Source organism: Canis lupus, chromosome 32 (assembly GCF_048164855.1).
Source record: "Canis lupus baileyi chromosome 32, mCanLup2.hap1, whole genome shotgun sequence".
NCBI lineage: Eukaryota > Metazoa > Chordata > Mammalia > Carnivora > Canidae > Canis > Canis lupus.
Genome location: NC_132869.1, coordinates 8,087,653 through 8,159,741, shown reverse-complemented (window position 1 = coordinate 8,159,741; position 72,089 = coordinate 8,087,653). Strand labels below are relative to the sequence as shown.

General features: G+C 36.8%; 1 long non-coding RNA gene across 1 annotated transcript; it reads right to left on the bottom strand.

Moving 5' to 3' along the window:
* Positions 1-27,628: 27,628 nt before the first annotated feature.
* On the bottom strand, positions 27,629-38,705 carry LOC140622690 (uncharacterized). The gene is made up of 4 exons (XR_012022384.1): positions 38,548-38,705; positions 30,930-30,996; positions 29,048-29,192; positions 27,629-27,783 (listed from the first exon to the last, which is right to left on the bottom strand). It is a non-coding gene; the product is annotated as an uncharacterized lncRNA (long non-coding RNA).
* Between the last annotated feature and the right edge of the window lie 33,384 nt (positions 38,706-72,089).

Genomic DNA, 72,089 nt, shown 5'->3' with positions numbered 1-72,089 from the left:
TAGAACCACAGGGTACTCTTCCTTGTTTTTTGTTTTTGTTTTTTGTATGTTTGTTTTTGTTTTTCCCTTCTTTTCTTTTTCTCTATTTTTTTCCTTCCTTTTTCCTCAATACAACTTGTTTTTAGCCACTCTGCACTGAGCAAAATGACTAGAAAGAAGACCTCACCACAAAAGAAAGACTCAGAAACAGTCCTCTCCCACAGAGTTACAGAATTTGGATTACAATTCGATGTCAGAAAGCCCATTCAGAAGCACAATTATAAAGCTACTGGTGGCTCTGGAAAAAAGCATAAAGGATTCAAGAGACTTCATGACTGCAGAATTTAGATCTAATCAGGCCAAAATTAAAAATCAATTAAATGAGATGCAATCCAAACTGGAGGTCCTAACGACGAGGGTTAATGAGGTAGAAGAAAGACTGAGTGAAATAGAAGACAAGTTGATGACAAGGAAGGAAGCTGAGGAAAAAAGAGAAAAACAATTAAAAGATCATGAGGAAAGGTTAAGGGAAATAAATGACAGCCTCAGAAGGAAAAATCTACGTTCAATTGGGGTTCCAGAAGGTGCCAAAAGACACAGAGGATGAGAAAGTGTATTTGAACAAATCATAGCCGAGAACTTCCCTAACTTGGGGAGGGAAACAGGCATTCAGATCTAAGAGATAGAGAGGTTCCCGCCTAAAATCAGTAAAAACCATTCAACACCTTGACATTTAATATTGAAACTTGAAAATTCCAAAGATAATGAGAAAACCCTTAAAGCAGCAAGAGACAAGACATCCCTAATTTATATGGGGAGAAATATCAGATTGACAGCAGACCTCACCACAGAGACCTGGCAGGCCAAAAAGGGCTAGCAGTATATATTCAGGGTCCTAAATGAGAAGAACATGCAGCCAAGAATACTTTATCCAGCAAGGCTCTCATTCATATTAGAAGGAGAGATAAAGAGCTTCCAAGATAGGCAGAAACTGAAAGAATATGTAAGAAATATTAAGGGGGGCCCTGTAAAAGAAAGAGAGAGCCCAAAGAAACCATCCACAAAACAGGGACTGAATAGGTATTAGGATGACACTAAATTCATATCTTTCAATAGTTACTCTGAATGTTAAGTGAGCTAAATGATCCCATCAAATGATGCAGGGTTTCAGACTGGTTCAAAAAGCAAGACCCATTGATTTACCATCTACAAGAGACTCATTTTAGACCTAAGGACACCTCCAGCCATAAAATAAAAGGTTGGAGAACAATTTACCATTCAAATGGTCGTCAAAAGAAAGCTGGGGTAGCAATCCTCATATCAGATAAATTAAAGTTTATCCCAAAGACTGTAGTAAGAGATGAAGAGGGACACAATATCATACTTAGAGGATCTATCCAACAAGAGGACCTAACAACCATGAATATTTATGCCCCTAATGTGGGAGCTGCCAAGTATATCAAACAATTTAATAACCAAAGTAAAGACATACTTCAATAATAATACAATTATACTGGGAGACTTCAACACAGCACCTTCTGTAAGGGACAGATATTCTAAACACAACATCTCCAAAGAAACAAGAGCTTTAAATGATACACTGGACCAGATGGATTTCACAGATATTTACAGAACTTTTCATCCAAACGCAACTGAATACACATTCTTCTCAGGTGCACATGGAACTTTCTCCAGAATAGACCACATACTGGGTCACAAATCAGGTCTTAACTGCTACCAAAAGATTCGGATTGTCCCCTGCATATTTTCAGATCATAATGCTTAGAAACTAGAACTAAATCACAAGAATAAATTTGGAAGAAATTCAAACACGTGGAGGTTAAAGAGCATCCTGCTAAAAGATGAAATGGTCAGCCAGGAAATTAGAGAAGAATTAAAAGGATTAATGGAAACTAATGAAAATGAAGATACAACCGTTCAAAATCTTTGGGATACAGCAAAAGCTGTCCTGAGAGGGAAATACATTGCAACTCAAGCCTCCCTCAAAAAACTGGAAAAAACACAAATACACAAGCTAACCTTGCACCTAAAGGAACTGGAGAAAGAACAGCAAATAAAACCTACACCCAGCAGAAGAAGAGAGTTAATAAAGATTTGAGCAGAACTCAATGAAATAGAGACAAGAAGAACTGTGGAACAGATCAACAAAACCAGGAGTTGGTTCTTTGAAAGAATTAATAAGATAGATAAACCATTAGCCAGCCTTATTAAAAACAAAAGAGAAAGACTCAAATTAATAAAATCATGAATGAAAAAGGAGAGACCACCAATACCAAGGAAATACAAACTATTTTAAAAACATATTATGAACAGCTGTACACCAATAAATTAGGCAATCTAGAAGAAAGGGACACATTTCTGGAAAACCACAAACTACCAAAACTGGAACAAGAAAATAGAAAACCTGAACAGGCCAATAACCAGGGAGGAAATTGAAGCAGTCATCAAAAACCTCCCAAGACACAAAAGTACAGGGCAAGATGGCTTCCCAGGGGAATTCTATCAAACGTTTAAAGAACCAACAATACTTATTCTACTAAAGCTGTTCCAAAAGATAGAGATGGAATACTCCCAAACTTGTTTTATGAAGCCAGCATCACCTTAATTCCAAAACGGCATTCGAATTGGCAAAGAAGAAGTCAAACTCTCCTTCTTTGCAGATGACATGATACTGTACAAAGAAAACCCAAAAGACTACACCCCAAGATTGCTAGAACTCATACAGCTTCGGCAGTATGGCAGGATACAAAATCAAGGCCCAGAAGTCAGTGGCATTTCTATACACTAACAATGAGACTGAAGAAAGAAATTAAGGAGTCAATCCCATTTACAATTGCACCCAAAAGCATAAGATACCTAGGAATAAGCCTATCCAAAGAGGTAAAGGATCTATACCCTAAAAACTATAGAACACTTCTGAAAGAAATTGAGGAAGACACAAAGAGATGGAAAAATATTCCATGCTCGTGGATCGGAAGAATTAATATTGTGAAAATGTCAATGTTACCCAGGGCAATTTACACGTTTAATGCAATCCCTATCAAAATACCATGGACTTTCTTCAGAGAGTTGGAACAAATTATTTTAAGATTTGTGTGGAATCAGAAAAGAGCCCAAATAGCCAGGGGAATTTTAAAAAAAGAAAACCAGAGCCAAGGGCATCACAATGCCGGATTTCAGGTTGTACTACAAAGCTGTGATCATCAAGACAGTGTGGTACTGGCACAAAAACAGACACATAGATCAATGGAACAGAATAGAGAATCCAGCAGTGGGCACTCAACTCTATGGTCAACTAATATTCGACAAAGGAGGAAAGACTATCCACTGGAAAAAGGACAGTCTCTTCAATAAATGGTGCTGGGAAAATTGGACATCCACATGCAGAAGAATGAAACTAGACCACTCTCTTGCACCATACACAAAGATAAACTCAAAATGGATGAAAGATCTAAATGTGAGACAAGATTCCATCAAAATCCTAGAGGAGAACACAGGCAACACCCTTTTTGAACTCAGCCACAGTAACTTCTTGCAAGATACATCCATGAAGGCAAGAGAAACAAAAGCACAAATGAATTATTGGGACTTTGTCAAGATAAGAAGCTTCTGCACAGCAAAAGAAACAGTCAGCAAAACTAAAAGACAACTTACAGAATGGGAGAAGATATTTGCAAATGACCTATCAAATAAGGGCTAGTTTCCAAGATCTATAAAGAACTTATTAAACTCAACAGCTAAGGGCAGTCCAAGTGGCTCAGCGGTTTCACGCCACCTTTGGCCCAGGGCCTGGTCCTGGAGACCCGGGATCGAGTCCCACGTCCGGCTCCCTACATGAAGCCTGCTTCTCCCTCTGCCTGTGTCTCTGCTTCTCTCTCTCTTTCTTTCTCTCTCGCTCTCTCTCTCATTAATAAATAAAATCTTAAAAAAATGCTCAACAGCTAAGAAACAAACAATCCAATCATAAAATGGGCAAAAGACATGAACAGAAATCTTAAAGAGAAAGACATAGACATGGCCAACAAGCACATGAGAAAATGCTCTGCATCACTTGCCAACAAGGAAATACAAATCAAAACCACAATGAAATACCACCTCACACCAGTGAGAATGGGGAAAATTAACAAGACAGGAAACAACAAATGTTGGAGGTGATGTGGAGAAAGGGGAAGCCTCTTGCACTGTTGGTGGGAATGTGAACTGATACAGCCACTCTGGAAAACTCTGTGGAGGTTCCTCAAAGAATTAAAAATAGAACTGCCCTAGGACCCAGCAACTGCACTGCTGGGGATTTACCCCAAAGATACAGATGCAGTGAAACAGGTGTCCCGGGAGGCCCCGGGACACCTGCACCCCAATGTTTATAGCAACAATGTCCACAATAGCCAAACTGTGGAAGGAGCCTTGGTGTCCATGGACAGATGAATGGGTAAAGAGGATGTGGTCTATATACACAATGGCACATTACTCAGCCAATAGAAATGACAAATACCCACCATTTGCGTCGATGTGGATAGAACTAGAGGGTATCATGCTGAGTGAAGTAAGTCAGTCGGAGAAGGACAAACATTTGATGGTCTCCTTTATTTGGGGAATATAAAAAATAGTGAAAGGGAATAAAGGGGAAAGGAGAAAAAAATGAGTGGGAAATATCAGAGAGGGTGACAGAACATGAGAGACTCCTAACTTAGGAAACGAACAAGGGGTAGTGGAACAAGGGGAGGAGAGGAGGGGGTTGGGGTGACTGGGTGATGGGCACTGAGGGGGGCACTTGATGGGATGAGCACTGGGTGTTATACTATATGTTGGCAAATTGAACCTTAATTAATTAATTGGTAAGCAGCTGTTCTGGTTCATAAAACTATTCTTTAATGAATCAATTATCATTTGTTTAATATGAGTAGAGTCAACATAAAATGTTACCTCAGTTTCAGGTGTACAACATAGTGATTTAACAAGTTTATACATCATGCTATGTTCACCACAAGTGTAGCTATCATCTGTCACCATACATCATTGTTACAATATTTTTTACTCTACACCTTATGCTGTGCCCTTTATGCCCATGATTTACACATTTCATAACTGGAAGGCTGCATACCCCCACTCTTTTTCATCCATCTCCCCCACACACACACATACTCCCTTCTGGCGACTATCTGCTTGTTCTCTGTACTTGTGGGTCTGATTCTACTTTTCGTTTGTCATGAAACCATTTCTATCACATAAGTCTCCTAAATAGGTTTGCATTTATCTTCACATATTTCCACTTGACATTTAAAAAAATTCCTAATAGAAATTCTCTATCTAGAGATTATGTAAATATCTTCACTTGATCAATCATAAGGTAACATAATTTCTTAAAGATAATGTTTTAAATCTACAGGAATTCTTTAAATATTTTTCATATCATTTTTTAAAATATAATGAGTGCAAAATGAAACCATTGTGTCAGAAGACAATCATTTTTATTATAAGTATCCAAACCAAAAATGAAGTAAATTATTAGAGCATGTGTTAGAATTCTCCAGAGACACAAAGCCAATGGGTGTGTACATACATAGAAAGAATTTTATTATAAAGAATTGATTCATGTGTTATAGAGTCCAAAATCTGCAATCTGGGCTGGCAGGCTACAAAACCCAGGAAAGCTGATGCTATGGCCCTGTCTGCCGGCCAGCAGGCTAGAGACTAACTTACTTTCCTCCATTTTGTAAGATCTCTTTTGATTGTATTAGATTCATCAGATAATTCAAGACCATCTTCCCAAGTGTCATGATCACATATGAAAATCTCTTTTGCTGTGGGAGGTAACCCATTCACCTCTCAATGGTGTAGATAAAGTCTGAAGGCAGTCTGCTGGACCACTGCCTCCTGCTCAGGAAGGTCAGTCTTTTTGTTATATTCAGAACTTCAACTGATTGGATGAGCCTCACCCACATTATGGAGAAAACCAATTTACATGTTAATCTCATCCAAAAATACCCTCCCAGTTGACACATAGAATTAACCATCACAAGCCCACCCTTTACTGATTTGACACTCATACAGATCTTCTTAAACCATACTTAATCTCTTGATAAAGAGAATAACAAGGTCATAATTCTGTCTAAAATGGCACAACTATTCTGTATACAACTAAAAACACACTAACCTTTTCCCCAAAAGGGGATGCAAAGTTTTGAGTTGATGTTTACTCTTCTCTGTGGTATCTTATAAGTTAAATACCATGATGTAAAGTTAACAATCCTTAAATTCTTTGATATGAAGAAAAATACATCTTATGTTACATTATAAAGGGATAAGAAGGAGAATAAAACAAAGAAATTATGCACAAACATTCATAACAAATAAGGAGAAAATACTCATGACAATTACAGTCTTCATTTCTATAATTAGTCATATGGTTATAACTAGTGTTCGTAACTATCTTCCACTACCCATTCCATATTACCTTTGCCTTCAACAAGAACCTCAAATGGTCATGGTTTCTTTCCCAGTTTGGGGTGAGCCAAATCTTTATTCCTTAAGGGTCTTTTTAGTTCCCCTGCCTGAACTGGATTGTTATAGTTTTCTATTGACTTTCCATCATAGGGCATGGTAATACCAAGAAATGCCCTAAGGGATTGCCTATATGCTAGAAATATTATTCTTCACCTCTGTCATGGAGTTCCAGTCCAATTTCCCATTTTTAGTCAGGATCAATCACCCCAGTCAACACCGTATCTCCCTGCTTTGCCTGTTGATCCAGAGGCATAAGGGGTCTGTAATAGTCAGATGACAGTCTTAACTTCCAGTTCAATGTGATCATTGTTGTATCCTCTAGTGGAAACATTCCTTCCTTTGGGATTAAGACCTTTAAATTACCAAAGTATAAAGATGCAGATATAAAAAGCAAAAATTCTACCAGTGGGTGGCCAGGGGTAATAGTGAGAGTTGCCACTCTCATTCCCACCTCTTGAATCCTAGACCCATAAATCCGAGGTGTTGGAGAAATAACACCATATATTTGATGCCAATTCAGAGCATATACAGCCTTCTGGAGGACCTTGTCTCTGCCCTGCAAGCTGCTGCCAGGAACTGCAGCTGGCAGTCTTCAAAAAGGCAATTCCACCACTCTATCAAACCAGCTGCTTTAGTGTTGTGAGGAAACCTGGAAAGACAAGTGAACTGCACAAGCATAGACCCATTCTTGTACTTCTTTTGCTATGAAGTGAATTTCTTGATCAGAAGCAATTCTGTGTGGAATACTGTAATGGTGCTTAAGGCATTTAGTAAATCCACAGATGGTAGAAGTGTTGCATGCTGGGAAGATAAAACTATATCCAGAATGTCCATTCCAGTAAGAACAAAATTCTACCTCTTCCATGATGGAAGCAATCCAATGTAATCAATCTGTCACAGGTAGCTGGCTGATTTCCTTGGGGAATGGTGACATATTGGGGGCTCCATGTTGGTCTTGTGCTGCTGGCAGATTGGGCACTCAGCAGTAGCTATAGCCAGGTCAGCCTCAGTGAATGCTAGTTGCTGAGTTCATGTCTAACTTCCATCTGTGCCACTATAGCCACTTTGTTTATGTGTCTACTGGGTGATGATAGAGGTAAGTGGAGAAAGAGCTTGGCTTCTGTTCACATCTATCATTCCATCCAGTTCATTATTCAGAGGCTCACCCTTTGTTTTGCATTCACATGGGACACATATATCTTCAGGTTTTCTCTAATTCAGAGAAATTTATCCACATACTTCTTACCCAGATATCCATGTCACCAGTTTTACAATCATATTTAAGTCCCTGATCATCCACCCAAACCATTGGTCATAGCCCATGAATTAGTATATAATTGCATATCTGGTCATTTCTCCCTCCAAACAAAATGAATAACCAGGGGCACTGTTTGAAGTTCTTCCCCCTGGGAGGATTTCCCTTCACCACTATCCTTCAGGGATGTCCCAGAAAATGGCTATAGTGCTGCAGCTATTATTGACTTTCAAGTGCTGCCTGAACATCATGCAGAACCATCCAGAAACCAAGCCTGAGTCTTCTCTTCCTCTGTCTACTGTCATAGGGAACTCTCCATGAGCCCATAGGTGCATCCTGGGAGAAAGAAGGTCATGTGGCAGAAGTAGGGACATTTAGGCCACATCATGTACATTACTTGTATGTTTAGGACCTGCTCAGGTCCAGGGTTTTATTTACCACTTCCATTTGATGATGGAGTGCTGCCCAACTTTACAATGTGGTGCATCAGACGTCGTAATGGGCAGCTTAAGTTGCTTGGTAACTTGGTGGCTGATGGTTAAGTATTTTGTTTCTCATAAGGAGAATAATTATGTACAGAGGATCTCAGAGCTTTGCTTCAAAATCCTAAGAGCCTTCACTTAGAGAGACTCACTTATCACTATCTGCCACTGACACCTCAAGCACCATTGGATCTGCTGGACCATTAGACTTTAGTGGAAGAAGAGTTTGCACAACAGCCTATGCCTGTTGTGGAGCCTTCTCTTGCTCTTGGCTCTACTCAAAACAAGCACTTTTTCACATGACTCAGTAAATGGTCCAAAGTAACGCACCCTAACAAGGAATATGTTGCCTCCAAACACCCAACAAGCCTCCTAGGTATTCTGTCTCTTCTTTGGTCATGGTAAGAGCCAGAGGCAATAATTTATCCTTCATCCTTGGAAGGGATATCTCAGCATACACCACACCACTGGACCTCAAGAGTGAATTTCACTCTAGAAGTTCAGGTAGAGGTCCCCTGAGGTTTGTTGTTGTTGTTGTTGTTTTCAGCTTTATTGAGGTATAATTGTCAAATAAAAATTGTAAGATATTTAAAGTACACATCGTGGTAGACTGTGAAACCCAGAAGGTCCCTGAATTTGTGTTGTTTTTTTTTTCTCATCCTCTGACACACACATGTCTTATGTAGAGTCTACTTCTTGCTCACTGGGTCTAATAAGCATAAAGCCATTGATAGAATGGACCACTGTAATGTCTTACAGAAGGGAGAGGTGATCAACATGCCTATGGACTAAATTGTGACATAGGGCTGGAGAGTTTATATGCTTGAAGTAGGACAGTGAAGATGTATTGCTGGCCTTGCCAGCTGAAAGCAAATAGCTTCTGGTGGTCTTTACTAACAGGTGTCAGGGCTAAAATAATTGCCAGCTCAACAGCTGTCTACCAGGTGCCACAGGATATACGAACCTGCTCAAGCAGTGACATCACATTTTGAGCAGCAGTTAGTCACTCTCCTTGCACTGAGGCTTCCCAGCTTAGTGGCCACAGTTCTCACCGTATAGTATGGCCTCTGGACAAGGATGACCACAGAGCTCTTTAAGGATGATGGTACTCCCCTCACAAATGTATTTCCCCCCCATTGTGGTAAAAGATGTGTCTTCTGTTCTTCTCGGGGTGGAGTAAGTTGGTCTTAAGTGACAAGTCGTCTCTCAGCTTCCAATCTCCCTAAGTTTTCTGAATTCTTTCCTCTATACTAAACCCAGGCAGATGGGCATTTTGAGCTCACTTACTCTGAGCCACCTCTGTTTCATCCAACCAACCAACCAACCAAACTGTTAGAGTCCCTAACTGCAGTAATAAATACAGAATATCTGCCTTGTGGCTCCATATCAATAATTTCAATGAGGAGCAGTATGCACTATGTTTAGGATTGTCTAATATTTTGATGCAATCATAGTAATAATTGTTGTAAATAGGGAAGCAAAAGATGGAGATCCAAGGTAGACTGAATTCAGATATAAACAGCAACTACTCTTGGTACAAGACTTGTGGTGCATGTAAGATAACTGCTAAAAATATCACCCACCGGTTCTCAAAAAACCTTTAAGGTGACTGACCAAGTTTTCAGCCTTTAATCAAGACTTGTGAAATTGAATTAATACATCATTTCACTTAAACAGTTTTCCATTAAGTCTTCCCTCACACCAGCTTGGTTTCTCCTCCAATCGCCTTTATCTTTCCTTCTTTCTTTTTTCTTACCTTCTCTCTCTCCTCTTTTGAAATAGATATTTCTTAAAACATTAAACATCTCTGTCTTTCTGATACCTCACAGTTTTAGATAATACTTGTGAAATGCATTTTCATGAGGAGGTTTTTGGGGGGAGATAGTAGTTAAAAATCATTTGATTCAAAGCTCTTTCTCGTTGTGTGCACTTCAATTCTCAGAATATAAATCCATTTTGTAATTACTCTAATATTCTCATCTTGGAAACTTTGCCTGACACACCATTCCATATGTTTATGATTCTCTGAATGAAAAAGTGTTCCCTGACAACCATTCAGATTTTTCCCTTTAATTTCCATTTATGCCTTATTGTCTTATAATGTTCAACTGAAAATATATGTTGCAATATTGTGTGACATTATCAGTATTACTTAAGATTTTATATACCCATATATCAGCCAAACATCAGATAAATCTCGCTATTCTCCTTTCCATACATCTTCCTTCCTGGAAGAGTACAGGTAATAGATTCAATTTCTCCTTCATGACAAGTTGACTTTAAGCATTTCTTACAAACTGAAGACCAGAATCAATTTGCATTTTGGTTTGAATTATTTTTAAAATGTGAACTGGAAATGGAATTTAGTTTAACGTTTGTGCAATTAAAGTGATGGTGCCAACTGCAATGCTTTTTAGACAAAACTGATATCAAGGTTGATTTTAAGAATAGTGTAAAGCCAAGACACAAGACTAATTTGAAGGTCTTGCTAATAAATAACGTTGTTGGGGAAAAAAGGGGTATTCTGATGATTTGTAATCCTGCAATAATGGCTTCTAAATAGTTAAGATTAGTTTGAGAGATGAGTGCCTTTCCACCCTCTATGCCATATGCCAGCAGGGGACAAAAATCAATCTTGCAAGGGCTCTGATTACTTCTGCTCCAAGTTTCTTGTCAGCAGATTCAAAATGTGCAGAGCAATGAATCTTCCACAAGGTAGAGGTGCTGCCCATCAGCTGGAAATCTTTTTTCCCAACTTCTGGTAGAATATCTGCTTGTGATAAATTAGGAGGAGAGGGAAAAATAAAAGACTATTTGGTGCAACAATTTTAATCCTGTGTTATCAGTACAGAAAGAAAGTGACACCAGTTTCTGTGGCTTTGAAATGAAAAATGTACCCTTGTAGGAAAGAAGCTTGAAAGTTAAGGAACAAAATAAAATAATGGTCTTTGCCAATCTTAAAATAGCATGCTGCTTAGCAAATGATCAAGGGAGAACCACATTAAGTGTTGATACCTAAATGAATACATACTAATATCCAAAGCAAGATGTCTATTTTTGGATCCACACTAGAAAATATAAGGAAAAAGAAATTGAAGTGTAATTGTAATAAAAGACACAGGGACATGAGCAATAAGAGGAACAAGGACAGTGTGGTTAACAAGACTAATGGTTCCCAAAAATGTCTACATCTTAATCCCCCCAAGTGGGAATTTGTTACATTACATGGCATAAGGAACTTCATAGATGTGATTAAGTTCTATGGGTTGAGCTGGGAAGAGTCTCCTGGATCACCCAGGTGGTCCCAATGTAATCCCAAGAGCCCGTAGAGTAAAAAAGGAGACAGAAGAAATCAGAACGATGCAACATAAGAAGAAGAAACTGACTTGCCTTTGCAAGCTTTAAGGATGGAGGGAAGGGGCCATGAGCAAAGGAATGTAGGTGACCTCCAGAAGCTAAAAAGAGCAAGGAAATGGCTCCTACCAGGAGTCTCCAGAAAATGATATAGCCTGTAGACACCTTGATTTTTAGCCCAGTGGGACCTACAGGAGACTTCTGTAAAACCATACACCATACATACAAAGCTGTAAGGTAATAAATGTGAGTTGTCTAAAGCCCTTAAACTGATAGCAACTGGTTAGACTCATGATAGAAAACTAATAAAGACAAGCTATGAAAAGATAAAATAAGAAATTAAATTTAAAATGATGTATTACAAAATTTTCCATGTGCTCTTATCATTGCCCACAGAAATATATTTTGGTACAAACTTACTTTTTGTTTCTGGTTGTCCTTAAGTCGTTCTCAAACAAGTTAAAATTATAAATGGCCTTTGACCTAGAAATCGCACTTCTGGGCATTTAATAAAATAATTAAAGGGATATGAAAGGATTATTTACAAGCGTGTTTACAGGAGCCTAAAATTGAGACTAGACTAAATGTTCAACATTGGTGGTTACTTGAATAGATTTTGGCATATCCTCAAGAAGCATACTATGCAGTCATTAAAAATTAGTTAAATAAGAACTTGTCAAAATTAGAAAAGCATGCTTAATATGTTGAGTTGAAACCAAGTACAAAATATTAGTAAATGGTGTTATAATATTGGTATATAATATGGATGAGCCTTTTTTTTAATTTTTATTTATTTATGATAGTCACAGAGAGAGAAAGAGAGGCAGAGACATAGGCAGAGGGAGAAGCAGGCTCCATGCACCGGGAGCCCGACGTGGGATTCGATCCCGGGTCTCCAGGATCGCGCCCTGGGCCAAAGGCAGGCGCCAAACCGCTGCGCCACCCAGGGATCCCATGGATGAGCCTTATACCAATTTTTCTTATATAGCAGCAAAATCATACATACGTAGTGAATATAGAAGTATTGGTGTTTTTATCCTATTCAAATTAAGAAAAACATACAAAAATTATCCTTAGATATAAAATTTTTCTTCTTATAAATGGGCATGCATGTGACATTTTACATTTTTATCACTTCTAACTGGTTGAAATACAAAATGCACAATTGTTCATGTATTTAAATTCTCCTCTACACAATGTTGTAAAGCCCAATTCATTCTGAAAAGAAAAAGAGCTTTGTCTATCCTAAAAATCATAACAACTCAAGAATACAGTGAATTGTGTGATTTGGTGGTGTTGGGGGGCAGGTTCTTAGGGCTCTTGAACCCAACATCAGCACCCTATAAAATCTGCAGATGGATCTAAGTGTAAAATGTTACAATCTTTCCAGAAAACAATTTGACAAAATGTATCAAAAGCCTTGAAAAATTATACCCTATGAAATGTCAGTAATGTAATTTCTAGGAATCTAAAGAAATAATAGGCAAAGGATATTACAAATAAGAATATTCATTGAAGTCTTATTTATGTAGAGGGAAACTGGGAAACAGTCTTAATGCCCAATAAGAGGGGACTGGGCAGTAATTTCAAATGATATTTTCAAAGAATATTTAATTATGTGGGAAAATGTGTTTAGTATGTTCCTAAATGAATACAAGCAGGCTGCAGAATTGAATATACAATATGATTCCAATTTAGAAAATACGAGGAAAAATATACCAAGTGTTAAGAGCAGTTATCCCTGGGTAGTAGAACTGAGTTTTTAATTTTTTTTAACTATGCGTATATGTGTGTATCTATGTTGGGGTTTATATTTGCTCTACCATGTGTATATATTACTTTTCAAGCTAGAAGACAAGGTTTGCCACTCCGAGTACCCAGGCCAGGTGGAAGCAGCTCAGTGCCAATAGGAATACCCACCAGAACTCAGTTGAAATTAGGGTGTTCCGTCTCCTGCTGTCCCACCTGCCTTGCTAGCTCCTGAAATTTGGTTCTCTTTAACATCTATGACTTGAGAAGCTCTCCCAGAATCTGAGGAAATAGTCTTTTCAGGGACACTGATGAAGAACCATAGTCTTGTCCTCTGAAGTGCACCCTTTCCTTCCAGTTGACACCTGCCACATCTGGCTGTGGCAAGGACATCTAGCATGGTCCTAAGAGTATAACTGTTAGAGGTCTGGTGAATATACTTTGCAGCAGTGCACAGAGGATGGTCTGCCCTGTGCCTCGTGCTTGCTCCTAGGAACAGGTCTGCTGCACAAGGGAACCCTTTTTGAAGATCCCACCAAGTAAAACAGATACCTTTTATATTGTTTCTGGTCCTCATCAGTCCCTGACTGGAGAAGCCACGATTTAAAATACATTTGTCCTAGGCTCCAGCACTCTCCTGGGGTCCACATGTGCCACCATCTACATGACCAGCTGTAGGTATTAGGATGCAAACTGGTACAGGAAATGCCAGCCCTTTAGACAGGAATGGGAGATTAAGATTACATTTTCTCCTCTTTTTGAGCACCCACATGGGGTCCTCCTGGCATGTAGCATAAACCCTTGCACATAGTCGGGACTCAGTAAGTACTTTTAATTAATTGAATGATAAACGATACGGTGAAAGAATTCTTTTCAAGATCATAATGGCCACTTTTGGTGTGTGTGTAGAGCTGCAACATCCCTCTTATTTAACGGTCGGGCAAAATGGGGAAAAGTAATAATGTCTTCCTTTGTTGAAGGTTTACTGGGCCACAGATAAAAGGGAAGAAATAATTCCACCTCATTCTAAGGAAACTACAGAGTCTTTCAGTTCAAGAGATCAAAGCCGCATTAACTCTTCCAGTTGCTGCCATTTGCCATTTACTATCATTTAGTGCTCTGGAAAAGGTAATCTACTAAATAGTACCCAAGTGGCCTGGCAATTTATTAAGTGAGCAATTTATTCTTTTCTTGCCACTAGGATGGAACCATTCACCGTTCAGATTCTTCACATTCCTCAGGGATAACAAGGTAGAAAAATATCTTTGTCTTACAGATGGGGAAACTAAGTTTTAGTCTTGAATCAAATCAGCAGAAGGGAGGTGCAGATTTTCCACTGTTTACCCTAATTCACTGGCACCCATTGTCCCTTTCTCAATTGAGATCTGAGTCATTTGAGTTTTTCAGGCTCCAAGAAAAGGCTGTAGCTTCTCTTTGACCAAATCTATATAAAAGAAACGCAGCTTTTTGGGCTTCAGTGATAGTGTCAGTCTGCAGCCTCTGAAGAGAGGGCAGTGATAGAGATGGACAAGGAAATGGACTAATTCAGTCGATAGAGTGATAGACAAAAAAGAGGACATTATGGTCTCATGAGGCAAAGGTTGGAAGATATTTATTCTCTGCCAGCAGATATCAAAAGTAAAATCCAAGTTGAAATCATGCTAATGCTGAAACGAATCATTTTAAGTTTATCCATGCCTTGCATTGTTCTCATTAGGAAAGAGTGATTCTGGGAGGCCTGGGTGGCTCAGCGGTTGAGCGTCTGCTTTCAGCTCAGGGCGTGATCCCAGAGTCTCTGGATTGAGTCCCACGTCGGGCTCCCTGCCTGGAGCCTGCTTCTCCCTCTGCCTCTGTCTCTGCCTCTGTGTGTGTGGGTGTGTCCCTCGTGAGTAAATAAATAAAATCTTTTTAAGAAAAAAAAAAGGAAAGAAAAGAGTGATTCCTACCCCGTCTGTCTCCCACCTCTTGGCAGACTGAGGCTAGGTGGCCTCCAACCAACGCACCTCACACCACAAACCAAAGATGTTGCTGGTGTCCTTGGAGCCATGACAGTAACAAAGCTCCTGGACTGCTTTATCATCCTGTCAGGGGCTTCCCTGCTCTGTGAAAACAGGAGCAGCACGAACCACAATATAAGTGCAAGTTTCATAATATGCAATGTCTTATTTAATTATGGTGGAAAACCTCACAAGACATTGTCATCACAATCGTTTTCCATGAAAGAAATAAGGCACAGAGAACTAAATAATGTGTCTGAGTCCACACAGTAAATGGTAGTGTTTGATTTTAAACCCAGGTCTATACAATCCCAAACATATCATTTTCTACATGAGATGGTGCCTCCGCATCTTGCTATACATACCATGTAGACTCTCCTGGTGAAAAGTTGAAATAATATCCCAGGATGTAAATTCCATTTTCGCATACTCTTCAAAAAAAAGTAAGAAAGCTTATTGTTGCAATTCCATGGGCTGTTGTTAACCAGATGCAGACCAGAGTCCTCCAAAACACACCAAATGTATATATTCATTAATGTATTTCCAAAATGTGATTTAGACCATAACATGATGCAACATAATGGATATTCGCTGAGTGACAAAACTATAAAATACATTACTATTTTTTACCTTTGTTAAGATTAGAAAACTATGTTCCCAGTCCCAGAATTCCTACTACACAATCTATACTCAATGAATACCATGTTGAATATATTATTTTTAAAGAAAATACACAAAAAGCATTATGAAGATGTTTACTAAGATTATGCTCTGTGGATAACTTGGTTGCTGGTATTTATCAAAAAACTATAGGGGAGCCTCAGTGGCTCACTCAGTTAAGCATCTGCCTTTGGCTCAGGTCGTGATCCCAGGGTCCTGGGATCGAGCCCCACATTGGGCTCCCTGATCAGTGGGGAGTCTGCTTCTCCCTCTCCCTCTGCCCCTCTCCACCCCCTGCTTATGCTTTCCCTCACACTCTCTCTCTCTCAAATGAATAAATGAAATCTCCAAAAAAAAAAAAAAAAGAAAACACCAAAACTTTAACTTGACCCTAAAATTATCACTAATATGTTAAAATTGTAGCTAGAATTGAGCCTGCCTGAGTGACTGGTAAGCTCTCTGATTCACTACCCATCACCAGTAGAATAAAGCATATTAATTATAGACCCAGGGTAATTATATCTATTAGCTGATCCATGCCCAGGCTTCCATAAAATGTGCAGATACATGTATGGGGGCACTTGGGTGGCTCAGCCAAACACCTCAAACAACAAAAGCCAAGCACAATTATTGGGTTTTCCAAAAATGTGGTTCTTACTCTCCTGGGTCTTTCCTATATTGCACTCAGCCATCTACTCAGTTGCACAGGGTCAAACCTGGAAGTCGATCTTGAATTCTTTCTTACCCTCAGCACACTTATATTCAATCCATCAGTGAGTTCTTTGTCCTACCTTCTAAAGTTCACCTAAATTTTAACCAATGCTCAACCTATCAATCATTACAACTGGCCCAAGCTACTTTGCCTGGGTGTTGCAATGGCCTATGATTTTATCCCTCTGCCACCACTCTTAACTCTATGATCCAACCTCCACAGAGCAGTGAGTAAGCTATTCAAGACATAATTCATTTCATGTCACTCGACTCCTGCCCCTACACACATATACATACTCCGTAGCCATCTGCTTGCCTCTGCTTCCCAATCCTTCCCATGACTTTACATTATACTTAAGTAAAAATCAAAACTTATAACTCTATAAGACTATGTGATCCATATGACCAGGCCCCTGTCTGCCTCTCTGATATGCTCCTAATCTTTCCCTAGGTTAAGGCAGGAGAACCACACTGGTATTCTTTATATACCCTAAAATCAGGTTCATGCCTATCTTTCCTTTTTCTGGAAGGTGTTTTGCTAAATCCTTAAGAGGCTGAGTCCTTATCATCATTAGGTATTAACCTGGATGTTACCTCCTCAGAGAAGGAGCTAAAGCTGCTCAAGTGCACATATGCACACGTACACACACACACACCCTCTCCCACATTAACCTATCTTATCTCACTTGTAGAATTTTCCAGGATTTTCTTTATTTGTCTATGTTTATTGTCATTCTCTTCCACTAGAACCTAAGTTTCCAGAAGCTAGGAATGTTTCTCTTAGGCACTGCTACGTTCCCAGGCCCTAGGATAGTGTCCAGCATCTAGATGTCACAAAATAACAATTTCTGACTGGGCACAGTGAAAAATACTGTGTCTACTTCAAAAGAAAATAAGTGGCCTATTTTAATAAGATTGTAAAACTAAAAACTATGAGGATAGCATGTGGTTAACCAAGGGAAATCTGGGACAGAGATGGCTAGAGAAGAAAAAGAGTGGTTTTGGTCATCACAGATAATTAGTCTTGTTTGAATATGGTTGTAAACAAAAAAATATACTTATGTCTTTAGAGATGTACTAAGCCTAATAGAACAATGTGCCATGATATTAAACTTTGACTTTCTTAGGAGATTGGTGAGTAAAGTCCTTGAGGTCCTTGCTTGAACACAGAGATTTTGAAGCATCCTGTTGGTAAAAAGGGACCGTCAGGAAAATATTATAATGACACAAATATCAGAGTCACCTTTGGAACATAGTGATCTAAAAAAAAGACTTAAAATTTTAAGACATATTAATAGGAATCTTGCTTAGCCTAAAGTCAGTCTCGCATTTACTGTTCATATCACTTGAGAAATCTCCACCTCTCCCCCTTCCTCAAATAGAAGTAATGTGGAAGTCCCATGGGAGGCCCCAAAAAGGAGAAAGTTAACTTTAGTATTTGAGCTGCAAAGTAGTGATCAATTAGTTTATTAATAATCAGATAATTGAGCAGGGTTTCCTGAATAAAATGAAAAGTAGAAATAACCAGCAGGACAATTTTAAGAACCATCTCTCAGCTTTATAAACTAATCCTCTTCTAATGGCCCTTTTTAATGTAATTTATAGTTTCATCATTACCCTTTTTGTATTAGTAATTATTTCTAAAATACCAAAGAACCATCTTTTTTTCAAGGTCCTTCCCTCAGTCTGATTTACAGCCCAGCTCAAGTTGGACTCTGTCTTTCTGAGGTTTGACATTTCAAAATATTTATTGCTCTTTTACATTAATGCCTTTCTCATGAATCTGAAGGTGACCGTTATTTCTTTCATTGTGTTGTAATTAAATGGATCAACTATTGCTTTATTATTTCCACTATTTGTCTGCACAGCACATTAAAACTTTCAGGTTAGAAAGTGATATTGAGTACTGTGTGAACTATAACAAACAAATATTTCCGAAAATATAGGGTCCTCTTGATGCATTGCTAAAGGAGCTGTTCCAAGCGAAAGCACAAAATCTTTAATATTTTATTGATCAGATCTAAACCTTCTGCCCAAAGTGGCAATTAAATTTCAATTAAACTGACTGAAAGCATCATATTAAATTTCAGCACTTTACGAGCTATCAGATAATGCTGCAGGACAAATCTTTAGTATGATCACACTCTTTTCAAATTATATTATCCTGTTCATTCACAATAAAAGTGACAGTTTTAGGTATACTTTCAATATTTCTTGAATATAAACCCTCTAATGAACACATTTTATTGCCTTTAAATCAATTATTATTGGATATTTTAATAAAGTGAATTGAGCACTTTGTTTTACACACTGCTTAGAAGTTATTATATTTTGCAGTCTGCACAGCAAAGAACTGAATCAGAAAGAGAGAGAGAGAGAGAAATGGCCAAATATCTGACAGTACAGGAAAAATGGAATGAGCCATTTGTTAAGAAGTGGGCTTCCTGTCTCACTCTATAACATTTAATGATACATGCTAATTACCATCTGATTAATGGATTTTTTTTCTTTGTGAAATTTCGGTGCAAGTTCTAATAGTACCTCTTCTCCCAAGAGGAAGATGTTAGAAATCACAAGACCATACGTGAATATAATCATGTATAGCTTGTTGTGGGAATTAGGAACTTGAGGTTTTTGTTTCTTCGTTTCTCTCTTCCTTGCCCATTGAATTTGTTATTTTAACACCCTATTGGGAGTTTTTTGGAACAAAGTCCATGTGCAATGTTGACCAAGATTGTGCCCATCTAAATGATATAAATGGAATCCTGAGGCATTTTGTTCTTCACTTTGGCCATCCTATGAGTAAGGAACACAGACTCCGGACTTGGGCATACAGGATTGATCACCAGGATGGCCAGAATGGATGCATTGGCTCTGTGCTGCCCAGATCCCTTATCACATACTTAAGACATAACCTCATATTCACTTCACATGAAGTTCAATGTCCTGGTGCCATTTCATGCATATATGTACACGATTAACATACAAACTGGACAAACAGAGCATCGAAGGGCACAGGGAGAGAGAAGACGAGGCAAGAGAGTGCCTTCGACTTTGAAAGGACCTCACCACATATAAGGATTTTGCCCTGCTTTGTGAACACAGAGATGCCTTTATTGGTGAGGTTGAAAGGATACTATAATAACCTCAGTATAATTCATTGGAGTAGATGAAATTAAAATTTAGATGAAAATCATGATTTCTTATTGAAATGATTCAATTAGATTTTCTTCCCTGAATTTGAGTAATTGAGTCTCAAGGCGACAAGGGAACTTAACAAGTCATTAAAACTATCCCTCTGTGTGGAGCTGGATTAAGGAACTAACAGCAAGTCTGTTCATGGACCTGGCATCAATCTATAAGGATGCAAGAATATTATTTCAAGAAATGTGTGGTCAGTCAACTCTGGCTTCCATATGCAACCCATGTAAGAGGTAAACTACACATTGCCCAACTCCTGCTGAATTTTTAAAATATTAAAAAATTTTATATTAAGTCACAATTTTAAAAATATTACTTCTTGACATTGTTCTTTCTGTTGAGCAAGGTCCACATCAGCTGAAATTAAGCAGATACACTCAGCTGTTTGCTGTTTACCTGGAACAAGTGGTATAGAAATAGGAAGAAGTTGTGGTTTAAAAATAAATAGATAATACAAGCAATTTAAAAAGTAGGACGTGCTTTGCCCATCTACTTTAGAATATCAACTGTACTTCAAGCAGTTGAAGTGAATTAAGACACTGGTCTCTATACAATTGTTTTTTTAAGATTTTACTTATTTATTCATGAGAGACACAGGGAGAGAGGCAGAGACATAGGCAGAGGGAGAAGCAGGCTCCCTGTGGGAACTCAGAGGTGGGACTTGATCCCAGGATCCCGGGATCATGACCAGAGCCAAAGCCAGATACTCAACCACTGAGCCATCCAGGTGCCCCATATATGCAATGTTTATTAAGACAAAATCAATATCTCTTTCATTCAAATTTTGAAAGGACCCAAAGAAATGCAGGAAATATGTGATTCTCCCCCATATCATTCTCACAGACACCAAATATAGGAATGAGAATTATTAAAAACACATTCTGATTTTAAATAATCCTCACTCTCAGCAAATCCCTATATACATGACTGGGGCCTTACCTATAACTTCAGGCTATTTATTTGGACTTTGTATTCAGTAGAGACAGTTAACAACAAACAATTCTGGAAAGGGTAACTATCATATCTATCATATCATATCTTGGCGTTTCACACACTGACAAGAGTGATATATGTGGGGGGAGACATGATCTCTATTTGGGCAATTAAAAAAATAGAATTTACATTCCCTCCAAATTGTTGAATCTTTCCAAGCTGAAAACTGGGAGCCTGCCCACATGGACTTCCTCAGGTGAAGCTGCAGGAAACCAGGACAACTTTCCTAACCATTCTGCTATGCTTATCCAGGCCCTCCAGAATCCACTCCCTCTCCCAGACTTCTTCAAAGTATTCAAGGTGAACTACTGAACTGAGAGAACACATGAGAAATTCTACTTATATTTATCTAAAAATAAAATTCAAAAAAGTAAATAAAAATAAGAAAAGTCCTCATTATTGAGCCAATATAGAGCTTGACACTGACAACCTTCTTCAGATACATGTCCCCCAGGAGAATAAGTTGAGTGAAGTGACAATGCTACAATGTCAAGGAAGGGTCCTCATTGGGTTCAAGTGCTCCAGCCTATCCCAGTACATATTGTTTGTATCTACCTAGTTAGACAGGCTTCCAGATCATGCTGTCTAGTTTTCACTAAACCAGTCCTCACAGGATGGCCACAGGACTTGGAAAGATTCCTGGAGAAAAAGTATTGTCATGCAAGCACATGCAAGTAACCCTCTTACTCCTAATTGAGTGCTTCATCGTTCATACTACAAGAAAAAATAATTATGGCCTAAGTTGGTCTAACAAAAATTCAGGTAAAATGTTTTAAATTATCAAGAAGACTCTGAAATATAGATTTATGTCCATAACTACTAATCATGACTTTCACCATGTAACATGGTGAAACAAATATTTTCTGAGCACCTCTAGTAGGCCAAGTGCTTTTCTAGGCCCAGAAGATGGCAGTGAACAAAAGGACAAATCTCTGCACTCACGGGAAGTGGAGAAGGTCTATACAAACCTAAACAAGTTATATAGAGTATTCAAAGGTAATGTGAGAAAAATTAAATGGAAAGGAGATGGAGAATGCCAAGGAAGGGTTTATGATTTTAAATAAGATTATCAGGAAGGTCTTACTGTGATGATGATAAATGATAAAGATCTTGTAGTGAGGGCCAGGGACACATATCAAAACTAAACACCCACTGCATAAAAACAAATGTCTACAGTTTTAAAGCAGAGGCATGGTGTGATTCAAAACTGAAATACTGTCTTTAAATTCTTAAAAACATACTTCAAAATTAGATCATTCCATTAAACCTTTAATTTTGTATATGTTTTAAAAACAAACATAACAGTACAGTTGAAATAGTATATTATTTAGAAAGGAAGGAAGAAAGAAAGAAAAAAGAAAGAGAAAGAAGAAAGAAAGAAGAAAGAAAGAAAGAAAGAAAGAAAGAAAGAAAGAAAGAAAGAAAGAAAGAGAAAGAAAGAAGAAAGAAAGAAAGAAAGAAAGAAAGAAAGAAAGAAAGAAAGAAAGAAAGATCTAGAAAATAGATCTCTAGAAAGCTTTACTGATGGTGTACAGAAAAAGAATTTGGAGACTACTCCTTTTTGCTACAACCAAAGTAATTTTCCTAAAATAAATATTTGATTACTTCCTTGTTTATTTAGTTGATAGTTTCTGATTGCCCCCAAAGAATATATCCTGCTTCATGGCTCTTGAGCCTGTGCATGACCTATTTGCCCTCTCCCCCCTACTTCAACCTACATTTCAGTGAGACTGAACTCCCAGTTCCTACAGTAGACCATGCTGTCCCTCACCTCCTGGCCTTCATGCACTCTATTCCCTCCACTGGAAACTCTTTCAGGGACCACGCTCTCTCCCCAGAGCCCTCCTCACTCTTCACCTAGCCAACTGCTCATAGTCCATAGTGTGAGTCACTTCCTCTAGGAGGCCTTCTCTGACTCATCAAGCTTAGCTTAATTGCTCTCATAAATTATCATCCCACCGCATATTTATTCCAGCTTCCCTGTGAGCAGTGGAGGGGCATGGATTTAGTCTGGGTCACCGTTACAGCTTCAGAGCCTAACCCAGTGATGCCCATGATAGGTATTTCATATGTATTTGTTAAATGAGTAAATGAATAAGCAAATGAATGTAGCTATAGCATATTTAAGTGTTGTTACCAGTTTCATAGCTTTTTTCCACACTCATATAATTTAGCGTTCCATTTATTGCACTGTCATGATAGTTTCTCTTATATATATGTCTTTAAAACAGAACATTTTTTCCCCTGTATTCTAATTATTTTCTCCTTGAATAGTATGATCACCAGTACGATTTGACAAGTTCATAGTGCTTTGGATTGTGCCTGATATGTATCAAATACTCTAAAAATATTTATCATATGAATTTGCTTGATAATGTAAGATACAGTCCTCAGTTACAGCAAATATATGTTCGCTGGTGGTTGATTTTCACAAGGTACCATGTCTCCTGAATGGGCTCTGTGATTTTATTTTGCACTACTGCGAAGGTTAGCACTCATTCAAATTCACGAACTTGAAATAATTATTTCTTTTTTATTTTTAATTTATTTTACCACCACACTGTAAATATGATAGATGGATGATTACAAAGTAATAACGATGCACCCTATCTGTGTAATATGTTTTATGTGTACTGTGTGTATGCGTATGTTTGTATCCAGATGTGTCCTCCCCTGGTAACCAAAGGTTGTCCTTATCTCACTGATAGGTGGCGGAGGAGCTTAATCTGCAGTTCCGCAAGATCCCACCTTATTTATGATCTGCTGATTAGGAAAAGCCATAAGAGTAAATGGGACTATAAGGAATCAGACCTTCCTCCTTAAGAAAGACTGGTCACATCCTTCCTGCTGGGAATTATGTAGGTCTTAACTCCTCCCAATGGTGGTAATCCCCTTATTGCTCAAGCCTTGGAACAGCAAAATGACATGACCAAAAAGAAATGCTAAGAGCAGACATACCTGGACTGACTCTTGGAGTAGTCAGGCTGCATTCTTTCCACAGAATACACTTGATTTTTTTTTCCTACTTTTTTTTTCCCTAAAAGCAACACCGATTTTTGATGGATAGTTAGAGGCAACTCCTAGCTTTGATCAGAAAAAAAAAAAAAAATCAAATCAATGAATGTAAACAGAGAAAGAGATGCTGTTTGTTTATAAGGACACACTCTTGGCATTTAAGCAGACAGTCCGCAATCCAAGCGTGTGTTGTATTGATGAAGTACGTGGAATTTGAGAGAGCATTTTTTTCCATGATTCACTATGTTTGGTTTAGCTATAAAACACTTTTTCATACAAATATGCCTTTCCTTCTGAGACATACATATGTAAGCAATCTTGACAAAGTGATCAAGCCAAGCTGCTAATAAATTTATTTGATAGCTATTCTTTGCTTATTCTGAACCTCCTAAATATCTAAATTCCCAAAAGGAATAAAAGACTAATTTTTATTGCATTTTAATGGAGTGATTCAGCAATTTCTTATGCTTGTATTTTATTTTAACTACAGTGAAAGCCTTCACGAAAGCTTCTTGTGTGAGATATAAGTAGATGGGGGAAGGCAAGGCAGGGAGAGGAGGTAGGAGGTAAAGGGGTTCTCTGTGCTCAGAAAGTGCTTTGCATTTCATCCATTCCTTGCAATTCATTCTCAAGTACGGTAGTTCTGTTGTGTGAGCAAATCTCTTTGCCTAGACCGTAATAATTGAACTTTTACAGATTTCTCAAGTACATCGGAACTGCTGCTAAATCAGAAAGGGTGAACTGAAGCCCATTTCTCTATACCACACTTACTCATCTCCAATGCTATGCTGGATTTATTTTTGACACTAAGAAAAGAACCATGAATTTTTGTCAACTGCAGCATGGGAATTTACATTTGTTCTATAAAATGCACTAAAAGGACCAGCCTGCTCTTTGAGAATGGGAAATGTAATCTATCCAACTCTCAATAAACTTGAGAATATATATCTGGTTAAACCCATCTAAAATGAGATGCAGTCCTGGCAATATGGTGGGCTCAGAAAGGCTGGCAATAAAAGTAGATATACAGTATCTGACATCAGATTGTTTCAAGCTTAATTTCAGTAAAGTAATAATGTCAGGAAAAGAAACGCTCTGTGATGCACAGATTGATACCATTAGATAGAAACCATACAATGCCTTATGAACACAACCATTTTTGACTTGATATTATGAGTAAAGAATAGAGCAATATTCAATGTGCCAGCTTCAGATTTACAGTTATAAAAGTTGACCAGAATAGTGGTCAGGGAAAGGGACAAAATATGGCAAATATATTCTTCTGTCAATAAAATCAAATAGGATTATATCACCCTAAAATATGTTCTGTGTAAATGCCCTACACAATTTGCCCTAGGTAGGAAGAAACTGCCCACAATCGATGAGAAGGAGCTTCCAAACACATAATCTTAAACAAAGAATGCATATGTATCATAGTCAAATGAAACAAAAGCACTCAGTGGCACTTCTAGCTTCAGCAGCAGAAATGCATGAAATAATTGGTGAAAGGCGATGGATATCTTGAGAAACCCAAGCAATGAAAGCCCAGTTTCATTTATTTTTCTCTTAAATTGCTTTTTCCAGTCAATAAATAATCACATAATCACTTCTTACTTCCAGGAGAACATACATGGTTGCCGCCCTCAGCAGGTCTCATCTGTGGGCTCACACCTCTATTCAGGATTCCGAGTGGCAGGTCTGCCTTTGGTTTTCATCTTAACAAATGTCAAGTGCATTCTGTCTTCAAAAACAATGGTGTTTCTGGTATTTCTTGTCCCCTGTGAAAGATTAGTCCCTTTTCTCCTTTGTCTTTTGGAGAAGACATTATAGCAAGTTTAGGTACTGATCAAGTTTGTGAAAAAAATGAAGTTGAGCATACCCATAGAGGTAAAAACACACCTAGAAATATGCATTCCATTCTCCCTCCCATAAACACACACACACACACACACACACACACACAATTTGCTACCCAAACATGGCGAGATGCCCAAACAAAGAGATTGCTTAGATATGCACTCTTGAAAACCAATAACAATAACCCATAAAACAAATAAATAACCCATAAATAATTATCCATTACAATTTTGGAGAATATTATGGCAAGCTTAAATCAATAACTAATGCCACAATTAAAAAATTATTTCAAAATCCATTCCGCTAAATATTATGTATGTTCTCAATTATGCTGTGAAATGAATAAAAGGGAGAAATTAATTTTTTTTCTCTTACACCTCCAAAATAAGGAAAAGATTACTGACAAATCAATATTGTTGCTATTAATAGTTGCATCCTCAAGCCATTTTGGGGGAAACATTCTGCTTTCCCTATTTGTACACCATGAGTCTGTCCTCTGTCATTCCCTTTCTCTTTAATCTTGTTTGAGTGTACAGCTCACTCGTCCTTATTTTATTGACTCAATCACAGGCGTACTGTCACTTTTTATAAAATGGTCACTGCAGAATCACATCAAGCAAATTTTTGATTCTGCAGTCAGTAATTTAGTGCCTTTATGGAATTGCAATTTCAGGGCTCACTGCTTGTTTTTCTAAAATGTACTTTAGGAATTAGTTACTCCAGCCACAAATCAGTTGAATTTATGCACAGTTGTAATACAGTTTATGGCCTCATGGTACATTGCTTCAAAAACAGCAGATGTGAAATTATGATAAATATAATGAGTGTTTTTTTGCTTGATCTAGTGGAGTAGAGAAGGATCTGGAGCGTGTTTACCTATCCCATACAGTACATTTAATGTCTTAGTCAGGAGCCCTGACAATGGCTGATTAATGTCCTCATCTCCTTTATTAAAGATAAGAGTAGCACTGCAGTCAGGAGATAGAAAGCACACCATAAATCTTCGTAAAATGAGCAGTCAAATAATCACTCATCAGAAATAAAATCTACATACATTAACACTAACACTCAGCCTTTCACGCACACTCCCATAAAAAGCAAGAAGAGATGGCGGTCCCGAAGTTTTAATTTGAACTAGTTCTTTAAGTTGAGTATTACCAACCCTGTAACCTGGATGCAAAAGCTGGCATTTAAAAGCACATGTGAAAGGAGCAGATGCCTCATCATTACATTAAGAGCATGAAGCAGGCAACAATTAAGCGATTCACTGGAAAGACATAATGCTGATCTATGCTAGCAATTAATCACAGAATACATTAGACAATGATGGGTGACCTACAAATTTTTGACAAAATAATTTTTCATCATGTTGGCGATTTCTTAGCCTAATATGCCTGCAAGGCACAGAGTCAAAACCTGTCATTTATTCCATCGCTCCTTGACAGGCGGCAACCTGTCTTCCAGACAAAATGAACATTATCTGTGCTCACTAGACATTTAGTGCAGGGCTTAGCTTATGACTAATGATAATCGGCAGACAGAAATGTTAGAGTCTGAAATAATGTTCTCTTTGTTAAAGAAATTTCTTGAGGTAGAATTTTCTTTCCCGAAAGATGTATAAAGATAAAAACTGTTTTTTATCTGCATTTTAATGCACCTCCAAGAACCAATATTTCCTTTTGACCAAAATAAACAGAAGGATGTAACAATTTTTTAAAATTAACATCTCATTTGAATACCTCCTCTTGCCTGAAAATTTCTTAGGTGGCTAGAAACTGAGATACAAAGGAAAGCTCAGGAGATAGAGCCTTAAACAAGAAAATATGGGCGAGCTGTTTTGTGTTCCAGGTTTTATTTTGAATCTGGTGGAAATAAGTTTGAAACATCATGAGTGCGTGTGCCGCAGCATATAAATAAATGAAGCCCGTGTCGAGAAATGTACTCCCACCTCTCCTATATCTCTTGGTTTCTATTCGTCACAAGGTTCTTCAAAGCGGGAGACAACCTAAAGCATATTTGAGGAAAGCAATTTTGAGTGAGAGAATTGCATAAAATTGCAAATTATTAAATGGGTTTAAGATTCCACATGCAAGTCCTTTATCTCGTACTTCTAATTAATATAATTGTTTATGCACTTTGGATGAAGAGACATGGATTTTTTTTTAGTTATTTTTCTTGTGTGTTACATGTGCAAAATGCCATCCCAAGGGTAGATTTTTCTTTGGATTCAGGCACCAAATTCCTATTAGCCTTAATGGGACTTACACATGCACATTGAGAGGAGAATACACCCCTTAGGCTGGAAATTTAAAAGAACAAATGGCAAGAACATCAAAATAGTAAAGTCTAATTTAGATGATCCATAAGCCTGCACAGTTACTTTCCTGAGAAGGCAAACAAATGTTATGCCTTATGATGTTTCTGATTGTTTTGATAGCCCAGTAAATACATCCTCTAGACTCATTACTTAAGGGAAAAGTCTGTTTTTATCAAGCAATGCAATTTTTGACCACACGTGCTTGGTTTAAATTATATATTTTTTTTCAATTTTGCATACTGCATTATTGCCAGTTAGTGCAATATTGTTCATCATTTCAATCCTAACGTACTGCTTTGTATCTCTTTGTGCCTATCACACAGCCTGTGTGTCATTCTTTTCTCAAAGATAAAAGGAGAAAGGAAAAAACCTCAAAGGCTTTTGACCCCAAATCATAGATGTTATATTAGATTTGCCCCAAATTCTTTCCAGAAAGAATCTGGTTGGTGCATAGTCCAAATAAGTCCACCTTGTTGATGAGATGGCTGCTGGTATTCCATAAATCACATGAGGTGGTTCTATCAGCACACAAGGCCAGACAAATAGTCCCCTACCTGGCAAAAGTGGGGCTCATTCTGCTATTGTTCCAAACAGTTCAGTTCAGTGAGAGATGCTGAGAAAATTACCCCTTCCCCTCTAAACCTAACCGGGGTTTCCAGTTCAAGGATCTGGGTATACTGAGTATAAAGCTAATATTTAAATGTCTGTCTAATCTCAGGATAACAAACAACTTTAGCCTTCGGTGATCACAAATCCCTCACTTTCTGGGCTTTCATTTTATCTCTTGCAAAACAAATATGAAAAAATTATCACCCTTTTCCCCATTGCTGGGCCCCGTTGTTCCCGGTCATATAGGTATTGATTCATCAGCACCAAGAGGCTTCTAAAATTGAGGGGAGAACCTGAATGTTGTAACGAGTGCCCTCCAGGAGGCTGCAATATCACCACTTACCAACTTGTTAGGGGTGCTGCTTTCTGGCAAGACGGAAGCCAGTTCTGAGTCCTTTCCTCTCACCTCCAGAAAATCCTTTGTGTTATTCAATACTTCGAAATCTTACCTCGATATGCATAGGAATGAGTCATATGGGCTTTTGATGCTAGTCGCCAATTAAATGTCATAAAAGTGTAAATTAAATTTGAGAAAAATAAATTAGTACATTAAAACGTACAAAGTGGCCAGCATAGCTTGGAGCTAAGGAACCAGAGCTCTGTGCATGCTAATTCTAATTCTGGAAATAGCTTCTTTCGTGAGCTTGCCCTCGCTTCTATTTATTCTCTTCCAACTCTAACTGCATCTCTCCCTCTCTCTCATCTCCCCTTCTCCCTCTGTGTCAGCCCATGAACTTGTCACACTGTCTTTCCAGATGTAAAATGGAGACAGAAGAAGGAACAAACACTACTTCAAACATCTGGTATCTGGATCATAATCACAGAGTGTTGCCCAGGAAGGAAAGTTTGAAAACACAGAGAAGAAAATAACTATTGAGCGACTTTCCTGAATCCGAGGATAATGACATATAGCATGTGGGACCAGTTACTTTGTTTTCAGACCCACGCTTGATTGACCAAGGAAGATTCGCCGATTATTTTTAAATTTTTTTTTATTTATTTATGATAGTCACAGAGAGAGAAAGAGAGAGAGAGAGAGAGGCAGAGACACAGGCAGAGGGAGAAGCAGGCTCCATGCACCGGGAGCCCGACGTGGGATTCGATCCCAGGTCTCCAGGATCGCGCCCTGGGCCAAAGGCAGGCGCCAAACCGCTGCGCCACCCAGGGATCCCCCGATTATTTTTAAATTGTGCCTTCAACTTTCTGTGTTCTTCTCAGATTCACAGGATAGTAGTGATAACACGGGCTAGAGGACAAAGTCATAACATCCATGTACATTTGAATTAAGGGGATTTAGAGACCATCCACCCTGTGCATGATTTTCTCTCTGCAAATTCCAGATGTAATGGCCATCTGTGTTTGCACTTGTCCTCCTCTGGTGATGTGAGATTTACCTTGTGTGAGACTGCCCTCCCAAAGGAATATAAAAAGTTGAAAAATAATAGTCCTTTTATTTAACATTTACTATATACCAGATGTTGGGATAAGACCTCTACATACACATCCTCATCTAAATCCATTTGGAGTGTTATAAACCATCTTAAGGATGAAGTAATGAAGATAGAGTTTAGCAAAACTCCAGAGGGACCCAGCACTCCTTAGTTACCTCTCATTCTAAATACACTTCCTATGATGAGCACTTTTTAATGCATACAATTGTTGAATACTATGTTGTACACCTGCAACTAATCTAGTCTTTTAAAATAAATAAATAAAATGTTTAAATCAGATTAAGTTCTTTGAGCCTAAACCATAGGCCATAGTTCTTTCAGCTATCACCAGAATTGGATATGTTTCCAGATCTCCGAATGAAGCTGCATTTTGACAAATAAAGTAACTAATATTTTCACCTTACTGCTGTCCCTAGTATAAGAATTAACAGGGAGATTTTCTGAATCATCTTGGCGTTTTTAGCACCAACAGTTTTTCATCATTTTTGACTGGAAGATGGATTAGCACGGAATGGGAAAATTGCAGGTAAAATTCTCTCTTCCTTAAGCTTCAGTGATTCTTGCAGTCTTCCAGGAAACAACAGGCCCATGTGTCCTTCCTCTTTGCCTGAAAGATACCCAACTTATTTCCGAGAGCTCTGGAAGTAGATGTTTTTGAGAGAATAATTCTGCCTGAGTCCAAAGGGAGGGTAATAAAATCCCTGAGTCATAACTTATATTTTGGGATCTTATTAATTACTTAATATACAACAACTACCTATGAAAAGTTCTTACCACCATTACTTTTGCTTCAGTCTTTCCCATCTTTAAAGGAGATGTGGTCATTTTGATTCTTGTCATACTTTGAAGAAAACATATATTGAATTATGAGAGCATGCAAGTAAAACTTCAATTGATAGACGTATCAAAGGCAAGCTAATATAAAACCTTATTCATTCAATATTCCAATGAAAAGGGGGCAATCTTAATATACAACTAACACATAGAAGTCCTTGAATGTCAAGACACAGACTTCTGTTTTTTGTGCGTGGGGATAGAAAAATTGCAAATAATTTTGTGTACCTATCGTCTGGGTGCTCTTGGACATGCCAACAGAGATTTTTATGTAGCCACAGACAATGGTTCGTTTTCCACTCCTATGTTACTTGATTTTCTCGGTGGCATTTATCATGGTAACAATTTCCATCTCCTTGAAAACATTTTTTTTCTGGCTTCCATGATTTCATGATCTCCTACTTTTCCCAGTGGGATACTAATTCTCCTTTTCAGACCACTTTGCTCTCTCTTCATACTCTATCATGCCATCATTTCTTCTGTGTATGCACATGCTTTTTTCTCTTTGAATTCATTCAAGTCACATTGTTTTAAATACTATCCGTAAGCCAGACTTTTAACATCTGACTGCCTACCTCATATTCCCACGCATTTATTTATTAGTCATGCCAAACACACACCCCCAAAATCAAAGGTTCCCTCAAGCCTCTCTTCCTTATCCTTTTCCCAATTTAATAAACAGCACCACCATCTCCACAGCAACTCAAGCTACAATACTAGGAGTTATCCTTGATTTCTATACTTTGTTCAGCATCCAGTTTTTCATCTAACCTTGATTCTGCACCAAAACAAATTCCACAAGCAAACAATTGTTTCTCCACTATTACAAGGATAGGCTAAACCGCCATGTCTGCCTTGAATACATGTCATGGCATTCTAGCCAGTGGCCTTTCTTCGCCTCTTTTCTTCTTTGATACATTCTCAACACAGCAGTTATCTTATCCTTTCACTCTACACCCGTACCATGTCACTCTCACTCTTAAAACCTTTTAATAGTTCTCATGAGGAAAAAAAAATCCAAATTCTCTACTTTGGCTTATAAAGCTAACATGATTTCCTATCCCTGCCTATCTCTCTCTTCTTTCATGGTTGTATTTTCATTATGCTCAAGCCACAGTGAGATTTTTCGCTCCCCTGTTATTCATTTCATGGCTTATTCACACCTTACAACCTTTCTTTAATTGGTACTTCCGCCTAGAATGCTCTTCATCTTTGCCAACTGGCTCCTTATCATTCATCTATTAGCTTAAATACAATCTTCTCAAAGAAGACTTTCCAATCAACCATGCAAACCCCATAGAGAAAGACTCTCATGCATCTTGTTCTTAGCTCCAACCCCAATACCTAGAACATGACTAGCCCTTGGTAGACACTCAATAAATACTTGTTGAATGAATAAATGAATGAATGAGCTTCATTTTTCTTAACTGTAAAATGAAGGAATTGGGTTGGATAATGGCTAAGCCCTCTGTAGTTCAATTATCTTAATTATATGAGTTGATCACCAGTAATTTGGGCACTCATATTGAATTCACTCTATTCCAATCTGTTTCTCCATTTGAAAAGATTTTCTTTTCTAATAATAAAAGCAATTAGTAACTGGTATTGTTGAGCATTATCATGTCATATCTTTTGGAGGTAATATTAATTGTGACTATTTTTATTAGCCAACGGTACCAGCATGGTTTCTTCAAAGCTGCTTTGACATATACCTGCTGTTAATGTTTGATTTATTTGTCCATAGCAAAAAATTTATATGCCAATAGGAATGTAAGTAGAGATGAGGCAGGGATACCTGGCATTTTATAATTTATCATTATATCAGATCCTATGCTCTATTCTTTTATTTTACTGCCTCTACATGACACATGCCTATTTCAAAATGGTGTGATTTAGCTCATCTAATCCAAGCTTTTAATAACTGTTTGCTGTCCATTTTATGATTATCATTACCCATCATCTTTTACCATCTGGATGAATTTCTTGAAATCTAATGAAAACAGTATATATATCATACTCAAAATACCCATCACAGCTGAGGACTTTCTAATAATCTCAATCATAAACACAAAATAGTTCTCCATATATTTCAGAGATTTGGATGGCTAAAGTTTCCTGTTTTATATTTTTCTCTGATCGCTTCACTTGCCAGGCTTACCATCTAGATATCAAATGATTGTTCCTTATACACTCCTTTGCTGTTTAGTCTTGCATGAAAACTACATATGCACATGAGGAGTTAAATGTTAAATAGCTAAGTAGCTTCTTTAATTTGGTTTTATTAAAAGACTTATTTGGTCTTCCAAACTAAATTTATTTTTTATGTTTTATCTATCCAATACGAAAGTATCAGTGCCATTATTAAATTACTTCTTATAATTCAATACATTAAATGGTAGCTATAATTATAGACACATCCCAGTATATTTTACAACTGTGTCCCTTCTTTTGCATAGCTGCATGTCCATATTCCAGGTTAAGCAAAAGGTTTGTATTATTTTGGTCACCTTCCAATAGGTCATTTTTACAGCATTTTCCCAGAGTGAGACATAGTCAGATCTTAAGTACACAGAGCCTGTGACCTTATCCTATGATGATTTTTTTAGTTATTATTGAAGGATTGTTGACGTACAATGTTACATATGATTTAATGTTAGTTACATGGAGGCAAGCCTTACACCAAGTATCTGTGGGCCCATATATGGGAAACATGAACACATTGCCATTATCACTTGATAGCTGGTAGTTATAGTGGAAAACAAACAAACTATCCTTTTTCACAAAAACAGAATCTTTAAGCCACATTCTATTTATCTACATCAATATTTGTAGAAGTATCTAACAGTACCACCCACCTAGTTATTTGTTGATTCATTCCTGTAGTCTATCAATCTTTTTTCAATTCTGGGTGCACAGCTAGGGTAGTGTAGCAGTGTATATTGCATCTCTATGATAATTTAATTTAACTGTAGTGTACTAGGGTCTAGATTGCTCCTCTTAGCAGCCAGAGGTGACCGCAAACAGTGCCAGGGCCTAGATTGTTGTCAGCAATAATTACTGGCTAAAGAGAGCTCTGAGAGAAAATGACATTCTACAGAAATATCCATCAATAAGAGTTGGAGTGTATATGAGGATATATATAAGGGTATTTTAACAAAACCATAAATTTCTTTGTCAAACAGTTTTGTAATTTATTAGCTGACAAAGTCTCTAAACTGCATTTGCATCTTTGTATAAGTATATATGGTATCTATTTGCTTCAGGCATATTTCCTTACTGGGTTTATATATGCTGATAATCTGAAAATGAAGTAAATTTATTTTACTAGCTGGGCTAAATACTAGACAGGGTACAAATGGAAAGAAGGGGAAAAAAACAATTTTGCTCATATATTTTCTCATTTTCCCACTCACACAAAAGTAAATTCAACTTTAAAAATCAAAAGAAAGAAATAAATGGCTCTTCCCTCCTTTAATTACCACACTTAGGAAAAACTATGAGTATACACATCATTTCAGCAAATGGCACTGGATCTGAGTGATGCCATATGATGCCGAACTAAAATGCTTTTCTTAAAAAGCACTCTTTCGTCATGTGCTGGCTTTCTCAATCCTTATGAAATAGAAGTTGAAAGAAAATGATAGAAATCCCAACACTACGAATGCATAATACTCTATTTTTTTCTTTTCTAGGCTAACCTTGTTGGAAAGTAATTATCTATGAACACAAAACAAAACAAAAACCCACTATTTGGTTAAGCTAGCATATCTATAGGTGGTTATAGAAACACATTTATTTTCATATGGTTTTACATTAGCTGCAAAATAATGACTTAGTGCTCCGTCCTAGTGATGCTGCTTCACAGTGGCTCACTGAAGGCTGTGGGATTTCTGGTTTGCAATTTAGCCTTACCAGGAAGAAAGCGTGGAATGTTTGTTTACACAATCCACTTGAAAAGAAGAAAAATGAAATTAGCCCTAAGACTATTTTGGACATTAAGGAGAAAAGATTATGTTTGAAAAACTTCATCTTAGTTTGAAAATTTTCTAACATATTGTCTCAAAATGAAAGGAAAGGAAATCAGAAGCCAGTGCAAATGTCCACCAGCTTGGCCTTCTGGAGACCCAGGTCCTGATAACTGAAACATAATCTCGAACAGCAGACATTGTCACATTCTCCCTCTTCCTGGAGCAACACTCACTATTCATCCTAATGTGGTTATTGCCTCATAGTTTGAGAAACCTCAAGGTTGTGAGTGACTTCAAATTTCATCTTCTCAAGTCCTCAAGCTCTCATTCCAGGGTTAATAGTATGCAGTTCTTTCATTTATCTACTCCATGGGAAGGAAGGCTTCAGTAGTAAGGGAATTCCTGGAAGGAGTAATTTCTCTTTTTTTTTTTTTTTAAGATTTTATTTATGTCTCATGAGAGACACTGAGAGAGAGGCAGAGACATAGGCAGAGGGAAAGCAGGCTTCCCACAGGACTCAATCCCAGGATCCTGGGATCATGACCTGAGTCAAAGGCAGACACTCAACCACTGAGACACCTACATGCCCGGAAGGAATACTTTCAAACCAAATATTCCTCACTTGAGATATTTACTCACTATGAACTTGGTCTGTAACAAATAAGTCAGCATATACTACACACTACCTTGTATTTTTCCTACTGATTTCATGAATATATATATATATATATATAGGTTCTCATATTGCATTGTAAATTCATCAATGATAAAATCTGTATCTCATTCACAAACCATTGCATCCCAAAACACCTGCAAGTAGGAATCCTTGGCACCTGGAAAATGGCTATAAATACTTGGGGCTTGATGATATGACAGGGACTATTTTGTATGTGGAGGGACAGGATATAGATCTCAATAATCACTTTTATTTATTTATTCCACAAACTCTACTGAAAGTACCTTAGTTTCCATCCATGGGGATAGAACACTTAAAGAAAAATTGCCCTGATCTCAGAAGCTAATAGTCTTTAAGAGGAGATAGGCTTCAAATAAATAATTATAATGCTTTAAGATACATGCTACTATCAAATTTTGTATAAGGTTCAGAGAGAGAAAAAGTAGAGGCTTGCATTGGACCTTAACATATTCAGGGGTGCCTGAGTGACTCAGTTAAGTGGCTGCTTTAGGCTCAGGTCATGATCCCAGGGTCCTGGGATTGAGTCCCACATCAAGCTCCCTGCTCAGTGGGGAGTCTGCTTCACTCTCTACCTCTGCTGCTCCCACTGCTTGTGCTCTCTCTCTCTCTTTCTCTCTGTCAAATAAATTAATAAATTCTTAAAGAAAAAAAAAGAACATATTCAAAAGGTGGAAGGTATGGGAAGAATTAATCTGATTTCCATGGCAGGCTTTTCCCTTCAGATTCAGTTCTAAAGCAGTGCATTTATCCCTGAGCATATCTTTACCTGGGACAAAAACATTAGCTCCCCTGTGTTCTTTTACCCATGGTCATGGGACAGATTCTGAAGGCCCCTCCTCAGGAAAGAGCCCACACCCCTCTCCCATTCACTTACACCAACAAAAGCCTCAACAGTAGACTTGGCCAGGAAAGTTTTGTTGTATGCCTTGCCAGAGAGTTTGGACTTTATCCTCTAGATGGGGTTCTATGTTTATACTTTGTTCATAAAGTAAAAGATGAACATTTAATAGGATACAACCAAAATGGCATTAAATCTAGATCAAACCTATGACTCACATTATGGTCTTCTGAGAATTAATAGAATAATTAACCATTAATCCAGGTAAACATTTGATCCATCATTGTTTAGATTTTGGAAAGAGAGAATGAATCAAGTCTTGGAAGCATGCCAATATTCTACTCTGCAGATTTTAACAGTACTCAGAGAACCATTTTTCTGATATCCATATGTCATTACACAAGGATGATTTATTAATCATCAGATGTATTTTAAAATACTGTACATACGCAGATTATAATGTGCCCAATAATCATGCACAGTACTGCATGATTTATTTTACAGACTTCCCTATTTAACATCAGAGTCTTGTTTTTTCTGGAGGTGTTCTCTTCAGAAGAGACTGGCTTCATGCCTCTGCTGTTTTTCCATGGATAAAAAAAAGATTTACGTTACAATCCTAAGAGAAGGAGCTGTTTTACTTATCCCAGCTAACAATCATTTTAATGGTTGGTGCAACCTATCTCCCATTGAACTTCAAGCTCAGTTTCAAGTTTCAGCAGTCAGAGTTAATCTATAAAGATGGCATTCCTTCCATGAAAGCATACAATTATGATTAGGTCAACAATGTTTAGGTAAAATTAAAGACTCTTCATGTCTCCTGCGTACAGTGGTACAGATTGGGCACTGACCAACTCCAAAGAGAGCCACTCTTAGGTACTGTAGATTTATTTATCAGGACTAATGTTCTGGAAGATAGGAAAGTGTCTTGAGGAAAAACGAGCTTCTTCTAATGTACACAAATGTGCCATAGAGTCCAGCAGCACGTCAGTGTAAGAGATGCAATATTATTGAGTTTATATGTTAGTAGTATTTCTTCTTTATTCCCAAACCTATGAACAATTTTTTAATAGTATGTTTTTAGAATAGAAACAAGACCAGAAATGCTTGGGATGCTTGAGAGATGTTGAAGGAAACTGAAATTGAAAATTATTTAAACCACTATAACATGAAACAGATTAAAATATAAAACTAAACATAAGTTCAAAAGAAAAAAGCCATTCTAGAAATATGATTATAGGGCTAAGAACCACAGCGACCTTGAAAGGCCTGACCCAGTGATTTTTCACTAATCACAACATTACTAACAAAACTGAGCTAAGAATAGCCCAAATTCCAGAGCATACTATTAGTGATTTAATCAAGAGTGTCCAGAAAATTTTTCCAAGTCTATAAATTGTCTTGAGAGCCAGCCTCACTGAGAGATATCATAAGTCTTTGAACCGTTTGAGGAGCACCATTTCCCCTCTATGTACAGTAGAGAAAACACCAGCTTGGAGCAAAGCACTTTGGAAGTCAGAGATAAAATGCAGCACTCTGGGACAGCAGTGTTAAAACAATAGTTGTCTTGACTGTCAGAGTTAAAGGACCTCTATAGAAAGACTTCACTTTTTTATTCTTTCCATTCATGTTTTTATTTATTTTTGAGAGTAAGCAAATGGGGAAAGAAGAAAATTACATTGGCAGAGGGCTGACCTCTATTTTATATAATTTGTAGCTAAAAAGCTCACAGGCTAAAACATGTAAATATATGCAGATCTGAGAGCAAGACCTCAGAAGGAAAATAGCTGAGCAAGATTGAAGAGAATGTGGGCCATACATAGGAGCTGGGGCTCTTAGCAACCTGGAAACCTGAAATGAATTATTATCTGGTCCTATTGTGACCTACTTAGTCTCCTGGCAGCATGTTGGCATAAGGAGAAATTTGGGGCTGTAGGAATGGCTTATTTACTTGACCTTGAAGATACACGAACCAGTGGGATGACTGCTGATTCGGCCCAGTGAGCAGATGCTGCTGTAGTTATAGGCCAATCACATTGTGCTAAGATGACTCACCATGCGTCGTGGACAAAGGCGGCCTGAGCCTACGTCCTCTGCTGAGTTTCTCTTTCACTGGAATATGCCGTATCTTAGTTGTAAGGATTGCTGCTGATAATCGCAGTAGAAGAAAAGCAAAATGTATACCACTCCCATTCTTACTTTTTCAACTCTGCTGTGTGGTGTCTTGTTTTGTTTTGTGTTTTAAATTATGTCACAATAAGAGGAGAGACAGAGCATGAATTTCAGATTACAGTTAGAATGAGAAATCAGTTACTTTGATTAAAAGAGCATAGCATTTCTCTAAAGGGGAGACTTTAGGTGAATGAAAACAGGAAATATTTGTAGCAAAATAGAGAAAGCCAGCAGAAGACTTCCTCAGACCTCAAGATTCTCCACCCACAGACTTTGATCACATTGAAGAGTTGGACTGATCCAAAGACAACATCTGTTGTACCTGTTGGGCCTTACAGAGGAGAACACGAGGAACAAGATCACAATCCCACCTAAAGTGCCAGAGCAGAGCTCGGCTCCCCCCAATGCTCAGAACCCTCCGTGCCTTTGCGCCCAACTGCTCCCTGCAATGAATCTTCCTTCAAAATCCCCTTGACTGTAAATCTTTTCTAACGCCACTGGGAATCAGTGAGTCTTTATTTTTTTTTAATTTTTTTTTTTTTATTTATGATAGTCACACAAAGAGAGAGAGAGAGAGACAGAGACACAACAAGCAGAGGGAGAAGCCCGACGTGGGATTCGATCCCGGGTCTCCAGGATCGCGCCCTGGGCCAAAGGCAGGCGCCAGACCGCTGCGCCACCCAGGGATCCCGAATCAGTGGAGTCTTGAGTAAAGTGAGCTGAGGTAAAGGCAATGCCTCTCAGCCTTATTTTCTTCTTTTGAGAAAGAATCTGTTGGGGGGCCAAGTTTGCCCTCCACTCAATCAAAGCAGACACGAAATTAGATCCTACACTGATTTTGCCTGTGTACGTCTAGTGTAATATATGTCTCACAAATGGATTCTTTCAGAGGAGCCAGAACCTGAGATGCCATGATTGATGGAAAAATCCAAGTAACCCAATTAGCACGAATGAAAAAGTTATCAAATGTGAAAACTTTAGGTGAATTAACTGCCATCCACTAGGTTATGATGTGATGAATAATGGGCATCTAGATTTTTATTAATGAATATCTAATGGAAAAGATGGGACTGGAACTAACAAGTTTAATTCCCAATACTGTGTAAAACAAGCCTAAGCCAGAATCAGGAGCCCTCTTGGCACCAGACCCTTTGACCTACAATAGGAAGCATCTTAACTCATAGGTGTGTTACTGGAAAGATACATGCCTGCCATCCAACCGTGTTTTCAGGGGACAGGATACTCTGTCTTAAACCACTCCAGCCATTACTGTATTGTCTTGACTGTCACAAGTACATCTCAGGATATGTATTACCCAGAGAATCACCAGAGTCAGTGGTTGTTCTGTACTTAACAAAGTAAACAGCAGTAGAGGGTGTTATTCACAATTGGATATATTTCTTTTTTTTCTTCAGATAAGGTTTCTATGAAGATGATTTCATTTAGGAATCAGAGTGAGGCTTATTCGTGGCCAGATAAATGGCTATCTCTGATGAATGCTGTGAAAGATCCCCCAAACATCTCTGGAACAAGTTGTTGCTGCTGTTTCCTGAAATTCTACCATCAAAGGTTTGTACCATTAGAGCATTGCCCTCTTTGGGGATAGGGAAGATAGCGTCTACGGTATCTTAGAAGTCAATGGCAAATATTCACACAAAGGCGTTAGTGTCCTCCCACAAATAGCTATAATGGAGTGACATTTTGTGAAGAAAGAGAAGACGACAGCAAGGTCCTGATCCTAGTCTGCCATGAAAGGGGCAGCCATATGGACTGGTGTCCCTGGAGTTAGTAGATTCAGTGAAGAGGATACATAATTCCAACTGGATCCTTGCAAGTCATGCTCTTCTTGCATTCCATCTCTGCACAAGTTCTGTCCTTATGGAAGGAAGTCTCTTTAAACCATGCCACTTTTCCTTCACTTTTCCTGGCTAACTGAGAACTTTTAAAGATTAAAGAAAGTACTTCAATCTTTTACTCATATCATAATGATTAGAATGCTATGTACATTCAACAATTTTTCTTTTCTTTTTTTAAATATTTTACCTATTTATTCATGAGAGACAGAGACAGAGAGACAGAGACAGAGGCAGAGGGAGAAGCCAGTTCCCTGTGGGAAACCTGATGCAGGACTCGATCTCCAGGCCCCAGGATCACGACCTGAGCCAAAGGCAGATGCTCAACTGCTGAGCCACCCAGGCATCCCTCAACAGTTTTTCAAATGAGAAAACTGGAATTAAGAAAATACCTAGGATAAATCCCCCTTAGTTCACGATTTTGTCTTGGGCCACCCTAATTAAATGAGACTTGTTTTCCTAATATGTTTACACCTTAAGTTGGAAATGCATTTAGCTAGAAAAAATATTCCAATATATGATTATATATTAAAATTACATGCATAAAAACCTTTAAATTAAAAAGCATCAATGCTAAGTGTAAAAAAAATCGTCAGTGTTTTGCCTATTATGAAATATCATGGCATTAAAATAACTAAGGAAAATACAAAAACACTAATTCAAAGGGATACATACACCCCTATATTTAGAGCAGCATTACTTTCAATAGCTAAATCATGGAAGCAGCCCACGTGTTCATCCATTGGTGAACAGATAAAGAAGATGCGGTATATATGTGCAATGGTATATTATTCACCCATAAAAAAGAATGAAATCTTACCATTTGCGACAACACAGATGGAGCTAGAGAGTATAATACTAAGCAAAATAAGTCAGAGAGAGACAAATACCATATGATTTCCCTCATATGTGGAGTTTAAGAAATAAAACAAATGAGCAAAGGAAAAAAAGAAAGAGAAAGAAACCAAGAAACAGACTCTAATTATACAGGACAAACTAATGGTTACCAGAAGGACGGTGGCTAAGGGGATGGGTGAAATACATGAAGGGGATTAAGGCGTGCACTTGTTGTGACAAGCACAGGGTGATGTATTGAATTGCTAAATCAGTATATTGAACACTTGAAGGTAATATAATACTGTTTGCTAAATAACAACAATTAAAATTAAAATTAATAATAAAGAAGAAAAAACAGGAACTTATCAATGTGATTTTTCTAGCTCATATAACATAGCCACTTTTTTTTTTTAAGAGGCTCCACACCCTGCATGGAGCCCAACATGGGGCTGGAACTCATGACCCTGAGATCAAGACCTGAGCTGTTATCAAGAGTCAGACACTTAACTGATTGAGCCACCCAGGTGCTCCTGTAGCCACTTGTGAGGGGAAAAAAAAATCTCTGACTTTCTAACATTTTTACTGGCCAAAAACTCCCCCAAATTCTAACTTCACTTAAGAAAAGTATTTTTGTCTAAATGTTTTGGTTTCTTTTCAAATCTTTCCTTTCAAATTCAGGAAAATAAACTATGTATCTTCGTCAAGAAAGGATAAAATGCATACAAAAAAATAGAGATTAAAAGCTTCAGTGAAGGTCAAACAAACATCTCTTGGAATACATGCTATTTTTCTAGTGATGCACTTCCAATTGACAAGAGCTAATGTAGTGAATTGGGAATGGAACTATGCACCATTCTATTCTCAACTTACTAATGATTGGTGGCCTCCTTAGAAATTTAGTAATCATATACTAGATTTAGGAGGTTTACAGAATATGCAATTCCTTCTGAAAGAAATGAAATATCATTTAAAGTCTATACACAGATTTTCCCTATGGAAATGTTCTTAGCGGACACTTTAACAGGAGCAAGATGGCAGGCATAGAAATGAGAACATGGAATCCCAAAATTCTGAAGATGAATGGTCCTTTCTGCTGCAGTGAATTAATGCGATGTTTAGAAATTATTTACATTTATCATTAACTTAGATAAATTTCTGTTACATGAAGGAAGATTTTGCACTTAAGAAATATAAAAAGGTGCTTTGCTCCACATTTGTCTAAAGAAATGGAGGAATAAGGGAAGAAATGGGGGGGGGTAGTAAGAAAGGGACCCAACATACTCTCAAAGGATATTTACACTTGTAGTTAGGAGTCATGAGACAAGAAAACTGAAGAGTCGTTTCTTTTTTTTTTTTTCTTATTCCAAGTTTTCATTAATATTCTGGTTAGTTAATATACAGTGTAGTGTAATACTAGTTTCAGGTGTAGGACTTAGTGATTCATCACTTACAAACAACACCCAGTGTTCATCCCAAGTGTCTTCCTTAATACCCATCATCCGTGTATGTGTGTATCTATCTATCTATCTATCTATCTATCTATCTATCTATCTATATAAAATGGATATATATATTATGCCTAAGACCAAACCAAAAAGGAGAAACTGCTAATACTAAAAGTAGCTATTAACAAAGGTTAAAGTCCAGTTTTTATTTGTATTAATATCTAATAGTCGAGCTTTTATTTTTTTATTTTTTTTAATAGTCGAGCTTTTAACAAGAAGAATGGCACATAATAAGTTGAAGAAAAAATATTTTAAAAACTCTTCTTAAAATCTGCTACAGATATCAGATTCAGGGAAATCTATTATGATGATATTTTCTTTAATGCTGACAACACTATTTTTACTGCAGTTTTTATTCCAAACTAGAAAAAGGCAATAATGATTTCACCCTGTAAGTTTTCTTCCACCTAAGTACTTCTCTCAGACTTACTATTTATTTACCCTATCTTCTGGGACATGACTACAAATCAGTTCCCAACCTGGGAATACACAAACCCCCCAAACTAATATGTAAAACACATTGTTCCATCATCCCATGGTTAACAATTGTGAAGAATTATTGGTCTTATAAATAATATTCAATTGAAATTTTAGAACAGATATGGCTCTGCCTGAGTAGTTTATTGGAAAATCATTTGTTTCACATCCGTTTTGGCATCCAGTATTCAATGTGAATTATGTAGTTATAGCCCAGTTTATTATATTTCTGTTTGTGCCACTGTGTATATATGTGTCTTAGGCTTTAAAAAGGTAATTTGTGCCCTCAAAATGTATTATGTAACAAACTGTGATTCATGCAAATCACTTTGATTTGTTTTCCAAAAATGTAACTAGCTTCGATTAATCAGTTGCTATTCATTTCATATGTCTCGATTGCACTCACAATAAAAGCTCCAGTGGGTTGTCACTTGCAGGGGGGCTGACCTCCAGAGGGTATGAAAGACACAACAATCAGACATGGTACCAACCGTACAATTATAGCATGTGTCCCCACAAGCTCCAGTAAATCACACATCACATTATGTTGGACTCCTGCCTCTCTCAAGTTCTCCCTTACCCAAGCCACCTACCTGCTGCAATCAGAGCACTCTGCGGTGTGTGGGTGCACAGCTCTTAACTGCTGAGACCTAGTCCATGATTCCCAAGGTGTAGCAGAAGTCAGCCAGGCAGATTGTCGTATCTGTGTTCTTTAGCCTGCCTATCGTGATGTATCAGTAGCTGGAAGTGCTGTGCTCCCATACATGGACTTTGTTCTAGAAAAGAGGAAAGTAAAAGCTACATGTCAGTTGCAATTGTGCTTCGACATTGGTGATACACAATACTGTCACATGGCCTTTATTACTTGAAATGTAAAAATGGACATAGTGAAAACTTGCAAGAGATGTTATAAACTAACTATGGAAAATGTTCCCTTTTCTAAAGGTTTTATTTTAATTATGGGACATCTTAAAGTGTAATTACCACTCATGCTTTTACTTAAGTGTCACATTGTCTCAACCCTATCCCATAGGATGAACTAATAATAATGGAATGGGATTAGCATTTTGTAAGAGGTATATTATTATTTATTTTCCCAGGAATAACAGGGTACTTAGTGTCATCTAAAATAGAGGGCATTATTAAACCAAAACCACTTTTCTATGCCAGCTATTTATAAACCAACATATGAATAGTTCTAAAATATAGGGTACTGAAATGACTAATTGTACTGAGTAGACATTCATTTGGGGTAAAACTGCCCACAAAAGGAAGATTTGTATATGGAGTTCTGATATCACTCTGTCAGCCATTGCCAAGTTACTCTGATGACAACACAAGATCTTATTTCTTCTGGGGTCAATTACTATGGAAATAAGTAAAGGTTGGAGAAATGTAGCATTAGACATATTTCCACCATGTAGGGATATTGGGTCTGAACTGGGAAACAAGAATTCTCAAGACAGTAGACAAAACAAAAAGATGCCAATCATATGGCATATAACTGTGAACTTTTACATGGTTGAGTATCTACAAGATAAACCTCAGTTTCACCAAGGTAAAGGCCAAAAACAATAGTTGGCAAGTATTTCAAAAGGGAATTCTCAACTTTGACGCTGTTGCCACTGCATGTTTGCAGTTCTAATTTTCTGTTCTTATTCTTCTACTTTGATATATTGAAGAAAACAGAAAATGAAGTTGAATGAACTCTTGTTTATTGAGTTCCTACCATGTTATTCTTAATCTATGGCATTGAACACAATAGATTCGTGAAGGATAACAGTCCCTGTTTGAGCTATCAGAAAGTCAAAGAAGATAAGTTAACAATACAGATTTGTAACAGGCCTGAATACTCCAGCCTGTTAGATTTTCCTCTGCTTTACCATGAAAAAGAAGAAACATTTAGCTGTAAACCATGAGGAAACATTTATTTATAAGAGTTTTCTTTGTGAAGGTTCTTAGAAATAAAACATAATTTTAAATGATATCTTGATGTCCAATTTTTGTTAGGAAATAGGAAGTTGCAATAGACCACTGTAGCAGACTGAATAATAGTCCCTCAAAGATGTCCATGTCCTAATCTCTGACATCCATGAACATATAATCCTACACAGCATAGAGAAATTGCCTATTTGATCAAATTAATGCTATTGAAATGTGGAAATTAGCCCATATTATCCAAGTGGATCCAATGTAATCACAAGGGTCCTTGTGGTTAGAGGGAGGGGAAAGAATCAGAGTGAGAAAGTAGGAGATGTGATAAAAGAAGCGGGAAGGGAAGGGATGCTCTTTAAAGACAGAAAAAAGGAGGCAGGGGCCCAGGAAGGCTGTGGCCTCTAGAAGCTAGAAAAGGCTAGGAAATGAATTGTCCCTTAGAGCCTCCAGAAGGAATACTGCCCTGTTGCATTCAACATTTCATACTTCTGACCACCAGAAATGTAAAATAAAAGTATGCTTCATATTACTGTTCTTCACTTTATTGCACTTCACAGATACTGCATTTTTTTTCTTACAAATTGAAGGTGTGTGGCAACATTGAGTCTCTTGGTGCCATTTTTCTAAAAGCATTGGCTCACTTTATGTCTCTGAGTCACATTTTGGTAATTGTTGCATATTTCAAACTTTTTCATTATCATTATATTTGTTACGGTGATCTGTGATCTTTGATGTTACTATTGTAATGGGGGCAGGACACTGCAAATCACCCCCACATAAAATGGCAAACTTAGTGGATAAATGTTGTATGTGTTCTGAATGTTCCACTACCAACCAGCCATTCTCTCACTTCTCTCCATCTCCTTGAGCCTTTCTATTCCCTGAGATATAACAATTTTGAAATTATGCCACTTAATCACCCTACAATAGCCTCTAAATATTCAAGAGACAAGAAGAGTCGCATGTCTCTCATTCTAAATCAGAACCTAGGAATGATTAAGCTTAGTGGGGAAGGCATGTTGAAAGCTGAACTAAGCTGAAAGCTAGGCTTCTTGTACCAAATTATTTTCTAAGTTATGAATGTAAAGTCAAAGTTCTTGAAGGAAATTAAAAGTGCTACTTTAGAAAACACATGAATGATAAGAAAGTGGAACAACATTATTGCTGATATGGAGAAAGTTCTAGTGTTCTGGATAAGACATCCAACCAACCAGCCACTGTATTTCTTTTCCCCAAAGCCTAAACCAGGGAAAGGCCTTAACTCTCTTCAATTCTATGAAGACTGAAAGATATAAGGAAGCTACAGACGAAAAATTGGAAGGTTGATTCATGAGGTTAAGAAAAGGTAGCTATCTCTGTAACATGAAGCATAAGGTGAAGCGAAGCAATAAGTTCTGATGTAGAAGCTGCAATAAGTTATCTAGAAGAGCTCACTAAGCTTATTAATGAAGGTGGCTACATTAAACATCATATTTTCAATGTAGGTAAAACAGCCTTTTATTGGCCTCAAAGCTTCAAAGAACAGATTGACTCCCTTTAGGGGCTAATGCAGCTGGTGACTTGAAGTTGAAGCCAGTGCTCATTTACCATTCCAAAACTCCTAAGGTCCTTGAGGATCATGTTAAATATATTCTGCCTGTGTTCTGGAAATGCAACAACAAAGTCTAGATGACAGCACATCTGTTTACAACATGGTTTACTGAATATTTTAAGCCCACAGTTGAGAACAATTGCTCAGGAAAAAAAAAAAAAAAAGAAGATTGCTTTCAAAATATGACTCATCATTGACGATGCACCTGTTTACTCAAGAGCTCTTATGGATATGTATAATGAGATTAATGTTGTTTTCATGCCTGCTAACACAATATCCATTCTGTATCCCACCGATCAAAGACTGTTTTTGATTTCCAAGTCTTATTATTTAAGAAATACATTTCATAAGACTATAGCTGATTCCTCTGATGGATCTGGGCAAAAGAAGCTGAAAACCCTCTGGAAATGATTTACCATTCTAGATGCCATTAAGAATATTTTTGATTCATGAGGAGAGGGCAAAATAGCAACATGAACAAGAGTTTAGAAGTTGATTCCCATCCTCATGAATGATGTTGAAGGATTCAAGACTTCAGTGGAGGAAATAAGTGCAGATGTGGTGGTAGAAAGAGCAAAAAGAACAAGAATTGGAAGTAGAGCCTAAAGATATCACTGAATTGCTACAGTCTCATGATAAAACTGTAACGGAAGAGGAGTTGCTTCTTATAGATGATCAACAAAAGTGGTTTCTCGAAATGGAATCTACTGCTGGTAGAGATACTGCGAAGATTGTTGAAATGATAACAAAAGATTTAAATATATACAAACTGAGTTGATGATGCAGTGGCAAGCTGTGAAAGGATTGACTTCAATTTTGAAAGAAGTTCTACTGAGGGTAAAATGCTGTCAAAAAGCACCACAGAGAAATCATTCATGAGAGGAAGAGTCAATTGATACAGGAATATTCATTATTGTCTTTTTTTAAGGAATGGCCACAGCCACCTCAGCCCTCAGCAACCATTACCCTGTTCAGTCAGCAGCCATCAACATAATGGCGAGATACCCTACCAGCAAAATGATTACAAGTCACTGAAAGTTCAGACAATAGTTAGCATGTTTTAGCAATAAAGCATTTTTAAATTAAGGTATGTACATTATTGTAGACATAATGCTATTGCACACTCTATAGACTACAGAATAATGTAAACATAACTTTTATATGTGCTGGACAACCAAAAAATTCATTTGACTCATTTTATCGTGATATTCATTTTGTTGCAATGGTTTAGAACCAAACCTACAATATCTCTGAAGTATGCCTGTGATAAATTTACATTGTAGAAGACACTAAATTTGTGTTAATTATTTACAGCAACAATAGGAAACAATACAACCATCATCCTTACCTTAAAAATCAAAACAAAACAGGTAAAAGTAGAAAATTAGAGTTTTTGAACATTAGATAGCTGGTGATTTAAAAAAAGGAAAAAAAAACTAAGGGAATTAAATGTTTAAATGGACAAGTCTTTCCTAAGACAGAGTCATATAGCTGCTTTTAATGCTGGGCAAACAATAGTAGACGAAGGTAAGGAGAAACCAGCTTAATCTTTAACAATAAATAGCTACATGTGGTTAGTATGACAGATTACAGTCTCAAAGAGCCCTCATCACAGAATGAGTCTGTACCCACTCATCAACTCTTTTCCAAAAGGCCATCACTAAGTGGTTAGAGACAATGCTAAAGACTGGAGAAACATCTCCCCCAGGCACACAGAGACTTCATCAAAGCACAGGGCAGAAGCCACTAAATGCTGCAGGCTGCAGGAAGGGAAAGAGTAGAAGAGCTACTTCTTCCTGAGTTGAACAGGACATATTCACTGGGTCTTTCACTGATTTGGGAGCAGTAGGCCACTGAAGGCTGGGAGTGGGGTAAGAAAACTGAGCAATCCTGTAGGTGCATCAATGGATTAGAGAACCTGCATAGACAGAGATGTCCTCAGATACAAAAAGTCAGGACAAGTCTGGAGAGCAAAAAGAACTTCCAGTAACTCAAAGAGTTAGGGATTGAGTTCTTAACACAGAAGTATCTCTACAGAATTACTGGTGCTCATATCTCAAGCCCTACTGAAAATACAGTGCTGATCCTGACTTCAAACTATTTGAAGCCAGTGGCAAATTGGATCTAACTAAATCTGTCACAAAGTCTGTGTTCAGCTCAACTGCAGATTAGACTGAGCACCAATCCTAGCAACCTGACAGCGGAAGGGGAAAGCCCTTTGCTGGTAGTTTCTAATGTTATTGACACAAAAGACTGCCATAGATTAAAATTGAATAAAAATTTGAAACATGTGAAGAAGTAGGAAAATGTGACCAATAAGGAAGAGACAGGAGCAACCTGACAGATAACCCAAATATTGAATTTAGCTAACCTGAAATTTAAAATAATTCTGGTAAATGTGTTACAGAATCTAGTAAAAACTGAGGAAGGAAGAGGTTGAAAATTTCAGAAGACATGTAAGATTATTTTTAAAAGCTAAGTAGAAATGCTACAACAATATAAGAAGTATAAAATTCATTCATTGGACACAAGAGCATACTGGACACACCAGAAGAAAAGATCACTGAACTGGAAAACAACAATAGAAATAAAACAGAAATACAAAAAGAAAAAAAAAATCTAAACTGAACAGGGAATCCAAGACTTATTGAATGATTTCAAATTATCTAGCATATATATAATTTGAGTTCTAGGGAGAGACAAAGAAAGAGAGACAATGGGGCAGAGAATTATTTTAAAGAGATAATGGCTGCTAATTTTTCAAAATTAATGAAATATATCAACCCATACACTCTTGGCACAACATAGTAGAATTGCTAGAACAAAAAAAAAAAAGAGAGAGAGAGAGAAAATCTTAATGACATCTAGACAAAAAAACAACTTACATGCAAGAGAACAGAATAATAACAATAATGGCTGAATACTCATTAGGGGAAAAAAGCCAGAAGGCAATGGAATAACAACTTTAAAGTACTGAAAGCAGAAACAGAATGCTGTATATAGCAAATATATCCCCCAGAAATAAAAACTAAATAGACATTTCAAATAGACAAAGAGGTTTATATTTATATTATATTATATTTATATTTATATATAATATATATTTATATTTATATCAATAAATAATCTATGCAAAATGCTCATGGAAAATGTTAGTATTAAGGAAAATAATACAAGCTAGATGTATCTTGTATCTTGTATATACAAGGAAAAAATATAAATCACCAGAAAGAGTAACTATGTGGATAAATATGAGCTTTTTACAAATATATGTAAATATATATTATATGTTATTATTATATATTACATATAAATATAATATACTTATATATTACATATAAATATAATATATATAAAAACATACTTATATATTACAGTGTGTAGTTGTAAGTATATTACAATACATATAAATATATATTACATATAAATATAATAATATATAAGTAGGAGAAAGTAATGTTATATTATCATAATTATTAATCTGTTACTGATCTATTATCTATAATTAATTATAACCATTATATTTTATTATATAAGTATATACTATATTACATAGTACATATTATATAATTATATTTTGGTTATATATTTAAATATATTTTATATATGAAATTCTAATTATATATAGTATACTTAAATACAATTGGTGCCTTTGCATATATATTTATACTTAATTTAGGACTATTGACAATGTAAAGAAAAAGTAATAAGATAATAAGATATAAGAAAGTAAAATATATATAAAATACATATTCACAATATATATTTGTGAATAAGAGGGAGATTAAATAGAATTATGCTGTTGCAAGTTTTCTACATTGCTTCTAATATGTGAAGGTGGACAGTGATAAGTAAAAGATGAATATTATACTCCCTAGAACATACACGAAAAAGTAATAAAAACAACCCATTAAGGAAGTAAAGTATAATTCTTAAAAGTATTTGATTAAGTGAAAAGAAAGCAAAAAAAGAGAAGCAAAGGAAGATCAGATGGTACAAATAGAAAATAAATGCCACAATGACGAATTAAATCCAATAATATAAATAATTGCATTGAATATAAATGTGCTACGTGAAAAAGGCAGAAATTTTCAGACTGGATTTAAAAAGTAAGACTCAACTATACGTCTTTAAGATGTGCACTTTAAGTATAATGAGGAAACAAATAATGATAGAGATATTTTTTTAATGATAGAGATTTTTAACATCCCTCTGGATAAGTAGACAAATTCACAATGATAGAGATTTTAATTGCTAGACTAATAGAACCAACTACAATAAAAGGTAAGTAAAAATAGAGAAACTCTGAATGATATTACCAACCAAATTGGACAAATTAATATTTATGGAACATTCCATCCAACAACTCTGAGACACAAATTTTAAAATGCACGTGAGATAGCAAAACAAATCATGTGCTGGGTCATAAAAGAAGTCTAAAAACTGTCAAGAAAATGAAATCATACAGAATATTTCTTTGACTATAACAGTATTAAATTAAAAATCATATACAGAAAACCTCAAACTATTTAGAAAATAATCACACACATCTAAACAACCCATGAAATAAAGAATAAACTGCTAGGAAAATTTTTTAAATATTTCAATGGGGCACCTGGGTGGCTCAGTCAGTTAAGCATCTGCCTTCAGCTCAGGTCATGATCACAGGGTCCTCTGATTGAATCCTGCATCAGGCACCCTGCTCAGTGGGGAGCCTGCTTCTCCCTCAGCCCCTCCCCCTATTCACCCTTTCTCTTTCTCTCTCACACTTTCTCTCAAATAAATAAATAACACCTCTTTAAAAAATAAAATAAATAAAATACTCAAATTGAGTAAGGATGAAGATACAATACATACACATTTGTAAGATGTAGCTAAGGCAATGCTTGAAAGAAATTTATTGATTTGAACTCCTGATTAAAGAAGAAATGTTTGAGGAAAATGATCTCATTTGATCTCATTGATGAAATGGAAAACAAAACAACACACCAACTAAACAACGTAAATGTTAGTTCTTTGAAAAGATTAATATATTTTATAAAATTCTAGCAGGATTAGCCAAGAAAAAAGAAAAAAACAAATTTCTAGAATGGAAGAGGCAATAGTGCTACAAGGCCTATAGTTATTAAAAGAAAAATAAGAAAATAATTTAAAAATTATATGCCATTAAATTGACTATAGGTGAAATGGAAATTCTTTGAGAAATACAACTTACCAAAATGGATACACACAAAAATAGAAAGCCCCATATATAATAGGAGAAATAAAATTCAAATTTTATAGACATGCACACACAGATACACAAATTTGAGATCCATATGGCTTAACTGGTAAATTCTACTAAACATTTCAGAAGAAATAATACCAAGCTTACACAAAACTTCTTACAAAATAGAGGAGAAGGAAAGAAACATTTCTCAAGTCACTTATGGGGTCACAATAGCTCAAATTACAAATTTGACAAGGATATTACCAAAAAAAATTTAAGGAAATAAAATTACAGATAAAAGTCACTTATGAATATACATAAAAATCCTCAACAAAACATTAATAAATCAAACCCAGCAATATATAAAATGGTTGATACATTACATAATTAATGGCTTATATACAAGGAATTTAGTTGATTTAATAATCACAAATCAATATAATTCATCACATTAACATAAAAAAAGAAGAAATCATATGATAACAAATGGATAAAAGTATTTAACAAAATTTAATGCTTATTTGTGATAAAATTCTCAGCAAACTAAAAATAAGAGAATTTTCTCAATCTGATAAAGGGCAACTATTAAAAACATACAGTCACAAACAAATTTAATGGCAAAACATTGACTACTTTCTCCCCAAGAGGTATAAGAATGTCTATTCTCACTATTTTAACATTGTACTTACTGGAAGTGGTAGTCATTGCAATAAGGCAAGAAGAATAAACAGAAGGCATTGATATTAGAAAGATAATAAAAAGAAAAGTGTTCTTTATTCCCAAGATGATATGACTAAGTACAAGAAAACCCTAAGAAATTCATGGGGAGGGAAAACTATTACAACTAATAAGTAAATTTAATGCATTGCAAGATATAAGGTTGAAATACAAAAATCAGTTTTATTTCTCTATACTAGCTTTAAAAAGGAAATCTGAAATTAAAAAAAAACTTAGAAAGCATTAAAAATCAAATACTTAGGAATAATTTTACCAAATGTTATTTATTATATCTGTCTTGAAAACTATAAAGCTTTGCTAAGAAATGTAAAGATCTTAATAAGCAGAAAGAGATACCATGTTCTTGATTGGCAGACTTTATATTAAGTATTCATTACCTTCAAATTGATCTATAGATCCCACAAAAGTAACCAAGTACTGGCAACATCTTTTGACGAAATTGATACAGTGATTCTAAAACTTATTTGGAAATGCAAACTATAGTCTAAACAACCTTGAAAAGACAAAGTTGAAAATTTTCCACCTTCTGAATTCAACACTTGCTCTAAAGCTAAACTAATCAGGACAGTTTATTATTGGAATACGGAGATGTAAATATATCTACATGTAAACAAGCAATTGATTTTCAACAAAGGCATAAGATTCTTTGGGGAAAGCAGTGTCTTGTTAACAAATGGTGCTGGAAAGACTGTACAGATAGATGTCTGGATGAAAAAAGACCCTGGACCCCTACTTCACACCATACCCAAAAATCAATTCAAAGTGGATTATAGACCTAAACATAAAAGCTAGAACTTTGCAATCTTACAGAAGATCTTTGCAACCTTACAATAAGGCAAATTTTCTTAAATTCCAGAAGGATAACTTAGAGATTATATCTTGGTTTTTACCCAAGAGAGATGAAAGTGTATGCCTCCCCCAAAAAAATGTTTACTATATTTTTAATTAAAAAAATTTTTAAAGATTTTATTTATTTGAGGGGGGAGAGAGCATGTGAACGTGGTGAGTTGCTGAGGGAGAGAAAGAGGCAGGGAGAAAGAATCTCAAGCGGACTCTGAACTGAGCTCAGGGCCATCCGGGTGTGGGGTGGGGGAATGACTCCATCTCACGACCCTGAGATCATGAGATCATGGCCTGCACTGAAACCAAGAGTCTGGCACCCAACCTACTTAGCCACCCAGGTGCCCTTGTATGATTAAAAGTTGCTAAAAGAGTGGAATTTAATTGTTCTTAGTGAATGCATGAATGAATGAATGAATGAATGGACACGTACTAATGGACTCAATGGTGGGAATTCTTTCACAATGTGTATATATATCAAATCATCACATTTGTACACTTTAAATATATTACAATTTCATTTTTTTTTAAATTTATTTATGATAGTCACAGAGAGAGAGAGAGAGAGAGAGAGGCAGAGACACAGGCAGAGGGAGAAGCAGGCTCCATGCACCGGGAGCCCGACGTGGGATTCGATCCCAAGTCTCCAGGATCGCGCCCTGGGCCAAAGGCAGGCGCTAAACCGCTGCGCCACCCAGGGATCCCTACAATTTCATTTTTAACTACACTTCAATAAAGCTGAAGGAAAAGAATATCCATAGCAGCCGAAAACTAGACACAATTCAGATGTTCCTCAGCAGAATTGATAAACAAGTTGAGGAATAGTTATACAACAGAATCCTATTCGGCAATAAAAAGGTAAGAATCCTATTCGGCAATAAAAAGGTAAGAACTATCAATTCATGCAACAATAAGGATGATTCATAAAAGTGTTTTCTTGAGGAAAACAAGGCTTCCTTTCTTGAGGAAGCCTTTTATATAAAATCCAAGAACTAGTAAAACTAGGGTGTGCTGAATGGAATCAGAGAATGGTTACCTTTGGGAGGGAAGACTGACCAGATAGGGGCAAAAAGGAACCCCCTGGGGTGGTGAGATTGTACCATGGCTTGTTTTGGATAGTGGGTAAATGGGACTATAGTATTGTCAAAACTCATCAAATTGGATACTTGAGAACTATTTTATTATATGTAAAATGTACATCATTTTTACTGTATGTATAGACTCACTTACCTGAGACACTAAATAATTCTATAACATACTGACAATTGTCTTTTGCAAGCATTTCTAATAAATTTAGAGTCATCTAATAAATTTAAAATGAGTCATCTTATCCTGAATATAATCGAACTTCTACATATTACTACCATTTATGAAAAGCAGAGGGTAAAGAAACAAGTTATTTGATATGACAAGGAAATAAACAGCCAAATCCAAAATATAGAATATTCTAAAGGACAATTCTTATTTCTGATCTTATTTCTGCTAAAGAAATGAGGAGGATCTGTTATAGACTTAAAGAGACAACCAAATAAAATGTACTGCTTAGGCCTTGTTTGGATCTCTTATTGAATAAGCCACCTGTAAAAAAGACATTTTTAGAACAGTTGAAATTTGAGTATGGACTAGGTACTAGCTGATAGAATGTTACTGCCTTTCTAAACGTGATACTGGCATTGTGACTACATTTTTAAAAATCTCTCGGTTGTTAGCAACATATAATGAAGTATTTAGAGTTAAACAGCATGAATGTCTGAAGTTTCTTTTAAAAGATTCCAGCATAAATAAAAATTAAGGGATGGAGATAAATGGAACACGTTTGGCAACAAGGTTGAGACCTACTGACTCTAGGTAATGGGAACATACAGTTCATTATACTATTTTGTATTTTCTTTTGTGTATGTCTGTAATATACAAAAATAAAAATTTTAATGAATTATTTTATGTGAACCACAGACTACTCTTCCAGTAAAAGAGATAGCTGGCTATCACTCAAGTTTTTACCAATATACTTCCAAATTACCTATAAATCATTTACTGTTTTTCAATTTTTGTCTTGTACTGATCTGTTTAAATCATTAAACAATTAACACTAATGAGTTAATTAAAGCAAATATCATAGCTAATAAAATTAATTTCTTTTTATTATTTTTATAGTACATCATTAAATGAATTTTCATATATATTTTATATTATTATATTTAATACTATATATTTTAATATATTTTTATATGTATCTTATAGCCAGATACTATCCCTTTTCTTCCCCCAACGAAGGCAATAAGCCCAATCTCTAATGAAGCCTTATAGACTTTAATAAACTGGATCTTTTTTCCAAAGTATTTTTATTTTTCAATTGTATCAAGTGAACAAAATTAATTTTTACTAGCATCAACTTCTCAACTCCAGTGTGCCTTTAAACTATTAGTGAACATGTAGAGAACTAAAAGTGAGGTAGATTGTCTTTTCTCATTACAATGACGATCCAAACTTGACACATTAACAAATCTCAATCTTCACCAAGGTAAAGACTCCTACTCTCTCTTCCGTTATCATCTCAAAGGACATTTTTTGCAAGTTTTTTTTTTTTGTAAAATATATTGAATAGTTTTTCATACTGAAATATTTGGTGGTTAATACTTTCTTTGGCAATGTTAGTCTCACACTGATTATGTGCTTCCATTTTTAAGGAAGGTTAATTATACATCAAAAGATACACACTATCTTAACACGCTGATGTCATACAAGATTCCATTTAATTACCAGCTACTCCACAAATCTATTCCTGATCTCACCTTTCCCACCTATCCATATCTCTTCTCTGTGTCCTCAGTGAATTTGATCTGTATCACTTTTTAGGATATGTATTATCTTCAGTCCACATTTCTGCCTTTGGAAACATTGTGAGTCATCATGTAAAATTCTCTCTGCTTTGAAGTTAGAAAACATAGTTTCTTCAACCTAGGCCAAAAATCCAAAGTCCCTGAACCTATCTCTCCATCTGTTAGAGTGAAAGCAACGTTAACCTACCTCACAGTGTTATTCTGAGTATTAAATGAGATTCCCTGTGATCTTCATACAATATCTAGTACATAATATGAACCTCCATAAAGGTTAGCAGTTTGTATTGTCATATAGTTATTTCCACTCATCTGTTCCCCACACTCGCTCATAAGTTTCTCAAGGTTAAAAATTGTACCAATTAGTTCTTTGCATATAGTAAGGTCTTAAAAATAGTTCAGGAGAAGAAATAAAGGAAAAATGACATTTTTAAAAAAATTCTATTTATTTATTCATGGAAAACACAGAGAGAGAGGCAAAGACACAGGAAGAGGGAGGAGAAGCAGGCTCCATGCCGAGCCCAATGCAGGACTTGATCCCAGGACTCTGGGATCACGCCCTGAGCCAAAGGCAGACGTTCAACTGCTGAGCCACCCAGGCGTCGCAGAAAAATGACATTTTAAGTGGATAAGAAATGTTAAGGAGTATTTTAAACAAAATGTTTACTTAACACAAAAACAAAGGAAATATATCATATTGGGTGATTAGATTCTCTTCAGAGAATGCCAGCCAGTATAAGATTACAGAAGAAGGACATATTTTAGAAGTAATTTTAAATATGAGTTGTGTTTATTAGCAAAGATAAGAGTAGTTTCTCCTAGCTTTACTACATTTTGTTTACCACCCCATATTGAATAAGTAATTTGGCATTAAGCAAAATAAAATCCCTATGGTGAGATGGAATGTTTCACTCTCCAGCAGTTGGTGCTGCCATTGTTGGACTCCCTGAGCACCAAGGAGATACAGAATGAATCTAAAATGAAAGGGCAAACCAGGAAGCACAAGTAGTGAGATTTGAAAGAGATGACAAGCCAGAAGTCTGGGTGACTTTAAAGGATAAGAAGCTTAAATCTACCGGGATGGCAATAAAATACTCCTTGCTTCAACTGTGCCAAAAAAACATGTACCTAATTCTGCATTCCCAACAGCATCGGCATGGCTGACCAACTATGGCTATACCTACAAGTAGAACCAGAAGAACAGAGCAAATCTGATTCATTGGGAAAATACTAACAATTGATTCCTTTCCAAAGCTCCAAGATGCTAAATGGACAAAAAATACCCAAGTGCTCTGAACTAAAGAATCATCTGAAATGGTAAACACTACAATCTCAAAAATGTAAAGGTATATACGGTCTGTTTGGCTCCATGGCCCAAATTAGATTTCATTTTCCAAGTCTAGCTAATATCCAAGAACACAAATAATCATCACCACATAAAATAAATGTAGGGAAAGAGCCACACTGATAAATAGTGATACATACATTCAAATAGCAGAAGGTAAGACAGAAAACAGGTTAGGACATAGTCCTGGCAGAGGGACCTAAATTGACATATTGTATCTTTGTAGTTCTCTGATTTATTACATTTTTATAATTTGATTACAAAAATAAAGCCTTTTGTTCGAAGCAGTAGTCTTACAAGTATTTAATTTTCAGATTTCCCCCAAAAGAAGCCAAAAGTGTCCTCTATTATTCACTACTATAAATGGTCCTTTCTCAGTGTATCTGAAAGAGGCTTTGTAGCCTCTTTTGATCCAAAGTTATGGAAGTTTATACTTATGACCCAAATCTTCACAGGTAGATGCCAAATAATGAAGCCATCTCCAAAAAGTTCAACCATCTAAAAGATTCCAATAGGATACAGGACCTCAGGTGCCATTGATTGAAAGTGATATTTATCACACAGTCTGGCTCTATTCAGCTTACTTATGAAGGATGCATTGATTGTAGAACAAAATTGTAATGAAATATATTTGCATTTATAACCTAAGGCTACTTGCAGGTACCCTAGAATTTCTGAAGCATAGCCAATTCAATATAATTTTATTCTTTTTAACAAATTAAATGTCATTTAATTTGTATCCCTTTGTAAAACTTTTCATAAAATAAATTTACAATTCAGAAAAAAAATTATCTGCAAGTAGGAGAATTCCTGATTTTTTTTTAATTAGAAAAACACTATTGCCGTGCCTGACATGAATTTTAAATCTAATTCTCTTTCTTTTTAAGATATAGCCCCAGAGAGGAATATCCAGAGACAACAGCCCCTTGAGACCCACTCCCAGTCAGACACAGTATAGAATTAGCATGGAATACCTCAAGTCACTGACTATTTACCAACTGTCCACCACACCTTGTTATACACCGCACTCCATTCTTTGCACATCAGAATGACTTAAAGCCGTCTGAGGTAGTCATTCAGGCTTCAAAAGATAATCCCTTTTGTTTCAAAGTTTCTAGTAAATTGGGACTGAGAGCTGCCCCGAATTCCTATAACTTGTCCTGGGCAGTATCACTGGACTGAACTTGCCCCAAGTGACCCGTGGAGACCCACCTGTCCCCAGAACAGCACCACACATAACCCAGGAAAGGCTTTTCAGTCTAGTCTTCTTGAATAGCTCACTGGATTGTTTTCGCCTCTCCATTTAGTTCTCACTGCCTGGAACTGCTGAGAGGATCAGAGCCTCTCACCTTTTCATGCAGATTGTTTTCCTCTTTGCATTTAAGTCTACTTTCTTGGCAATTTTCTCACTTTATCTTCTTTTTTTTTTAACTTTTCTTCTCACTTTCTTACTTTTCATTAATTCTTTTTAAGTCTCTGGTCTTCCTTTTTAATTTTTTTTGTATTTTTTTTTATTGGAGTTCGATTTGTCAACATATAGTATACCATATAGTACACCCAGTGCTCCCGTCAAGTGCCCCCCTCAGTGTCCATCACCCAGTCACCCCAACCGCCTGCCCACATCCCTTTCCACCACCCCTTGTTCATTTCCCAGAGTTAGGTGTCTCTCATGTTTTGTCACCCTCACTGATATTTCCCACTCATTTTCGCTCCTTTCCCCTTAATTCCCTTTCACTATTTTTTATATTCCATGAATGAATGGAACCATATAATGTTTGTCCTTCTCCGACTGACTTACTTCACTCAGCATAATACCCTCCAGTTCCATCCACGTTGAAGCAAATGGTGGGTATTTGTCATTTCTAATAGCTGAGGAATATTCCATTGTATACATAAACCACATCTTCTTTATCCATTCATCTTCCGAGGGACAACGAGGCTCCTTCCACAGTTTGGCTATTGTGGACATTGCTGCTATAAACATTGGGGTGCAGGTGTCCCAGCGTTTCACTGCATCTTTTCTTTGGGGTAAATCCCCATCAGTGCAATTGCTGGGTCTAGGGCAGGTCTATTTTTAACTCTTTGAGGAACCTCCACACAGTTTTCCAGAGTGGCTGCACCAGTTCACATTCCCACCAACAGTGTAAGAGGGTTCCACCTTCTTCACATCCTCTCCAACATTTGCTGTTTCCTGTCTTGCTAATTTTCCCCATTCTCACTGGTGTGAGGTGGGATCTCATTGTGGTTTTGATTTATATTTCCCTGATGTGATGCGGAGCATTTTCTCATGTGCTTGTTGACCATGTCTATGTCTTCCTCTGTGAGATTTCTCTTCATGTCTTTTGCCCATTTCATGATTGGATTGTTTGTTTCTTTGCTGTTGAGTTTAATAAGTTCTTTATAGATCTTGGAAACTAGCCCTTTATCTGATATGTCATTTGCAAATATCTTCTCCCATTCTGTAGGTTGTCTTTGAGTTTTGTTGACTGTATCCTTTGCTGTGCAAAAGCTTCTTATCTTGATGAAGTCCCAATAGTTCATTTTTGCTTTGGTTTCTCTTGCCTTCATGGATGTATCTTGCAAGAAGTTACTGTGGCCAAGTTCAAAAAGGGTGTTGCCTGTGTTCTCTTCTAGGATTTTGATGGAATCTGGTCTCACATTTAGATCTTTCATCCATTTTGAGTTTATCTTTGTGTCTGGTGCAAGAGAGTGGTCTAGTTTCATTCTTCTGCATGTGGATGTCCAATTCCCCCAGCACCATGTATTGAAGAGACTGTCCTTTTTCCAGTGGATAGTCTTTCCTCCTTTGTCGAATATTAGTTGACCATAGAGTAGAGTGCCCACTGCTGGGTTCTCTATTCTGTTCCATTGATCTATGTGTCTGTTTTTGTGCCAGTACCACACTGTCTTGATGATCACAGCTTTGTAGTACAACCTGAAATCTGGCATTGTGATGCCCCGAGCTATGGTTTTCTTTTTTAGTATTGCACTGGCCATTTGGGGTCTTTTCTGATTCCACACAAATCTTAAGATTATTTGTTCCAATTCTCTGAAGAAAGTCCATGGTATTTTGATAGGGATTGCATCAAATGTGTAAATTGCCCTGGATGGCATTGACATTTTCACATTATTAATTCTTCCAATCCATGAGCATGGAATGTTTTTCCATCTCTTTGGGTCTTCATCAATTTCTTTCAGAAGTGTTCTGTAGTTTTTAGAGTATAGATCCTTTACCTCTTTGTTTAGGTTTATTCCTAGGTACTTTATGCTTTTGGGTGCAATTGTAAATGGGATTGACTCCTTGATTTCTCCTTCAGTTTCATTGTTAGTGTGTAGAAATGCCACTGATTTCTGGGCATTGATTTTTGTATCCTGCCTCACTACCGAATTGCTGTATGAGTTCTAGCAATCTTGGGGTGGAGCCTTTTGGGTTTTCTATGTACAGTATCATGTCATCTGCAAAGAGGAAGAGTTTCACTTCTTCCTTGCCAATTCGAATGCCTCTTATTCTTTTTGTGGTCTGATTGCTGAGGCTAGGACTTCCAGTACTATGTTGAATAGTGGCAGTGAGAGTGGACATCCCTGTGGTGTTCCTGATCTTCGGGGAAAGGCTCCAGTGTTTCCCCATTGAGAATGATATTTGCTGTGGGCTTTTGTAGGTAGTTTTTAAGATGCTGAGGAATGTTCCTTCTATCCCTACACTCTGAAAAGTTTTGATCAGGAATGGACACTGTTTTGGGCAAATGCTTTCCCTGCATCTATTGAGAGGCTAATATGGTTCTTGTTTTTTTTCTTGTTGATATGATCTATCACATTGATTGCTCTACGAGTGTTAAACCAGCCTTGCATCCTGGGATAAATCCCACTTGGTCATGGTGTATAATCTTCTTAATGTACTGTTGGATCCTATTGGCTAGTATCTTGTCAAGAATTTTTGCATCTGTGTTCATCAGGGATATTGGTCTATAGTTCTCCTTTTTGGTGGGGTCTTTGTCTGGTTTTAGAATTAAGGTGATGCTGGCCCCATAAAACGAGTTTGGAAGTATTCCATCATTTTCTATCTTTCAGAACAGCTTTAGTAGAATAAGTATTGTTTCTTCTTTAAAAGTTTGATAGAATTCCCCTGGGAAGCCATCTGGCCCTGGACTCTTGTGTCTTGGGAGGTTTTTGATGACTGCTTCAATTTCCTCCCTGGTTATTGACCTGTTCAGGTTTTCTATTTCTTCGTTCCAGTTTTAGTAGTTTGTGGTTTTCCAGAAATGTGTCCATTTCTTCCAGATTGCCTAATTTATTGCTGTATAGCTGCTCGTAATATGTTTTTAAAATCGTTTGTATTTCCTTGGTATTGGTGGTGATCTGTCCTTTTTCATTCGTGATTTTATTAATTTGAGTCTTTTTTCTTTTTAATAAGGCTGGCTAATGGTTTATCTATCTTATTAATTCTTTCAAAGAAACAGCTCCTGGTTTTGTTCATCTGCTCTACAGTTTTTCTGGTCTCTATTTCATTGAGTTGGGCTTGAATCTTTATTAACTCTCTTCTGCTGGGTGTAGGTTTTATTTGCTGTTCTTTCTCGAGTTCCTTTAGGTGCAAGGTTAGCTTGTGCATTTGAGTTTTTCCAGTTTTTTGAGGGAGGCTTGTATTACGATGTATTTCCCTCTCAGGAGTGGTTTTGCTTTATCCCAAAGATTTTGAATGGTTGTATCTTCATTCTCATTAGTTTCAATGAGTCTTTTTAATTCTTCTCTAATTTCCTGGTTGACCCTTTCATCTTTTTAGCAGGATGCTCTTTAACCTCCACGTGTTGAGTTTCTTCCAAATTTCTTCTTGTGATTGAGTTCAAGTTTCAAAGCATTGTGGTCTGAAAATATTTAGGGGACAATCCCAATCTTTTGGTAGCAGTTAAGACCTGATTTGTGACCCAGTATGTGGTCTATTCTGGAGAAAGTTCCATGTGCACTTGAGAAGAATGTGTATTCAGATGCATTTGGATGTAATGTTCTGTAAATATCTGTGAAATCCATCTGGTCCAGTGTATCATTTAAAGCTCTTGTTTCTTTGGTGATGTTGTCCTTAGAAGCTCTGTCATTTGCAGAAAGTACCTTGTTGAAGTCTCCCAGTATTAGTGTATTATTATCTAAGTTTGTCTTTACTTTGGTTATTAATTTATTGATATACTTGGCAGTTCCCACATTAGGGGCATAAATATTCATGCTTTTAGGTCCTCTTGTTGGATGGTATGTATCATATCGTGTCCCTCTTCATCTCTTACTACAATCTTTGGGATAAAGTTTAATTTATCTGATATGAGGATGGCTACCCCTGCTTTCTCTTGGGAGCCATTTGAATGGTAAATGGTTCTCCAACCTTCTATTTTTAAGGCTGGAGGTGTCTTTAGATCTCATGAGTCTCTTGTAGATAGCAAATAGATGGATCTTGTTTTTTTATCCCATCAAAGATGGGATCATTAAGCCCATTCACGTTCAGAGTTACTATTGAATTTAGTGTCATCATAATACCTATTCAGTCTGTTTTTGTGGATCGTTTCTTTGGACTTCCTCTTTCTTTCATAGAGTCGCCCTTAATATTTCTTGCAGAGCTGGTTTGGTGGTCACGTATTCTTTCAGTTTCTGCCTATCTTGGAAGCTCTTTATCTCTCCTTCTATTCTGAATAAGAGCCTTGCTGGATGAAGTATTTTTGGCTGCATGTACTTCTCATTTAGGACCTTGAATATATCCTGCCAGCCCTTTCTGGCCTGCCAGGTCTCTGTGGTGAGGTCTGCTATCAATCTGATATTTCTCTCCATGTAAGTTAAGGATGTCTTGTCTCTTGCTGCTTTAAGGGTTTTCTCTTTATCTTTGGAATTTTCAAGTTTCGCTATTAAATGTCAAGGTGTTGAATGGTTTTTATTGATTTTAGGGGGGAACTTCTCTATCTCCTAGATCTGAATGCCTGTTTCCCTCCCCAAGTTAGGGAAGTTCTCAGCTATGATTTGTTCAAATATATTTTCTGGTCCTCTGTCCCTCTCAGCGCCCTCTGGAACCCCAATTAAACGTAGTTTTTTTTTTTCTTCTGAGGCTGTCATTTATTTCCCTTAACCTTTCCTCATGATCTTTTAATTGGTTTTCTCTTTTTTCCTCAGCTTCCTTCCTTGCCATCAACTTGTCTTCTATTTCATTCAGTCTTTCTTCTACCTCTTTAATCCTCGTTTTAGGACCTCCAGTTTGGTTTGCATCTCATTTAAATGATTTTAATTTCGGCCTCGTTAGATCTAAATTCTGCAGTCATGAAGTCTCTTGAATCCTTTATGCTTTTTTCCGGAGCCACCAGTCGCTTTATAATTGTGCTTCTGAATGGGCTTTTCTGACACTGAATTGTAATCCAAATTCTGTAACTCTGTTTAGAGTAAAGTTTCTGATTCTTTCTTTTTGGTGAGTTCTTTCTAGTCATTTTGCTCAGTGCAGAGTGGCTAAAAACGAGTTGTACTTGTTAGAAGCACAAACTCTTCTCTCTGTAGCACTCCAGGTGTTCTCTCTTTAAATCTCAGGTCAAATTCATAGGTTTTCAGAATGATTTGAAAGTTATCTAGGTAAGTTGGTGGGGACAGGTGACTTGGGGACCCTACTCCCCCACCATTTTGCCCCACCCCCACTCCGGTCTTCCTTTTTATAACAACCACTTGAAGGATGTAATATTTTTCTTTGATAAGGACATGAATGATCATTTTTTGGAGTCTTCTGACCCCAGTCTAGTTCTCTTTCTTTCCCCCCAGGTTGCACTGGTTTGTTTATTTGAGTCTCTAGCTTTGGCACAAAGTAATACTTGACTTCCCACTCCTCTGTCAGCATGGGGCTTTATGAATTAATTTGAGGATCTGAGCTCTAGAACGGGGCTTGCTTATAAAAGTGAAGCAGGGATTTTTCATTGTATGGTTATCTGACTGGTTTTGTCAGGTAACCCTTAAATCATTATTTTTAGCTCTTCTTAGGTTATTGAGAGACCCTGAGAAGAATCCTTCAAGCCACTGTTCAGATGGTACAATACTGGCTGCCAGGATTCTGGAAATCAAATGAAATCAACAGTTAGAAATAGAGATGTCGCATTCAGGGGGAGATATTCATTTAATTTTTTTTAATATTTTTTTAGTCAGTGCCTCCCTCCAGACTTAATTTAAAACAGATTCCCATACAATTTTGCTTTTGGCCCTACATTTACCGCCATCCTAGAGAAACATATGGTCACAAATTCTTTAGTCTTTTTATTTATTGTTTAATTATCCGTTTTCTTGACTGCTGGCTTCAGGTCAGCTTTCTAAGTTCTGCTAAGTCAGTCAGTCACAGCTAGTATATCTGCTTTTCAAGTTCAAAAATTTGAGGTTGTTGGTCCTCAATAGTTCTTTGGCCTTGTGTTGGGTAAGCCTGGGGATCTAAACAGAACAGTATTGCTCCCAAGAGGTACACTGGAAATCTGTAGAATGTTTTTTTTTGTTTGTTTGCTTGTTTTTGGTTTATCACAATGATCAAAGGATACTAGTAGCATATAATACACAGGAGATAACTTCATTTTTGTCATTCTATAAATATTTTGCCTACTGAATCAAATCACAATCTAGTCCTAGATAAGAATCCTGTCTATAGACACATTTCTGAGATACAGATTTTGGCTTCTACCAAAATGCCCTGAGTTAAAATCTTTTTTTTTTTTTTACATTTGTAAAGGGAATCTTGCTTTTTTTATTTCACTTTGATCACAAAGAAGATTTTTCCTTTTTTAATATCTATTTATCCACTCAGAACTCAGAAATACAAATTAGTTATGTTAATTTTATTAACAGTACTCTGAAACATTAAGCAAGCTGAGTTTGCAGAAGTCCTAACTGTTGTTTTTGTTTCTTTTCATATTTTTAATTGCATCCTCCATGAGAATGCATAAGTAAGCCTCGGGTCTAATTTATGATAAATGCAATTAATTCAAATATTTAAAAATAATTAATAGCAGCCTAAAAAAGAGCAAAATTAATAAAATCTACAAACCAATTTTAAAAACTTCAACTATTGTCTTATTTGACTTGACCAACTCTAAAACATAAATCTCCACTAGCATACTTAAGAACGAGAAAGGGAAGGAAGAAAGAAGAGTTCAGTTTTTTCTTTAAAAAAATAAAAAACATAACCCTATGAGAGTGCAGTAGTTATTCCTCAAAGGGACTCAATGTACTGTCAAAAGGGTAATTTCTTTACTTCATCACAATTTAAAAGCCACAAAATGGAAAAAAAATGAGTTCTCATGCCAATATGAATACTCTTTCATTACCTGGAAGTTAATATTTTCATCACACACATATTTATATTAAATGTATATCTTATTTCCCCTACAATTTGCATCATTTTGTGTTATTCTACATCAATGATATATTTCCAGAAAAGGATTAAAATAATGTTGCATTTAGTGCTTCATCTTCAAAACTTCACACGAGAGCAGCCCGGGTGGCTCAATGGCTTAGCGCCGCCTTCAGTCTAGGGTGTGATCCTGGAGTCCCGGGATGGAGTCGCACATCAGGCTCCCTGCATGGAGCCTGCCACTCCTCTGCCTGTGTCTCTGCCTCTCTCTCTGTGTGTCTCTCATGAATAAATAAATAAAATCTTTAAAAAAAAAAAAAACTTGACATGAGAAGCCAAACTGTCAAAATTATTAACCCATTATTTTTCTGCAAAGGTAGGTTAATGTACATTAGTCATATACTAATGATTTGCCAGGGAATCTCATTAAAGAATGTATACAATATCCTGTTGGCCTACTGTAGTTAAAAATAATAAAATACTTCTTCTATAACAGAAGAAATTGCTGATATTAGGGAAAATTGTTTTCCAAGCACATTACCATCAGTGGACTAAGAAATCTCAACCATTCAGAGCAATCCCACTCACTAAAGGGTTAACATATGACATATCTATCATAGCCACTTCTTGAGAATAAATCATTTATGGTAATAGTTTTGTTGCTTGAACTATTTGCATAGGATCTCCCTCATTCAAGTCATTAGTAAATATCTTTATTTGTTTTCAAGGTTAGCTTAATGTATATATAGGTAACATTGCCACCTCATTCCCAATAACACAATTCACATTATACTTTGAAGCAGGGTTTCAATGCTTAGACTTTTGTGGGCAAAAAATACTAGAATGCCCAAAAGTCTGTTTCTGTGTCTATAAATTATTCTTCTGGTAATTTCCCAGATGTTTCCAGCTTGCCACAGCTAGTTGAATACAGGCTAGTAAAAGTCTCCTCATTTCCACCACCCCAAATCATTCATACAGTTAATATTGTAGAATGTCATAGACTTCTTTTTCAAAAAGAAGCTTCAAAGCAGCTCAGGGAATAGAACCAAAGGCTATGCATATCAAATATTTTATCTCTAAAGAAAAAGGAAAAATATATCAAGTATATCCCAACATAAAATATTTTATTAATGCTTTAAAGACATATATATCTATGGGAGTGTATTAAAAAGGTTCTGAAAGTGTTAATCACACCCAGCAATAATAGAAAGTCATATAACCCCCCAAATAATCATTCTTCTTGTGTCCATCAGAGGACTAATATCACAAAGCAACTAAGTGACCTGAAATCTAAGAAAAGACAGGCCCTTCTAAAGAGAAAGGAAGTGAGCTCTGGCTAAATTGTAGCTGAATGTGGGAACTGCTGACCAAAGAAGGGTCCATTTGCAGGTTCTTTTCAACCGACACTGGGCACCAAGGGAAAAGGCTTTGGGCAAGGCAAGAGACCAAAGAAATCCTTTCTCAGTACTATAGACCTGGGAAGGGTGCAACCACTGCTGTGAAGAAATCCCGAAGCTCCATCAGATGCCTCTCCCCTGTGGAATAAAACTCTTAGCCCAGTAGGCAAAGGGCAGAAAACCTATTGCTTCTAGGGCATAGATGAAGGCCCTTTGAATCTGAGGAAAGGGTAAAATAAAACGTTCCTGTTTCCCTGGAGAAAGAATAGAAAACCCAGACAGTGGATGGTCTCCTATTGCTGGAGAGGGGCTGAAAATTTTCAAACATAAGACCCACCATGGCAATTTGGCTGCCACATAGAAGAGAAGCAGGATCACTGAGAAAGCTCCCCATTGGGAACCAAAGACAGATGGCATGCCTAAAACCTAAGACTGGGCTAGGATATACAGAATCACCTTTGCTCCACCTCTAGGCCATAAAGAATAGCAAACACTCACAGTTTTCCATTAAAAGAAAGTTAACAAGATGGAGGCAAAACCCCCTCTTAAGCATTGGCACAAAGAAGGACAAAAGTAGAAGGTGGAGAAGAAACGTAACTCTGTAGCAACCCATACCATATATATAAGGTAATGGTAGAGAGATTTGCAGTTGGTTGTGCACAGAAGATAATCATAGCAACAACACACAAACACAAATCAGCTCACTCCTGAGTACTTGGATACAAACTCCAGCAATAATGACTTAGAAGAAAAAGCCTTGCCCATTTCTAGAGATATATTCTGCTTACTTTGGTCTTTACTGTTCTATGTATATATAAGCACTCAGAAGAAAAAAAAATCCCTTGTGAAGAGATGAAGGAATAAGCATAACCAGACCCAAGATGAAAACAGATATTGAAACTATCAGACAGAGAATTAAAAATATGTGCTCTTGGGTAGCTCTGGTGGCCCAGCGGTTTAGCGCCACTTTCGACCCAGGGCATGATCCTGGGGACCAGGGGTCGAGTCACCAGTCAGGCTCCCTGCACCGAGCCTGCTTCTCCCTCTATCTGTGTCTGTGTCTCTGCCTCTCTCTCTCTCTCTCTCTCTCTCTCTCTCTGTGTGTGTGTGTCTGTCGTAAATAGATAAAAAATCTTAAAAAAATAATAAATAAAAATATGTGCTCTTAATATGTCAATGGCTTTAAGTCAGTCGGAGGAAGACAAATACCGTATGATTTCACTCGCATGCGGAATTGAATAAATAAAACAAAAAAACATAGGGGAAAGGAAGAAAAAATAAAATAAGATGAAAACAGAAAGACAAACCATAAAACACCCTTAACTATAGAAATCTGAGGGTTAATGGAAGGGAGGTGGGTGGGAGATGGTGTAACTGGGTGATGCGCAGCATTAAGGAAGGGACGTGGTATGATGAGCACTTGGGTGTTGTATGCAACTGATGAATCCCTAAATTCTATCTCTGAAACTAATAATGTAGCAATATGTTAATTAAAAATGTATCAGTGGCTCTAGTTTAAAAAATGGACAAAATGTATTGAGAGGAGAATTTTAGCCAATACATGGAAAAATCTAGTGGAAATAATAGAAATAAGAAGCATGGTAACAAGATGAAAACCTTTGTTTTGTTTTTTTTTTAAGATTTTGTTTATTTATTCCCTGTGGGGAGCCCAATGCAGGACTCAATCCCAGGACCCCAGGATTAAACCCTGAGACGAAGGCAGATGCTCAACCGCTGAGCCACCCAGGAGTCCCAAGATGAATGCCTTTGACAGGCTCATTAGAAGACTCAATACAAGGCAGCCCGGGTGGCTCAGCGGTTTAGCGCCGCCTTCAGCCCAGGGCGTGATCCTGGAGACCCGGGATTGAGTCCCATGTTGGGCTCATTGCATGGAACCTGCTTCTCCCTTGCCTATGTCTCTGCCTCTCTCTCTCTCTCTCTCTCTCCCTCTCTCTCTTTCTATCTCTATCTCTCATAAATAAATAACCTTTAAAAAAAAGAAAAAAGAAAGAAGACTCAACACAACTAAGGAAAGAATCAGTAAACTGGAAAATAGGACAATAGAAATTTCATAAATCAAAGCACAAAGACAAAAAAATGAAATTAAAAAAACAACAGAAAGAGGATCCTAGAATTATCGAACAGTCCAAAATTTGTATAATTGAATCCTAAAGGAGAAGAAAGAAAGAATTAGGTAGAAGATATATTTGAGCACAAAATGGCCAAGAATTTTCCAAAAATGATGAAACACATCAAATCCAAAGTATGAGAGATAAAAAACTAGAACAGAAGATAGGTGAGAGGAATTTGGAGTATACAGTTATAAGTTTCTTATACTACACAAGAAGTAGTATAACATAATTTGAAGGTAGACTATTATTAAAGATGAATATTTAATACCCAGTAAAAATTCAAAGGGGTATAAATAAAATAGAATTGGTTTTTAAACAAAAATAATAACTCTCTATGGTAGAGTTTATAACCTGTCATACATGTAAAAGCAACAAAAGCAACCACTAAAATATGAAGAGTTCTTTAGATTTAAAAAGCATATCAGCGGTTGCTTGGGGATGCTAGTAGTTAAGGGGTTGACAGTTTGCATGGAGTCCAGGCAAAAATGCATGAAGTAATGGAGTGATGGATATGTTCACTATTTTGATCGTAGTGATGGTTTCATGTGTACACACATACCAAAACATACCAATTGTGCCTTGAAATATTAATTTATTTATATCAATTATACCTCAGTAAAGCTGTTTTTAAGCAACTCAAGCAAGCAAACAGCCTATTTAAAAAAATGAGCAAAATATTTGAACAGACACTTCCCCAATGAAAGTATATAAATCCTCAAACAAAACATGTTCATGAAAAGATGCTCAGCACCCGTAGTCATTAGGGAAATGCATGTTAAAAGTACATTGAAAATTAAATTAAATTAAATTAAAAATATAAAAAATTAAATTAAATTAAAAAAAAACTACATTGGATGTCCCTTCACACTCCTAAGGTGTCTGAAACATTGAGTGGTGATGAAGATTCCAAACAACTGGAACTCTGATACATTGTTGCTAGAAATAAAAAATTACACAACCACTCTGGAAAACAGTCTGGCAGTTTCCTGCAAAGTTAAACATACTTATCATAAGACACAGGCAAACACAGGTGTTCCTAAGGTATTTTATCAAAGAGAAATGGAAGCCTGTATTCTTACAAAAAAGCTATACATGAATGTTTCTGGAAACCTTCTACATGTCCCTTGAGAATGGATATACAAACTGAAATGCCCATATACAAGGGAACACTATTTAGAAATAGAAGGGAACAAATTGATACATACAACAACACAAATGAATCTCAAAAATATTTTACTTAGTAAAAGAAACCAAATGCAATGGAACATTTACTATATGACTCCATTTATATAAAATTCTAGAACAGGCAAAGCTAATCTATGGAATAGCAAATAGATTGGGGGTTGCTCAGGGCTGGGGATGGGAAGAAAGTGGATGAAAAGCAGCACAAGAGATCTTTTCAGAAGGTTAGTATTATTCTAAATCTTGATTGTCGTAGTAGTTACATGAGTATAGAAATTTTGTCAAAATTCATCGGGCTGTATGTACAAAAATGAGTGCATTTTATTTTATGTAAGATTCACTTTAATAATGTATCTTTCAAATTAAAAAAGGAAATTTAAGGTCATAGTGGTAGTCAGTGAGGGTAAAGAAATCATCCCAGTATCTTTTATCTACACCAAACCCTACACTTAACTTTTTTTTAAAGATTTTATTTATTTATGTGAGAGAGAGAGAGAGAGAGAGAGAGCATGCACAAGCAGGTAGAGCAGGAGAGGGAGAAGGAGGCCAATGTGGGCTCCATCCCAGGACTTCCTCACACTGCAATCTCCTTTTAAAGGTCTGATCAGAAGTAAAGATTAAAAAGGTTTTAAACTACATTTTCAAAGTCTTAGCACTAAAGAAAAGGCCGTTTTCTGGGCTGTGCATTCCATTTAATAGAACTATCCATTCATATTCATCCTCTTAACCTCCCAAGAATGAAATGCTTGATAATTTCAACATAAGGAACACCACCAGAAGGCTTCATCTGTTGAGAATCAGTACGTTAACTTTCAAAAGCAGGATTCAAATTAATATGGACACTGACAACTGTGTCAAAGAGCAAATAAAATATGCATAGAAGAGAGATTGGAAAAACACACCCCAAAATGTCAACTAAGTTGCGGTACTATGGGTGATTACTTTCTCTTCTACTTGTTGGTATTTTACTGTTTTTATGATAATGGATTACTTTGTGATAAAAATGAGTAAAAATTATCGGAAATTAAGCACATTTCTCATTGCCCCACATATCTCTTTATCTGAAAGTTTCACGCACCTGACACTGACAATATTTTAAGATGAGCAGAACACATATGCTTTTGCTAACTTCTGAATATCTTTCCTAATTTTGAAAAGGGAGTTTTCCTGCCTAGAGTTTCTATTTTCTAGCACAAAGCTTGACTTGAG